At 36.2% G+C, this 72089-nt stretch overlaps 1 pseudogene across 1 annotated transcript; it reads left to right on the top strand.

Annotated features, from left to right (window-relative positions):
* The first annotated feature begins 48022 nt into the window (after nt 1–48022).
* On the top strand, nt 48023–64427 carry LOC307195495 (ferritin heavy chain-like; annotated as a pseudogene). The gene is made up of 2 exons: nt 48023–48109; nt 63836–64427. The product of its transcript is annotated as a ferritin heavy chain-like (transcript).
* Nucleotides 64428–72089: the final 7662 nt, after the last annotated feature.

Here is a 72089-nt window from a genome sequence, read left to right as displayed (position 1 = left end):
CCTCTGGGACAACATTAAACACACCAACATTCGAATTTTAGGGGTTCCAGAAGAAGAAGAGAAAAAGAAAGATACTGGGCTTCCCTGGTGGCGCAGTGGTTGGGAGTCCACCTGCCAATGCAGGGGACACGGGTTCATGCCCTGGTCCGGGAAGATCCCACATGCCGCAGAGCGGCTGGGCCTAGGAGCCATGGCCATTAAGCCTGTGCATCCTGAGCCTGTACTCCGCAACGGGAGAGGCCACAACAGTGAGAGGCCCATGTACCGCAAAAAAAAAAAAAAAAAAGAAAGGTACTTAGAAAATCTTTGAAGAGATTGTAGTTGAAAACTTCCCTAATACGGGAAAGGAAATAGTTAATCAAGTCCAGGAAGTGCAGAGTCCCATACAGGATAAATCCAAGGAGAAACATGCCAAGACACATATTAATCAAACTATCAAAAATTAAATACAAAGAAAAAATATTAAAAGCAACAAGGGAAAAGCAACAATTAACATAAAAGGGAATCTCCATAAGGTTAACAGCTGATCTTTCAGCAGAAACTCTGCAAGCCAGAAGGGAGTGGCAAAACATATTTAAAGTGATGAAAGGAAAGAACCTACAACCAAGATTACTCTACCCAGCAAGGATCTCATTCAGATTCGATGGAGAAATTAAAACCTTTACAGACAAGCAAAAGCTAAGAGAATTCAGCACCACCAAACCAGCTTTACAACAAATGCTAAAGGAACTTCTCTAGGCAGGAAACACAAAAGAAGGGAAAAACCTACAATAACAAACACAAAACAATGAAGAAAATGGTAACAGGAACATACATATCGATAAGTAAGTGGATTAAATGCTCCAACGAAAAGACATAGACTGGCTGATGGATACAAAAACAATACCCGTATATATGCTGTTTACAAGAGACCCACTTCAGACCTAGGGACATACACAGACTGAAAGTGAGGGGATGGAAAAAGATATTCCATGCAAATGGAAATCAAAAGAAAGCTGCAGTAGCAATTCTCATATCAGACAAAATAGACTTTAATATAAAGACTATTACAAGAGACAAAGAAGGACACTACATAATGATCAAGGGATCAATCCAAGAAGAAGATAAAATAATTGTAAATATTTATGCACCCAACACAGGAGCACCTCAATACATAAGGCAAATGCTAACAGCCATAAAAGTGGAAATTGTCAGTAACACAATCATAGTAGCGGACTTTAACACCCCACTTTCACCAATGGACGGATCATCCAAAATGAAAATAAATAAGGAAAAACAAGCTTTAAATGACACATTAAACAAAATGGACTTAATTGATATCTATAGGACATTCCATCCCAAAACAACAGAATACACTTTCTTCTTAAGTGCTCATGGAACATTCTCCAGGATAGATCATATCTTGGGTCACAAATCAAGCCTTGCTAAATTTAAGAAAACTGAAATTGTATCAAGTATCTTTTCCAAACACAACGCTATGAGACTAGATATCAACTACAGGAAAAAAACTGTAAACAATACACTACTTAATAACCAAGAGACCACTGAAGAAATCAAAGAGGAAATCAAAAAATACCTAGAAACAAATGACAATGAAAACACGACGACCCAAAACCTATGGGATGCAGCAAAAACAGTTCTAATAGGGAAGTTTATAGCAATACAATCCTACCTCAAGAAACAAGAAACATCTCAAATAAACAAACTAACCCTACACCTAAAGCAATTAGAGAAAGAAGAGCAAAAAAACTCCCCAAGTTAGCAGAAGGAAAGAAATCATAAAGATCAGATCAGAAATAAATGGAAAAGAAATGAAGGAAAAAGTAGCAAAGATCAATAAAACTAAAGGCTGTTTTTTTGAGAAGATAAACAAAATTGACAAACCATTAGCCAGACTCATCAAGAAAAAAAGGGAGAAGACTCAAATCAATAGAATTAGAAATGAAAAAGGAGAAGTAACAACTGACACTGCAGAAATACAAAGGATCATGAGAGATTACTACAAGCAACTATATGCCAATAAAATGGACAACCTGGAAGAAATGGACACATCCTTAGAAAAGCACAACCATCTGAGACTAATCCAGAAAGAAATAGAAAATATAAACAGACCAATCACAAGCACTGAAATTGAGACTGTGATTAAAAATCTTCCAACAAACAAAAGTCCAGGACCAGATGGCTTCACAGGTGAATTCTATCAAACATTTAGAGAGGAGCTATCACCCTTCCTTCTCAAACTCTTCCAAAACATAGCAGGGGGAGGAACACTCCCAAACTCATTCTATGAGGCCACCATCACCCTGATACCAAAACCAGACAAAGATGTCATAAAGAAAGAAAATTACAGACCAATATCACTGATGAACATAGATGCAAAAATCCTCAAGAAAATACTAGCAAACAGAATCCAACAGCACATTAAAAGGATCATACATCATGATCAAGTGAGGTTTATCCCAGGAATGCAAGGATTCTTCAATGTACTCAAATCAATCAATGTGATACACCATATTAACAAACCAGAGAATAAAAACCATATGATCATCTCAATAGATGCAGGAAAAGCTTTTGACAAAATTCCACACCCATTTATGAAAATAACCCTCCAGAAAGTAGGCATACATGGAACTTATCTCAACATAACAAGGCAATATATGACAAACCTACAGCCTACATCTTTCTCAATGGTGAAAAACAGAAACCATTTCCACTAAGATCAGGAACAAGACAAGGTTTCCCACTCTCACTATTATTATTCAACATAGTTTTGGAAGTTTTAGCCACAGCACTCAGAGAAGAAAAAGAAATAAAAGGAATCCAAATCAGAAAAGAAGAAGTAAAGCTGTCACTGTTTGCAGATGACATGATACTATACATAGAGAATGCTAAAGATGCTACCAGAAAATTACAAGGTCTAGTCAATGAATTTGGTAAAGTAACAGGATACACAATTAATGCACAGAAATCTCTTGCATTCCTATACACTAATGATGAAAACTCTGAAAGGGTAATTAAGGATACCCTCACATTTACCATTGCAACAAAAAGAATAAAATACCTAGGGGTAAACCTACCTAAGGAGATGAAAGACCGGTATGCAGAAAACTATAAGACACTGATGAAAGAAATTAAAGGTGATACAAACAGATGGAGAGATATACCATGTTCTTTGATTGGAAGAATCAACATTGTGAAAATGACTCTACTACCCAAAGCCATCTACAGATTAAATGCAATCTCTATCAAACTACCCATGACATTTTTTACAGAACTAGAAAAAAAAAAGTCACAATTTTTATGGAAACACAAAAGACCCCGAATAGCCAAAGCAATCTTGAGAAGGAAAAACGGAGCTGGAGGAATCAGGGTCTCTGATTTCAGACTATACTACAGAGCTACAGTAATCAAGACAGTATGGTACTGGCACAAAAACAGAAATATAGATCAATGGAACATGATAGAAAGCCCAGAGATAAACCCACACATATGGTCACCATATCTTTGATAAAGGAGGCAAGAATATACAATGGAGAAAGACAGCCTCTTCAATAAGTGGTGCTGGGAAAACTGGACAGCTACAGGTAAAAGAATGAAACTAGAACATTCCCTAACACCATACACAAAAACAAACTCAAAATGGATTAAAGACCTAAATGTAAGGCCAGACAGTATAAAACTCTTAGAGGAAAACATAGGCAGAACACTCTATGACATAAATCACAGCAAGATTCTTTTTGACCCACCTCCTACAGAAATGGAAATAAAAACAACAATAAACAAATGGGACCTAAGAAAACTTAAAAGCTTTTGCACAGCAGAGGAAACCATAAACAATCCAAAAAGACAACCATCAGAATGGGATAAAATATTTGCTAATGAAGCAACTGACAAAGGATTAATCTCCAAAATATACAAGCAGCTCATGCAACTCAATATCAAAAAACAAACAACCCAATCCAAAACTGGGCAGAAGACCTAAATAGACATTTATCCAAAGAAGATATACAGACAGCCAACAAACACATGAAAGGATGCTCAACACCACTAATCATTAGAGAAATGCAAATCAAAACTACAATGAGGTATCACCTCACACTGGTCAGAATGGCCATCATCAAAAAATCTACAAGCAATAAATGCTGGAGAGGGTGTGGAGAACCCTCCTACACTGTTGGTAGGAATGTAAATTGATACAGCCACTACGGAGAACAGTATGGATGTTCCTCAAAAAACTAAAAATAGAACTACCATTTGACTCAGCAATCCCACTGCTGGGCATATACCCTGAGAAAACTTAATTCAAAAAGAGTCATGTACCACAATGTTCATTGCAGCTGTATTTACAATAGCCAGGCCATGGAAGCAACCTAAGTGTCCATCGACAGATGAATCTATAAAGAAGATGTGACACATATATACAATGGAATATTACTCTGCCATAAAAGGAAACGAAATTGAGTTATTTGTAGTGAGGTGGATGGACCTAGAATCTGTCATACAGAGTGAAGTAAGTCAGAAAGAGAAAAACAAATACCGTATGCTAACACATATATATGGAATCTAAAAAATAAAAAGTTTATGAAGAACCAGGAACAGGAATAAAGACACAGACATAGAGAATGGACTTGAGGGCACCAGGAGGAGGAAAGGTGAGCTGAGACGAAATGTGAGAGTGGCGTGGACATATATACACTACCAAATGTAAAATAGAAAGCTAGTGAGAAGCAGCCGCATAGCACATGGAGATCAGCTCGGTGCTTTCTATCCACCTAGAGGGGTGGGATAGGGAGGGTGGGAGGGAGACGCAAGAAGGAGGAGGTATGGGGATATATGTATATGTATAGCTGATTCACTTTGTTATAAAGCAGAAAGTAACACACCATTGTAAAGCAATTATACTCCAATAACAACGTTTTTTAAAAAAAAAACAACATGGGCTTCCCTGGTGGCGCAGTGGTTGAGAGTCCGCCTGCTGACGCAGGGAACACGGGTTCGTGCCCCGGTCCGGGAAGATCCCACATGCCGTGGAGCGGCTGGACCCGTGAGTCATGGCCGCTGAGCCTGCGCGTCCGGAGCCTGTGCTCCACAAAGGGAGAGGCCACAACAGTGAGAGGCCCGCGTACCACAAAAAAAATATAAAAAAAAATTAAAAAATAAAAAAAAAAAATTAAAAAAAAACAACAGAAAGCAACCAAAAAAATTTCTATCCCCAAATTCCGCTTCCTTCAATTCGTTCAGTCTGTCCAAAACAAAGCATGGCTTACGTGAGGTCAACAGGATTCTGTTTTGGAAATAACATCTTTGGTTTTCTAACATAAAGATATCTTACTGTTTAAGCTGCTATTCTGTTTGTTGACAGTCACCAAGGTCAGTTTTAAAAGAACAGTACAATGTGTAAGATCTTCCTTATTGTCAGAGTGGAAAGATTGCTATATTCAAAGCAGACAACTTCATTTTCAAGTAAGTCAGTTTCAGCCCTCCATTATTAATGACTGGAATTTAAAAACAACAACAAACCACTCAGTTATTTTTCCAAGACTACAATCTGATTCCTTCCCGTTTCGCCAAACCTCCCACTAGACAAGTAGGAAAGATAAACAAAGCAACAGACCCCTGGGTTGTACACACTGACAAGATTGCAGGCCCTAGGATTAGACTGTTTCATCCCCGTATCCAATGTCTCCCAGAAGGACATCTAGTAGGAGGAAAGAGGAAGCATGAGGTTAGGAACTTAGAAAGATTGGGCAGATAGTCAAAGCACTGGATAGATGAGGCAGCCTGTAACTCATTAGCCAAGCATCTCCCAGGGGCCTCTGCAAACATCCTACAGCCGGCAAAGGAAGCAGAAGTCTTCTGACAGTCGAGGCTGGCGTTATGCCTACACCGTCTCCAGGTCAGGGCGTTGCTTGCTCAAGGTGTGTTGGGGAGAGTCCAGGACATGCTCCAAGTATAAAAGCCTTAAATCAATGTTTGCTGAACTGCAGACATGGTAAAAAATATCATGGCCACGACTGCTTTCACGCAAGAGGCAGAGTGACAATGGCAAGAGAAAAAGAGCACTGTGACATGTCAAATGCCATTGGAAATTGATCAGATGAGTAAGTGACTGCTTAGCAGGCATAGGGCACCAGAGGCATGCTGCTTCAGAACACTACAAAGAAAAACCCTTTGTTTTTGGTGAGGAATTTACTGAAAAATCCTAAGGATTTTCTGCTTATATTTACTCCCAGGGTAAATATTCTAAGGATAAATATCATTCTGTTAGTGAAAGATGGATTGTCTTGACGTTGCTCCTTCCATCCATTAAGTAATCATTTACTAATCTATGGCTGTATTTGTTAAGAAATAGCACACTGAGCTTCTGAGAGTTCACTGGACACATCTGAGCCCTAGACTCTCTCACATCAGCAGGATAACAGAGGGTTTGCTCTGGAAGGAGCTTCCAGATCATCTCACTCAGTGGTCCCCAATCTCAGCAGATATAATACCTCTTTAACTTACAAATATTTTCTACAGTCCTCTTGACTAGCTGAAATAAAATTCATAGGTAGATTGTCTACCTGTACACATCATTTAAAACCCTTAATAAATGCCCTAACTATAATAAGAAGGAGGAAGAAAAGAAAAAAAGCATTTGTAATAAAAGAATGTGCCTTTCAAAATGTGACAACTTAGGTGCAACTACACTAGAAGATACTATGAAGTAACCTGAGGTTTTCCACTACTTAGAATGAATGAGTTTGGATTTAAATGAAGACAATGCGACTTCCCTGGTGGCGCAGTGGTTAAGAATCCACCTGCCAATGCAGGGAACACGGGTTCGAGCCCTGGTGCGGGAAGATCCCACAAGCCACGGAGAAACTAAGCCCGCGCGCCACAACTACTGAGCCTGAGCTCTAAAGCCCACGAGCCACAACTACTGAAGACTGTGCCTGTAGAGCCCGTGCTCTGCAACAAGAGAAGCCACCGCAATGAGAAGCCTATGCACCGCAATGAAGAGTAGCATCCGCTCACCACCACTAGAGAAAGCCGGCACGCAGCAACAAAGACCCAACGCAGCCAAAAATAAATAAATTTATGAAAAAAATAAATGAAGACAATATTCAAGTGCATATTGTCAATACCTTCTTTTATATTGGCATTTTGAAATATGAGCTAAATAATTATATTCTTACAAATACTTAGATTTACCATGAAGGTGACAATTTTATTGGTAATCCAAATACCACAAGAGTGTTACATCTAGGGAAAGCAACTACATTAATATTTAATTAACATACTTTAAATTTTCAAACAAAACAGAATTGGCTTTTAGGCTCAGATAATAATAAATAGGTTATTCCCCTATGCCTGGGGGACATTTGAAAACTGTGTGAACATTTTCCGGTGGGACTGTTCCACGTGTTGCAGAACATCAGGCATTTTTGGCTAGGTCCATCAGATGCTAATATCACTCCCCTTTCCCAAATCTTTAGTTGTTCCTTCATAATTTTCCAAATATTTCTGCACCTAGGTGTTGAGAACTATTTTTCTATTCTAGTCTTCTCAATCTTCAGATTTAAAAATTGAGGCCCTGGTAGCTTAAATCCTTTGTTCAGTATTACACAACTAGTTTGTACCAGAATGGGGACAAATCATGCTCATGGATTGACTGCTCCTTAATCTAATTATTTTTGAAGTTTCTATGACATGTCTATAATGGCTTTAACCCTTATGTCCAGGCTCCATCCTACTTCTTTCTTATATCCTGTAGTCTTGCCCTTGGGCCCAACCTGTATATTCACTATTTTCAAAATACATTGTCCATTTGCCAATTTGCTATAGTCTTTCACATTTCCCATGCTCAAAGTGTCCTCTCTGATCATCTTTCTTCAAATATACTCTGTTCCAGGAAGAATTTCCTCACATCCAAACCTGAAATGGTCTCTCCCTCTAGTTACATTTTATGGAAGTCCTTGTCCAGCCCTTGTCCTAATCACTCATTGACTTGCACCATTTTAAGAGTGTATCTACCTAGTAAACAACCCAATGGCAGAGTCTATGGCTCATACTGCTTTGTGTTCTGCCTACCATTTATCACAGCTCTGTAATGCAGAGTAGGTTCTTAGACTCAGTTCTCAATTTTTATTGTTATTCACTGCAGTGCACACAATCTTCAACCAAAGGGATACTTGCCGTTCAAGCTAACTTATCTTGTTCATCCCTGAATGAGGCAAAGCACAACTTCAAGTAATGTGGTCGTGCTGGAGAACATCTGGGAAAGAACAACAGAGACATCAGTCTGGCTTGCAGTGATCAGGAAATGGAGTGGTTCGTTCCTAGCAACGGCCCATTTTGTATTTTGGAGGCAGAGATATAAACAATGGCAGGCTCTGTTAAAAGCAGCTGCAGTCACAAATCTCCCAACAAGCTTCATCTGTGCAAACTACAGGAAGGATTTCTGGTACCATATTGGGCTTCTCAGTCACACACGGGGCTGGAGCAATCACTGTCAGTCGTGTCATCTTTGAATACGACGCAGAACAACGCATTCATATCCCACTTGCCATGTGAGTGAAGGTGGAAGAGAAATGGGGTAGGGCCACTGACACCAGCTGGTCATTTGTTAGACTGTTTATTAACCCTCTGCAAAATCGCAACACAGATTTCATCCTTGAACAGAAAAAAATAATTTTTAAGTGTAAGTAGAAAATAGCCCTCAAATTAAATCTGCACCAATTTGATAGATTATGTCTAACTTCAGGTTTTATTTTTTGCAAGTGTCTGCTGATTCATTGTCAGGTTGTTTGGGTTATCGCCTTCTCATCTGAACGTTTTATTGTGAAAGTGCAAGATGTGAGATCTAACATGATGTATTAGGCATAAAAGTAATCAGGGAAAAATGTAGTTAAGCCCATGTATGCTTTGGAAATATGCATAAATATTTACAAATTATAGAGTTAAATCCAACTTTTTTTGGTAAATGAAATATATCCCAAATTTTTGTAAATGAGAAAATCAAACTCTGGAAAGCAGTAGGACAGCAAAGCAAAAACACTGGCAAATTGATTCACAACCCCAGCGAAGCCAGTGCATGTCAATTTCTCTTGCTCTAACACCTTTATAGATTTATGTGTTTGAAATGTATTTTTTTACACTCATACATAATTTTGGTAAGGATTTTGATGATTAGCTGTGCATCTGGACAGAGACCATCTAAAGTCAATGCTTTCTTAAATGTTAACGACACTATCCATCATATTTCTGTCTTGGGTTGTGTTTCATGGTTCATCAGACCAAATTTCCAAAAAGTGTAATTTTTGATCTATTTTCTTTCTCTTTCTAGATTCTGCCTTAATATATAGAAATGAAAATGGATGTTGTCTGTATGTCGGCAGTGTGGGCAATGACTGAACTGGCATAAGTGACCCTCTGTTCTAGAGCAGTGATCGTAACACTTTCATTTTTCACTGCTTTGTGTGGTTTGGTTAAATAGCAAATTCTATTTGGAAGAGACACTTTTAGCTTATATTCTTCTGTATTTTAAATAATTATCTGTGGCTATTAACATAAGCTTTAGTTAGTGTTTTACATTAACTGACCAATCATCTAAAACACTAGAGAAAATGACACAGAGGATGGGTAAGCTCAGGTTGGAGAGGTAGGAAGAAGAAACGTTATTTCAGGAGTACGGACCATGATCTACATCAGTAATAAAAAAAGATTATTTTCTGTTATTCATAATTAGAAGGTAAAGGTTAACCATGATTGGTAATGGTGTTGTTTTCCATTTTTATCAGTGAACACACAGTAATTATTTTGGGGGGGTTCATTTTCACTCATAAGTCTCAGTTAGCTGGAGAGATACACAATTAACATTCAATGACAGTCCCTCGCAGTAATAAGAAACCACCATGCCTATCTTGTCATACAGAGCTGCCTGTAAAGGGCAGGGAGGCATGCAGTGGTTTCCTTAACAAATGATTAAGAAAACTTTTCAAAGGTAGGTGTAAATTGTTAGATGATTTTGATTGAATCAGCTGGCTCCGTAGAAATGGGCAGACATTATGTGTAATTTTTTAAAAAAAAAGCAAAATGAATTCTTTTTTGACCTGAAATAACTAGTCATTTTAGTCAAGATAGGCAAACCATATGTATATTTAGATAGGCTCATAGAAGTGGGAGGGTGGGTTCTGAAGGAGCACATGCAGAGATCGGTGGAGGTGGATTCTTGTGGATCTGGGGCTGCATGATGTGTCTCGTGGCCATTAGACCCATACTCCTGGGCTTATTTTCAAGAGTGACATGTTCATATTCCAGAAAAAAAAGTATCTTACAAGAATATTATGTGGGATGAAAAAGAGTATCAGTTCTCACTTATTTACCAATAATGTTAGCCAGAACAAAAGAATTTATTTCCTACTCCTTTGACCTAGACTATCGATCTTCGAAAATGATTTTTATGGGCAGAACATATATTAAGAAGGCTTAATGATAATTTCTTTTGTATTCATAAACATTTCCCTGAGTCAGTCTCTGAGACCATCTAATGCCTGAATCCCAGGCTCAGAGTCCTTACAGGGCTCTGAGCATGTGACCCATAACTGAAGTTTAAAGACATTTCCCAGGCTTTGCTCCCCCTGAAATACCAATGAGCAAAGTATCCGTATTGCTAGATTCAGACTCCTCATTAGGATGGAGAAGTCTACTTATCTTCTTTATTCCGACCCACATTACAGCTTCATGTCTAACACACCTGCTACTCCTGCTGCTCCTCAAACTGAACTCATCTCTTCTCCCACATACACTTTTTTTTAAAATTAATTTACTTTATTTTTATTTATTCTTGGCTGCATTGGGTCTTCATTGCTGTGCGCAGGCTTTCTCTAGTTGTGGCAAGCGGGGGCTACTCTTTGTTGTGGCGCGTGGGGTTCTCATTGCGGTGGCTTCTCTTGTTGTGGAGCACGGGCTCTAGGCACGTGGGCTTCAGTAGCTGTGGCATGCAGGCTCAGTAGTTGTGGCTCACGGGCTCTAGAGCGCAGGCTCAGTATTTGCCCCACATACACTTTGATGCCTCCTGTTTACTGCAGCTCTTCCACTTAAAATTCTGCCCACCCTTTGAGACTTATCTCAAATGTCACCTCTTTTGGGAAGAGTTCCCTCATCCTTCTAATTAAATTCATCTTATTCTCTTTGCTATCTTTATGCTTCATACACTCAATAATAGTACAGACATTTAAGGGAGAGGAGAAGGGGAAAATAATAAAGTTTTTATCAGGTAATCAAGCTTTTTAATAGTACTTAAAATGACTTCTATCACTTCTTGTACTGTATTAATAATACATATTTACTGAAAATGAAAAGAACAGTAATTCTACTAATAATTTAGTATATATCCTTCCATTACTTTCATCCATGTGAATGACTATATATGTGTAGATATATAACATTTTTTACTCAAATGAGATCACATGATAAAACTTTTTAAACTGCTTATTTTATCATAAATGGTTCCACATTTTTAATCAAATGTTTTCAATGGCTACACAATATTTTATTGAAAGGAGATATCAAAATCTATTTAACTAATACGTTATTATGGGACATTTCCATTTTTCCCATTTTTTGCTGTTTTAAATATCCTTAGAGCAAAAGAATTTTTACACATCCCTTCAAACATATTTAGTAGGTGTTTATTTTATCTTGGACATTTTGTGATATATTTTCTCTGAAAGAAATTAATAAAGTTTAAAAAATCTAGATCAAATTGTATGAATACATTAAAGTATTGATTCCCTAATACCTTCTTTATATTAGGATATATACTTATTTTTATACCTTTTGCCAATAAGTCGGTGAATACCAGTTTGCATTTATTTGATTTCCAATGGATTTTACATTTAAAAATGTGTTTTAGCCATTTTATTTTTTCTTCTTTTGTGAATTAAGTTACTACCTATTGTACATTTAAAATATCAGGTGTTCATCTCTTTTTTATTAATTTGGAAAGCTTCTTTATATATTAAACAGATTAATAATTTGTCTATCACTACACTGAAAATATTTCCCTAATTTTTTCTTTCTTTAAATAAAATAATTACATGTGGTTTTTGTTTCTTTAAACAGACTTAAGAAAAACTTTTATGAAGTCATATCTTTCAGTTTTTTCTTTATGCTTTTTGCCTTTGATGTCATGTTTAGAAAATTCTTCCATACCCTCAAAGCTCTATAAGTCACTACTTTCAAAAAGTTTGTATGGTTGTGGTGAGTTTGTATTCTGTCAGCCTAACTAATTTGCCAGTACATTAAACAGAGTTCCATTCCCTGAATAGTTCCAAGTTTGGCTGGGCCAGAAGAGACATTTTGTGTGAGATTTGGAAGGTGGAAGTAAAGCAGGATTATATGCCTTATATTCTCAGGAGGTTGGTGCAGGGTCACCAGGCACTGCTGCAGCTCAAGCATGTGGTCATATATCTGCTAGCTCATCTGGTTATTCCCACCAGATCCTTCTTCACTTTTTCCAACTCCTGGACCAGGTGCATATTTACATCCATTGGTAAGAGCCCCACTCCTGCAAGACACCCTGCAACACTGAGACTTGTAGTTGAGTTAAACTTGAAAAGCAATTACAGGAGAATATCTTTAAAATAAAGTCTATAATCAGTAACATGGGATATCATTTTATTTATTCAAGTCTTCTTGACATATTGTTTTCTTAATATAGATTCTTCATATTTAAAAAATTAATACAAGTAATTTACATTTTTTTCTTAGTGTCGCTTAGTGGGATCTATCTCTCTCTCTCAGTCTCTCCGTATATTTAACTGTTAGTTCTAATAATTTTTCAAACCATGCTTTTAGCTTCTCTGATAAGGGTGTGCATGCAAATAACAATACTTTATATTTTATTTTACAATGTTTGAAAATATCTTTATTTCCCCTACCTTAATGATAATTTAAAATATACAAACAATGTGAATCTGTTTAACTTTTCTGCAATGAATTTTTACTTAATTAGCTAGCATGGATAAACAAGCGCTTGGTCTGCTTTCAGGTAAAGTTATGTAACTAATGCCAACCAGTGTTTTTCTAGGACACTGGACCAATTAGTCGTTATAATTAAAGACAAATGTAATTACTTAGGTAGTATTTAGATTTTCTGATCATTTAAGTTGTATGATGAAATCCATATCATGAAACAGATATCACAAAACAGTGATGGAAGAGGAATACGCATAAATGAAATCTCTAGCTGGCTTTCTTCCAGGAGAGTGAAGAACCTGGTGCTCTGGTCCATGAGGGGCTTGGGAGCCAAGTTTTCACACAGGAGAAGGTGAGGTTGTTCTAATCTCTCCATGAGAGTGAGAGACAGATGGGAAATTGATTTAGTGTTTCTGGATCCAGCCTCATATGTGTATGAGTGTGTGTGGTGTGCGCAGTGTGTGTGCTGACAGTGGACAGGGGCTAGTCTCAAGTTAATTGCAAAATAATAGATCATATTACATTTCTCTCCTTCCCCTTCCTTTTGCTCTTTCCATGTCACACTGCAGTCAGTGTAGGAGCAGCTTGGGTGGTAATGAGGCTGTCACTGCCCACAGTACAAACTGCTGCAGGGAGACCTAGCTATCCTATAACCCTTGTTTAAATCTCCCCACTGTGGGATTTGATGCTAAGCCTTCTAATGGACAAGTAATAAACTCTCCTAGGAAGAGACATTTTTCCTGCCACCACTACAGCTTGAAAAGTGGTTTTCATTTCGTCCTCCAAAACTGACAACCTCTACATTCAAAGCCACAGCTCACTGGGCTAGGCCTTTTTTGTAAAAAAGATGGAAGTTTTTCATTGAAATATTTTTTATTACCTCCAAAGACATTGACCTGTGCCAAGTCTAGTCTCAATCTTTTCACTCTCAGCTTCTGATGATCTGGAGAGGAGAAGGGTCTGATTTCTTTGCATTTACTGCCCAAATGACTTAATGATAATTAAATTCCCTTAAGTACTTTGCCCAAACTCATTGGCTTGAAAAAAAAAAATATGGGTAGAATTTTGTTTAAATGGGAGGTTTCAAAACAGACTGGAAAATTAAGCAAGAAAATTCTTCTGTGGGCTTATTTCATGTAAATTGTGAATGGCTTTGTCCTGAAGCATAATTACAAACTGAACAAAGATTTTTTGGAGTTAACCAAGAATTTGGTTGCAGGAGTCTGTCCATATTCATATGACATACAATTCAGTTCTAACAACACCAACGTTAGATTTACAATTTTTCATCTGTTTTCTTTTCACTTTCAGGAATTTTATAGGAGCCCTCGGCTTCTTCTTATCATAAAAGAAAAGAATGCAAAAAGTGACAAAAAGGGTGCTGCTAGCCAGTAGGAATGCTTGACTGACAAATGTTGATGCTCAGACCTTAGGGAGAGTTCAATGTGAGGCATGTTAGGAACCAGGGCTTTCTCAGTGCCACGAAATTTGACAGTGTGGATTTCTGCCCATATGGGGACTGTTAAGTATAGGAATAAGAAATGAGATTAGCATTTTCCTCCATAACCATAGCACAAAAATCTCCTGGAGTTTTGACTTTTGATAGATCATAGAAGTCAGTTCATTGTTATGGCTGTTTTGGTTGTAATAGGCATACTTGATTAAACTCTCCTGCCATCTCAGTCAAGCTGAGGATGGGAATCACATCCCATGTGGAAAGCGCTGAATACCATGGGTAGATGAGAAGCTAGTGTGCACACCCACCATCACGCCTGCTCAAACTCACATATCTTCAAGAAGCATCTGTCAAGAAACATTTCAGGAATAACTTGAATAGTGACCTTCAAGCAAGGGAGTCAGGGGCCCCAACCTAAAAGCAAGAAACATTGAAGAGTCCCTTAAACTGCATTTCCTGTGCTTTTATACCAGGGAAGTAGAATCCTTTAGAGAAGACAAAAATTGATACTTTATTTTCTTGCAGAGCAAGGATATAAGCTAATCAGACCTATTAAATTAGAATGGAAAACCCTAGTGTTCTTGCAAATGCTGGTGGGAAAGCATCAGTGATACCTCATTTCTTTGTGTTCTTCCTTCTTCTCTTACTTATCATTTGGATATTTCATAATACCTAATATATAACACCCAAACCTTTCAATGTCTGTTGATTAAGTCATAACATACATATGCAGACAAATTAAACAAAATAGTCCAATAGAAGTACTGAATGTTTGGAGTAAAACTGAATTTTCAGCACAGTTTTCACAATCAGAAAATATTTTTCCCTTAAGAATAGTCACATAAATAACAAAATAAGTTCTTTATTTTTAACTTTAAACTGATGAATACTTTCATTAAAAATGGAACAATTATTTTTTTTTTCCTTTTCCATTTTGGTTTATCACAGGATATTGAATATAGTTCCCTGTGCTATACAGTAGGACTTTGTTGTTTATCCATTCTATATACAATAGTTTGCATCTGCTAATCCCAAACTCCCAATCCATCCCTCCCCCTTGGCAACCACAAGTCTGTCCTCTATGTCTATGAGTCTGCTTCTGTTTCATAAGTAAGTTCATTTGTGTCATATTTTAGATTCCACATATAAGTGATATCATATGGTATTTGTCTTTCTCTTTCTGACTGACTTCACTTAGTATGATACTCTCTAGGTTCATCCATGTTGCTACAAATGACATTATTTCATTCTTTTTTGTGACTGAGTAGTAGTATTCCATTGTATATATACCACATCTTCTTTATCCATTCATCTGTCAAGGGACATTTAGGTTGTTTCCATGTCTTGGCTATTGTGAATAGTGCTACAATGAACATAGGGGTGCATGTATCTTTTCAAATTACAGTTTTGTCTGGATATATGCCCAGGGGTGGGATTGCTAGCTCATATGGCAACTCTATTTTTAGTTTTTCAAGGAACCTCCATACTGTTTTCCATAGTGGCTGAAAAATGGAATAATTCTTAATCTTCATATGAAGCCATTTTTACTCCAGGTAGAATACGTGTAGTCATGTTGATGAAGCAGAATTTATCTTTTCAGTGGCATTTGGGCAGAGGTGTAAATACTATGCATGGTTATCATATCAGAAAAAATTCTAGACTATTTTTGGTTCATTTACAGTAAAGCATAAGAAAGTCAGTTTCCTTGGAAAGAAAGAATGCAAACACTAACAATTACCAAACACCATTGTGAAGAACAGAATCAAAAGCAATTTCTGGAAAAGGAGAAAAAGGGAGGAAGCTGGGTATTAGATAATGCAAAGGAAGATAACGTTAACCAGATGCAGGATGCGTTCACATTCTGAGTTTCATGGGAGACAGTAAAGAAGGGTTTAAGCAGGGGAAGTGAGGTGGTAAAAGAGGAGGAGAGAGGAAGCTGCCGAGAAGTGCATCCACTGAAAAACACAGTTCAGTCAAATTAGTGACATTTGCAAAATAATATAAAATCTAAAGTCACTTCCAAGTGGGTGAAAAATAATTCAAGCAACTGAGGACCAGGAGACTAGATACCCAGTTGACAAGAGCTTAAAGTATTATGTAAAAAGAAAAAGAACACTGGTGTACTTATTCCCATTATTTTGCTTGTTTAGGGATGAGGATTAGAAAAACTAGAAGTACGAAAATTGGTTAAAACTATGTACTATTTATTAACCAAAAAGAAATTCTATTCTTATTACACTTGATAGCCTAAGAACTTAAGAAAGTAATATAATATATTAAAGATCTGGGTTAACAAGCATTAGTATACATTCAGATTATTTATGGTCTTACTAAGTGTTGTGCATCCTAACATCTAGCAGAGGGGTTGTTACCAGATCCAACATAGTCTATTAGGTAAACACAATAAACTTAATTTTTTTGATTGCTCGAGAGAAAGTTACAGAGATAAAGTGATTACTATATTATTGATTATATTACATGTTTGGAGAGAAAGTGAAAACATTTCTTTGAATTATGAAGGTGAAAAAACAAATAGCTTTAACTGAAAGCATTTAAATTAATAAAAGTTATGACTTAATTTAACAGAAACTTCAAAGTATAAAAATTTAAAGTGAGCCATTGCTTTACAAAAGGGTTTTTCTCTTAATGAAAAGTTTGATTATAGAACTTCTTAAAGTAGCCAGATTTCTTCTGGAGTATTTAAAGTGGCATTCAATTTTTAGAAGTTAACTTACTAATTATCAATAAAGTACAGCTGAAATTAAGGGAAAAAACAGTAAGAAAACAGATCATGTGTTGTGTGCCAGGTATTCAGGAACTGTCACATATATTATTTTATTTAATCTTCTTAATATACCTGTGACCTAGGCATTATTGGCATATTTCACAGATAAGAAATTGCAAATCAGTGATCTTAACTAACTTAAGTCCACCAAAGCTAGTAAGTGGCTGAGTTGTGATTCAGACACAAGTCTTGCTGGCTCTGTTAGGTTACATTCATTAGACTATAATCTGTTGTCTACAACTACAATGGACAAGTTCACAAAAGAGTCAACAAAATCTCCTATAATGAAAGTACACCTGGTAATCTCTCTTTAATGTGTATTCCTTAAAACTCCAAAATTTAGAGGAGAGTCAAAAATAGTGAAGTGACATGAAATTTAACTGGCTTAAGTAATAATGAGCAGGGACTTCCCTGGTGGTGCTGTGGTTAAGAATACGCCTGCCAATGCAGGGGACACGATCCCTAGGGGTTCAATCCCTAGTCTGGGAAGATCCCACATACCGCAGAGCAACTAAGCCCATGCGCCACAATTACTGAGCCCACGTGCCACAACTACTGAAGCCTGTGAGCCTACAGCCTGTGCTCTGCAACAAAAAGAAACCACCACAATGAGAAGTCCATGCACAGCAACTAAGACCCAAAGCAGCCAAAAATAAATAAATAAATAATGTTTTTTTAAAAAACAACAAAACAAAACCAAAAAGTAATAAGGAGCAAAACAAGACGTAGATTAGTATCTTAATATGAAGAATGTATCCAAGTTGAAAAGAGCTTAAAACACAAGAGCTATAATTTTGGTGGTTAGTAAGCTAAAGAAAAAAAATCATTTAATTAAAACATATATTTCATCATGACATATGGCTGTATGACTAATTCAATTACTTTAGCTGTCTTTATATATGATGCTTATTGGCTCAGTGTAAGTGATAAATCATAATGGCTGTTCAAATGAATGGATTTGCCATGCTGAAATCTAGATTTCATTAATTTAAACAGGCTGGAAACAAAAGTACTTGTGATATAAGAAATAATCAGAATAGATGGCCCAGATAAAATTCCCTCTCTCATGTAGAAGTTATTTCTCTCAATAATGTCAATTTATTTGTTCATGTAATGATTGAAAACCTGCCATACATGTGCATTCTTCTAGGTTCTGCCAATATCACACAACAATACAAAGTTCCTGTCCTAATGGAACTTATACTCTAGGCAGAAGACAGACAATGAAAAGTAAATAGAGAGATAAAATATTTAATGTCAGGGAGTGCTATAAAGTTCTATGAAGACAAAGTGGAGAAAAGGGGATGGCGACTGATGAGAGATTATTTTAGAGAGTGTGGCCAGAGAAGTTCTCTTTCAGGTAAAAATTGAGGAGAGATTTAACAAAGGACAAACTTCATTAGAATATTCCTTGTAAAACCAAGATTTGTTATTAATTTGCAAGTATAAGACTCTATGATTCAGTAATATATGAATGTCAGATTAAAGACATGGGAGATACCTGTAATGTGATTGATATTCTTAGCCTCTGACAAGAGTAATTTTTTTTTAATTGTGGTAAAAAATGATAAAATTTACCATTTTTAGTGTATAGTTCAGGTGCATTAAGTTTGGTCATATTGTTGTGCAGCAGAACTCCAGAAATTTTTCGTCTTGCAAAACTGAAACTCTATGCCCATTAAACACTAATTCCCTTTCCGCCATCCCTCTAGCTCTTGGCAACCACCTTTGTACTTTCTATTTCTGATTTTGACTACTTTAGACATTTCATGTGAGTGGGATCATACAGTACTTCCCTTTCTGTAACTGGCTTATTTCACTTAGCTTAATGTCCATGAGGTTCATCCATCTTGTATAGCATGTGACAGGATTTCCTTCTTTTTTAAGGCTGCATAGTATTCCACTGTATGTATATACCATATTTTCTTTATCCATTTATTTGTCAATTGGCATTTGGGTTGCTTCCACCTCATGGCTATTGTGACCAATGCTGCAATAAACTTAGGTGCACAAATATCTCTTTGAGATCCTGCTTTGAATTCTTTTGGTTATATAATCAGAAGTGGGATTGCTGAATCACATGGTAATTCTATTTTTAATTTTTCGAAGAACGTCCATACTGTTTTCTCATACAGTATGATGTATTAAGTGATGATGACACCATTTACATTCCCACCATGGTGCACAAGGGTGCCAATTTCTCCACATCCTTGCCAACACTTTTATTGCCAATAAGTTTTGTTATTATTATTATTTTCATAGTAGCCATCCTAACTACTAAGTTGTGAGGTTATATCTCATGGCGGGTTTGATTTACGTTCCTCTAATGACTAGATGGTGAGCACCTTTTTATATGTTTGTTGACAATTTGTATATTATCTTTGGAGAAATGTCAGTTCAAATCCTTTGCACAATTTTTTAGTCAGGTTATTTGACTTTTTGTTGTTGAGTTGTAGAAGTTCTTTATATATTCTGGATATTAATCCCTTATCAGATATATGACTTATAAATATTTTCTTCTACTCCATAGGTTGCATTTTCACTCTGTTGATGGTTGTCCTTTGATGCATAGAAGTTTATAAATTTGATGTCCATTTGTCTATTTTGCTTCTGTTGTCTGTGATTGTAGTGTCACATCTGAGAAATCATTCCCAAATCCAGTCCAATGCCATGAAGTTTTCCTCTATATTTTTTTCTGAGAACTTTAGTTTTGAATCTTACATTTAGGTCTTTAATCCATTCTAAGTTAGTTATTGTATAAAAGGTAAGATAAGAATTCAACTTCGTTCTTTTGCATGTAGTTATCCAGTTTTCCCAACTTTATCTATTGAAGAGACTGTCCTTTTCTCATTGTGGGTTTTTGGCACTCTTTTTTAAAAATAAATTTATTTATTTATTTTTGGCTGTGCTGTACCTTTGTTGCTGTGCGTGGGCTTTCTCTAGTTGTGGCAAGCAGGGGCTATTCTTTGTTGCAGTGTGCGGTCTTCTCATTGCAGTGGCTTCTCTTGTTGTGGAGCATGGGTTCTAGGCACACAGGCTTCAGTAGTTGTGGCTTGTGGGCTCTAGAGCACAGGCTCAGTAGTTATGGTGCACGGGTTTATTTGCCCCATGGCATGTGTGATCTTCCGGTACCAGTGTCCCCTGTATTGGCAGACAGATTCTCAACCACTGCGCCACCAAGGAAGTCCAGGTTTTTGGCACTCTTATCAAAGATCATTTGACCATGTATGGGAGAGTTTGTTTCTGGGCTCTCTGTTCCATTACATTGGTACTGGTTTGTGTTTATGATTGTACCACACTTTTGGTTACTGTAGTTTTACAAAATGTTTTGAGATCAGGAAGTGTGACTCTTCCAACTTTGTTCTTCTTTTTCAAAATTGTTTTGGCTATTTGGTGTCTCTTGAGATTCCATACCAATTTTGGGACGGATATTTGCATTTTTGTAAAAAATTGGTGTTGGTCTTTTCATTGAGATTTTATTTGATCTGTAGATAGCTTTGGATAGTATTGGCACCTTAAGGATATTAGGTCTTTCAATCCATGGAGTTGAGATGCATTTCCATTTATTTGTGTCTTTTAAAATTTCCTTCAGCAAAGTTTTGTAGTTTCTAGTGTACAATACTTTCAGTTCCTTGGTTAAGTTTATTCCTAAGTATTTTATTCTGTTTGTAGCTATTGCAAATGGAATTGTTTTCCTAACTTTTTGTGGCAGAAGTGTTCATTGTTAGTATATAGAAATAGAGCTGAATTTTGTATGTTGACTTTGTGTCCTGAAACTCTGTTGAATTTATTTCTAAAAGAATTTTTGTGGAATCTTTAGGATTTTTATACATATGAGATCATGTCATTTGCAAAGATAATTTTGTTTCTTTTCCAATTTGGATTATGGTTTTTTTTTTTTTTTTTTTTGCCTAATTGTTCTGGCTAGGACTTCCAATACTGTCTTGAATAGAAGTAGTGAGAGCAGGCAAACTTGTTTGTTCCCGATCTTAAAAGAAAACTTTTAGTCTTTCACCATTGAGTATGTTGTTAGCTGTGGGCTTTTAATATATGGCTTTATTAAGTTGAGGTACATTCCTTTTATTTCTAATTTGTTGAGTGTTTTTTTTTTACCATGAAAATGTGTTATGTATTATAAAATGACTGTTCTACATCAGTTGTTATAATCATGTGGTTTTTGTCCTTCATTCTGTTAACATGGAGTATTACATCAATAGATTTTCATATGTTGACCCATTCTTGCGTTACAGAAATATAACACACTTGGTCAAGGTGTGTTTAATCCTTTTAAAGTACTACTGATTTCTGTTTGCTAGTGTTTTGTTGAGGATTTTTGCATCAATATCCATTGGAGATATTAGTCTATAGTTTTTTTGTCTCTTGTAGCATCCTTGTCTGGCATTGGTATCAGGGTAATGCTGGCCTCATAGAATGAGTTTGGAAGTGCTCCCTCCTATTCAATATTTTGGAAGAGTTTAAGGAGTTTTGGTGTTAACTCTTCTTTAAATGTTTGGTAGAATTCTCCAGTGAAGCCGTCTGGTCCCAGGCTTTTCTCTGTTGGTAAGTTTTGGATTACTGATTCAATCTCCTTACTAATTATTGGTTTGTTCAAGAGTAATTTTTAAAATACACTTTAGGGAGATATAATTACTGTGCAATAAAATGTAGCCAAAGTTCAGTGAATTTCCCAACGCTAGTGTTCTAACAGTTCGGTATTGTATTTTTGAAAACTTTTCTCTATATTAAGAGCATCTTATAGCATAGGACAATCAGAGTCTTAAGAGTCAATCAGCAGAATGAATATAACCTCATGATGTAAACCACAAAATAAGTTAGGCCGTTAAATTATGTCCACGAAGTAGAGAGTTTACCTTAGAAATTGAAAACTAACTATAATGCTTTCCAACTTTTGTAAAGAGCTAAGAACTGAAAGAACCCTGATAAGCTCTTAATTTAATTAAGTAAGTTCAAATTTGACAACTATTTGTCAAGTATTCGCTATGTCTGAGGCATGATGTTAGGTGTCGGCAGGATGAAAGTACAAGAGATTACATCTGTTTTGAAGAAACTTAAATAGAAAGTGAGAGACAAGAAAATGGTCAACTATAATTCAAGGGAGAATATTCACTAAAGAGGAAATAGTGAGCAATGGTGTAGAAGATGACTGACTGACTTACGTGTGTGCGCACGCGTGTGTGTGTGTAAATGTAAGGAGATGTGGATTATTCTTCCTGTGACATCTCTTTTAAGGGCACTATAATTGATGGACTGCAAAATGGTTGAGTGCTTGGTTGGTAGCAACCCTGGGGAGGTAATTCTGCTGCCAGGTTATAAAGACCAGGTTATAAATATCGTGCCCACAGCACACGATTTTAGAATAGTACAGAAGATGAGCTGCCGTAGAAGATAAGTGGAGTGCCCAAACATGGGCATTTTTGCTTGATACTGCTGAATTCTTCTACTTATGAGGTCTTTCTTTTTCAAAGCTGTACATTTAAGACTCCTTAGTACTGAATCCCATTGAAAAGCAGAGGATCAGATGAGGAGGAAAAGAAAGAGACAAAACAATTGACAAAAGGAGGGGTTTATTTATTTCTCATTGTAGTCATCGGTGGGATCACTGTAAATGCTGAATGCTGAGAAGGTGCACACACCCTAGTGTTTGTGAGTGTAACTGAAGACTCCAGTACATTGTGGGCTGGATTCTCTGAGCAGACTGACCAATTCGCAGAGAAGCATTAAAAACCTTTTACTTCCTTTCTATAAGGGAGGAATCTGCTACTCTGCAACAGGGCAGCTATTATTTGTGTGACTGTTACTAAATTTAAAGGATATTTTATACTTTCCATTTTTTTGTCCTCTCAGTAATATTCAATGCTATTGAACACTTTCTCTTTCCAACAAACTCTCCTCCTTTGGCTTCCATGATAACACACTTTCCTGGTTTTCTTCCTCTCTGATGTTTCTTCTTAGTTTTCTGTATCAGAGCATCTTCGTCTCTCCATCTCTGAAATGTTATTTCACATCAGGTAACTATTTTTGGCTCTTTTTTCTTATGCCATGTGTTCCTCCTCATAGGTCTCATCTACTTCCATAGCTTCAACACATTCTTTCTAATTCATGCATCCATCCTTCCATCCATCCCTCCAACCAGTCCCTAATCCATAAACTGACTTATGTATTTGACAGCTTCACTTGGATATCCACAGATGCCTCAAATGAACATGCCTAAAAGTGATCTCATTATTTCTACTCCCCAATTCCAAACTGTCTCTCATCTTTTGCTTTTTCATTCAATAAATAATACATTGTTCACCCATCCAAAACAGCATTTTCAGCAGTATTCTTCACACATCCCTCTTCCAAACTCCCAACATTTGACCAAACATCAAATCTTGGTACCTCTATGTCCTTGGTACCTTGGTAAATCTGCCCACTTTCCTGCATCCCCACTGCTTCTACCCTAAATAAAGCCATGAGCCTCTCTCCTGTGACTTACTGCAAGAACCTTCTAAGCTCCTTGCCTCAGGCTCTGCCCCACCCACCCATCTATTCACCAGATGGTGATCTTTCTAAAATGCAAATCTGATCATGCCTCTTCTGCTCGCCACTGTTCTCAAGACAAAAACTAGGCTCTGTAACGTGGTGTATAAGACCCTTTACTAACTGAGTCCTGTTCACCTCTCCATCCTTGTTTCTCACCCCATTATCTTCACATCTGCTCTTTATGTCTCAGCCTTCTACACTCCTCCCTGTGTTTCTAAAACAGTTCCTTTAAGCATTAATTCGGTGAAGTGTTCCTTGAATACCCTTCCCCTCAGTTTTGGTTGAGCCCTCCTCCTACATGCTTCCATGGTACAGAGCAGTTCCCTCTCCCTGGCATCATACTGTATTGAGATTGTGTTCTTGCTTGCCTGTATCTCTCACTGAAATCTAAGCTTCAAGAAGGCAGAAACCCTGTTTTATCCACAATTTTCCCCTAGTACTTACCTTATAGTAGGTGCTCAATATAAATTTATTCATTCAATGAATAAATTGCAATGTATTCTAGAAACATTAAAGAAAATGTTCTGTCCAAAAAGCCATGGCTATCAGGTGCACACACCCACACACACACACACACACACACACAATTTCTTGCCTAATTCTTCCTTAAATCTCCTTCAAGATTTTCTTATGGTCCCTGTCCTCTATTCTCAGAACTGATCCCAGGCTAGACCAGAGCGTGTATTGGTTTTCTAAGGGGTAGAACTCTAGTTCTCTTAGTGCTTTCACATACTGATAGAATCCCCAAACCTCTTTAAAATTCATCTCTTTCCCTACTACTTTATCACAGTTTTACCTCCCATTTATTCTTTCTCTAACTTATTTGTGAAATAAGGGAAGATTGATTGGGGATTTCTGCTTCTCATACATTGTTTTCAGAATAATTTCACTTGCCTTCCCTCTTTCCAAAGCATATTCGTAAAGGTACCAGATCACACAAATCACTACATAGTAGTAATTTTATAATTCAGAATTACTATTTGACTACTAAGCCAGGAGGCTGAGATTTTTTTGCTTTTTTATATTTATGAGGTTAGTAGAGCTTTTAGCCACTTGCCCTGTCTATTACATCTTTGTGCCACTTTATAATAATAAACCGCCTCAGCTTGTGTGAGAGTCCTAGACTCATGTTTAGATTTGTAAGGTAATAAGTTCAAGGAAAACTTAGCTGAGGTCTTAATATTCAAACCACTTTGCCTCAGTGTTTATTCTTTATACTAAACATGTCTATAATATTATACATTTTATACTTTTACATTTTTACAAGGTTTTGATGACAAGAAATGCCACATCCGTACTTCTGAAAGGGGCAGTTACTTCCTCACATGTAGGATAAGTAGACTTTTTATGACATCGTCATGTATTTAATTAGTTTCGGTACATCAGAATTCATTCTCCTTAATTGAACATGTAAATATTTGGAGACTGTGGGTTGAATAGTGATTCTAATTCTAATATTTTTGTGATAAAAACATTTCCAACAGAAGTAAAAGGATGTCAATTTCAGTTTATAAGCCAGGCAAATATTAACTGCTAGGAGTTCTATAATGGTTCCAAGTATTTTATTTGTATTAGAAAGAGCAATATTGTGTACTGCATATTTATTCCAAATTTATAGTTCTCCACCTTGGCATTGGCTTTCTTTCCCTTACATCATTCTTATGTCACTTATTTAAATATTACTTCAGCGTTTTCTGTTTTTATAAACAAAACATCTTAGCTCATCGGCAAGAATATGGTTCCTTTCCTTTGCATGTACAATCTGGACTAAAAGGGAGCAAATCCCACCTGGATTTATTGTCATAAAGAGTCCCCATAGTGGTAGTCTTCAGCTAATATTAGTTTGTCAGGGCACTGTCTCCCAGCTTCTCAGGACTAGACCCTTCAAGTTCTTCTGTGCCACCTTCTTGTCATCTGCCATGACATTAGTTTCTGGAAGATTCCTTCATTGCTATATTGAACCATTCTGCAGAGATAACCATTGCTGCTACCAACACTTAAACACAGGGTGGCGGGGCTTCCCTGGTGGCGCGGTGGTTGAGAGTCCGCCTGCTGATGCAGGGGACATGGGTTCGTGCCCCGGTCGGGGAAGATCCCACATGCCGCGGAGCGGCTGGGCCCGTGAGCCGTGGCCGCTGAGCCTGCGCGTCCGGAGCCTGTGCTCCGCAACGGGAGAGGCCACAACAGTGAGAGGCCCGCATGCCGCAAAAAAAAAACACACACACACACACACACAAAAACAGGGTGGCAAAGGGAGAAGTGGCTCTTATTTACAGTATTTTATAATTCATTTTCTCAGATTTCCACTTCTAGTATGATTAAGTGAGATCCTACTAGACCCAGTATCTTCACAGATAACAATTGTAAACTCTGAATAAAGTACATTCAACAACAGGAACAACCACCTGAAGTCACTGAAGAGTGAACAAAAGCAAGAAGATTCTGGAAGGGAGTTGACACTAGGAAGGAAGGAACAGCATAGGGTGAGTTGCCCACTTAATACGACTCTTAGCTTGAAGGCAGACCAAAGTTAGTGTTGTACTGGGTGGCTAACACTTCAATAAATACATCAAACTAAAAAGCTTCTGCCTAGCAAAAAAACAAAAACAAAAATAATAAACAGAGTGAAAAGGAAACCTATAGACTGGCAGAAAATATTTGCAAATCATATATCTGATAAGGTGTTAATTTCTAAAATGTTTAAGGAACTCCTATGACTCAATAGTAAAAAAACAAACCAGACTTGATTAAAAAATGGACAGAGGACTTAAGTTCTCTAAAAAAGATAAATGGACAAAATTATATGAAAAAGTGTTCAACATCACTAATATCAGGGAAATGCAAATCAAAACTACATTGAGATACTACCTCCCACCACTTAGGATGGTTGTTATCAAAAAAACAAAAGACAAGTGTTGGTGAGGATACATATAAATAGGAATGACTGTATGCTGTTGGTGGGAATGAAAAATGGTGTAACCACTACGGAAAACAGTATAGTAGTTCTTAAAAAAATTAAAAATAGAATTGTCATGTGTTCCAGCAATACCACTTCTGGGTATTTATCCAAAAGGATTGAAATCAGGGTCTTGAAGAAATGTTAGTACTTCTATGTTTACTGCAGCATTGTTCACAATAGCCAAGACAGGGAAACAACCTAAAGTCCATAGAGTAGTGAACTGATTAAAAAATGTGGTATAGGTATACAATGGAATGTTATTCAGCCTTAAAAAAAGAAAGAAATCCTGCAATATGAATGAGTCTTGACTACATTATGCTAAATGAATATCAGTCACAAAAGGACAAATACTGCATGATTCCACTTATATAACATATCTAAAATAGTCATACTCATAGAGGCAGAGAGTAGAGTGGTGGTTGCCAGGGACTGGGTCGGGGGGAGACAGGGAATTGCTTTTCAGTGGGTATAAAGTTTCAGTTATACAAGATGAATAAGTTCTAGAGCTCTCCTGTGCAACGTTGTGCTTATAACAATACCGTAATGTACACTTAAAATTTTATTAAGCGGTAGAGCTCATGTTAAGTGTTCTTAACACACACACACACACACACACACACACACACACACACACACACACCTCCAATAGAAAATCCACAGTGTTTTCTGCCTTAAGAATCAGAGGCTGACATTCAGGACAACCACAGCTACTGGAAAGTGAATAAGTGAGGAGGGAGTCCTGGAAAGTAGAGAGCCAGAGAGATCACCTAATTCTGCATATAAATTCTTCCCAGATCTCTGACTGACCCCCATATCATGCATGCTGGAGACAAGCTGAAAAGTGCTCAAAAAAACAATAAAAGAACTGAACTGGGTTTTGAGCTGTCATTTGCAGTTTGGGCTCAACCAAGTTAACTCCTTGCTAAAATAAACAGAAAACAAAAATCCTTTTTAGAAGATTATAACAGAATCTAGGGTCTCCACAATATGACATTAACTATGCCCAGGATAAAATCCAAAATTATTCAACATTCACAAAACTAGGAAAATGTGACCCATTCTCAAGAGAAAAGATAATCAATAAACTCTTAGATGATCCAGATGTTGCAATTTGTTAGCAAGATTTTAAATCAGTTATTTTAATTATGTTCAGGGACATAAAGAAAAAACATGTTCACAATTAGTGAAAAGATAAGAATCTTCAGTGAATAATTAGAAAATATTAAAAAGAATAACATGGAAATTGTAGAACTGAATATACAATATATGAAAGAAAAAAAAGTCAGCAAATGAACTTAACAGTAGAATAGAAATGACAGAAGAAAGATATGGTAAGTTAGATGATAGAAATTATATAATATAAAGAACAGAGAAAAAAACTGAATGAATAGAATCTCAGGAACTGGTGAAACAATATCAAAAGGTCTGGCATATGCATAATTGGAATGACAGAAGACTATAGAGAAAGAATAGGTGCCAAAAATGATTAAAACTTTCCCAAATTTACACATTTAAGAAGCTCAGCAAAATGCACAAAGGATAAATAAGAAGTAAACCATCTCTGGACACATCATATGATGCTAAAAACTAAAGATAAGCAGAAAATATAGAAATACTCAGAGAAAAATGACATACTTCATACAGGAGAACAATGATTCAAATGACTGTGTCTTATCAGAAACTATGAAGGACAATTCAGAAGAAAGTCGGTAAACATCTTTAAGTTGTGGAAAGAAGAATGAATAACCTCAGAATAACAAATCCAGTAAAAATATTCTCCATGAATGAAAGCAAAGTAAAGATATTTTCAGATGGAAAAATAAACTAAGGTTAAAATTTTTTGTTGCTCAGGGGACTTGGACTACATGGAACACTTGTACTTAAACAGTAAAAGTAAGATGATGCTATAACCTCTATTGGTACTTTACCAAAAGATAATGATCACGGAAGTAAATTTTAAAAGAAAGTAATTTACCCTATTTTAAAGTTCCAGACTTGTTTCAGGGTAAAGGTCGACTAAATATAGGCTGTGGGCCAATTCTTGTCTGCAGCTTGTTTTTGTAAGTAAAGTTTTATTGTAACATTGCCACGCCTATTTGTTCATGTATTGTCTATAGTTGCTTTCTCACTTCAATAGCAGAGTGGCTCAGTTATGATAGAGACCATCTTGCCAGCAAAATTTAAAATATTTAATATTTAGACCTTTCATGAAAAAAATTTTCTGACCCCTGTTCCAGAGTCCTTGACCAAGCTGGCTTCCTGGTTTGTCTTCACACCAGTGTGGACCACGAGGTATCACCATACTTCTGAGACTAGGCCAAATGATACTGGGGCCTGGAGAGAAGAGCAAGTTTTATTCTTACTCCAAACTTAGGTCTACCTGCCACATACTTCTATCATGCACTTGTACTGACCTATTCTTAGGATGACGTAAGCAAGAATTTCCTTTCCTTTGAGGGGAAACTCATCCCTTACCCTGGAACATGCATGGTCCTACAGACCTGAAGGAATAGTCACATAATGATTCTACAATAGAGTACTTCCTATAGTCTGGTTTATTTGAACTTGAATGTATTGATTTATCAACCTTCAGCCAAGATGAGGCTGCTCGACTTCAGCTTAGTCCCATTTCAGTGTGTCCTCATCAAAGATTCAAAAATTCTTGGAGTTGAGGCTCACTTGGGGTTAACCTGTTACACATACAAAAAAACGTACATTTATACTCACAAAGGCATACCTGTTTATCTTCACATTACAGAAACACATTCATTAACTTGTTCACATATGAAATTACATGAGTTACTTAACTTTACCTGCAAAGGGAGCCATGGGGTTGTTCCCAAGTAGCTTCTGACATGTAGCTGATCCCTTGGGAAGGCTCTTGGGCTTCTCAGGACAAACAAGTTATTCTCCCATGCCCAGCTAGGGCTGCAATCTGTATTGCTCCGATTATATTTGTCGTTATACCATATTGAACATTCCTCTGAGGAGAGTCTGGTGACCATTTTCACTGCTCAGCCACACGTGCTGCCACAAACATGGAATGTGGGTATTTATTCTGCATACTTCTCCTTTGTTATAGACCTGATATGGATACATGGGTCTTGTTACAGCTGCATGGTATAACTCAGCCCCCAAATAACTCTATATACCTTAAAGGAGTAGGAAATATTATTTCACACATTCCTTGAATTCCTTCATGAAAAAGACTCCTCATAAGTCTATTCCAACTTAGCAGGACCACCTTCACCCATTTATCTTTAGATATCCTTAGAAATCAGGATATCTTAGGAACATTCATTAGGAACAATTAATTTTTTTTTTTTTTTTTTTTTTTTTTTTTTTTTTTTTTTTGCGGTACGCGGGCTTCTCACTGTTGTGGCCTCTCCCGTTGCGGAGCACAGGCCCTGGACGCGCAGGCTCAGCGGCCATGGCTCACGGGCCCAGCCGCTCCGCGGCATGTGGGATCCCCCCGGACTGGGACACGAACCCGTGTCCCCTGCATCGGCAGGCAGACTCTCAACCACTGCACCATCAGGGAAGCCCAGGAACAATTAATTTTTTTTTAGGAGTAAATAACTGCATTAACCATCTTTCACAGTTCATGGCACAGTCTCGTCCTCAGTCCGTGTGGTTTTCTATGTTGTTTTTTTTTATTTTTCCTTTTACCACAGACCATCACTTTGTGTATGATATATATGTATATGTATTCTTATAAAATATACATTGTTTTTGTATGTATGAGTTTAATTTGACAACAGTATTGTGCTATAGAACTTGTCCATTTGTTTTCAAAGCAGTCAATAAAATGTTTTGAGGATGTATCTATGTCATGAATACATTTAGTGGCATTATTTTTAATTGTTGCATAACAATATACATTATGAATGTATCTACCATATTTACTTCCAATTTTCTTAGTTATGAACACTTAGTATGGCCCTGAGCAGCACCATGATAAATATTCTTGCTTAATTTTTTTAGTTGTATGCCTGAAAGTGGGATTCTTGGGTCATCAGATCAACAGAAATTGCTCTCCAGGTAGGCTTTCACCAGCAGCGCATGCAATTTCCCATTTTAAAGTTTCTAAATTCTACCATCTATTGACATAGAGTGGTATCTAATTATTATTTTGATTTTTTTTTCTCCAATATCTAGTGAGGCTAAGAAGCTCTATATATGGAATGTTTATGTTTTCACTTCTGTGAATTGCCAATTTATATTATTTGTCTATTTTTCTTTTGCATTTCTTGCCTTTTCCTTTGCCTTTGTAGGAGTTCCTTGTAGTCTGGATACTAATCTTTTGTTCCAGATATTTGCAAATGTTTTCTATTAATCTATAATTTACTAATCATTCACATATTAAAACTTTGTATGTAGTGTCTTTTGTTGAACTGAAAACCATAATTACAATGAATTTGATAAATATCTTTTTTTTCAACTTAGAGTTTATGTTGTTGGAGTCTTATTTAAGAAGTTCTTTCACATACGAAGTTTACAGAGATATTCATTTTTTTAAGCATTATAGATTCATCTTTCACACTTAGGTATTTAATCTATCTTGAATTCATATTTGCAATATGGTGTAATGTTAAAATCCAGCTTTTCTTTAGCTTCAAAAAGCAAAATAATTTCCTAACCCTTCAACTGTGCAATCTATTTTCCTCACTGATTTTAAGTATAATTTTTAATATATAGTGTCCATAAATATATGAGCCTATTGGTGAGTATTCTGTTCTGTTCTACTGATCTGATCTATTTATCTATTCCTGTACAGATATCTTATTGTTTTTATTGTTACAGCTTTCTAATGTATCTTAACAACTCACAGGTTGATTTCTCCCCATTTGCTATTCTTGCTCAAGCTGACTCAGCCCTTCTTGGGTAGTTATTCTTACATAAATATTAGTATATATGTTACGTTCTTCAAAATATTCATCTCAACATTTGATTGGTATTGTAAAGAATTTTTAGATTAATTTGGGGGGCAAAGTCATTATCTTTATTGGTTCAAGTCATGCCATCCATGAACATAGTTATTTTTTCTTTGTTTATTGAGGCCTTTTTCTATGTCCTAAAATTGAACTGTAAAAATTCTCCATGAAATTCTTGTGCATTCTTTTTAGATTCATTCTTAAATCCTTTTTGTTTGCCCTTGTTACCATTTTGTGTCAACTTGATCAAATTGGAACTCTGATTTATTTAACAGTAGAGAAATCAAATAATTTGTATCTTTCAAGGAATTTGTCCATTTTCTTTAAACTGCCAGACCAATGGGCATAATTTTGCTTGTAATAATCTGGAGATAGGGAGATTATCCTGGATTATACCTGTGAACCTAATACAATCACAAGGGTCTTTATAAAGGACACAAAGGCAGGAGCATCCAGAGAAGAGATGTGACAACAGGAGCAGAGATTGAAGGAATGCAATGGCTGGCTTTGAAGATGGAAGAGAGCCATGAGCAGAGGAATGTGTGCAGTCCCCAGAAGCTGGAAAAGACAAAGAACTGAGTCTTCTCTAGAGCCCACAGTAGGAATAAAGTCCTGCCAACACCTTAACTTCTGACCTCCAGAATTGTCAGATAATAAATTCTGACCTCCAGAATTGTCAGATAATAAATGTGCATTTATGTTTGTGATTTATGATATTATCTAACTTTGTGGTAATTTTTTACAGAAGCACTATGAAACTAATACTTATGGGTGATGTTATTGGTTTTTTAGCAAGGTGTAATTTTTATTGTCTCTTTCTGAATTACCAAAAACATCTATTTTATAATATAGTCTTGAGAATTAATGAATAGAAAAGAACGCAGTCCAACTCCTGCTACAAAGTAAATGTTCTGTAAATATTGATCCTCTTTGCTCTTTTCATATATTAGGAAGTACAACATCATTATGGAGTTCTAACCAGGTTGAATGATGTAACTGGGCAATTCTTTACAAAGATAAGCCTCGTAGCAACCACAGAGGATAAGCAATGAGATGCTTCTACAATGATCTGGGAAGCAGATCTAGTTCACTCCTGAACTAGAGTGATGACAATGGGAATAGAAAGGAGAAGTCCAAGAGATATTTCAGAGAAGTCAGTGAAATATTGAATGTGGAAGACAAAAGAGAGGCAACAGCAAAAGATAACCCTTAGAAAATATGTCTGTGTCAGGGTTAAATTCAAAAGCACCCTTCAAACCTTTAGGATCTAGGGAGATTAGCATCTGCGTTAGTAAAACCCATTGTCACTGGCCCATTGTCATGTTCATGTCTGATTCTGAGCTAATGTGCAAAGTCTCTGTTGCTGGTGCTCTTAACAATCTTCCTCTAAGTTTCTCCATTCTTTTCTGATAAACTCTTGACTGTATCAATGATTATTGGATATGGTCTAGGAAAGTATTTTCCAAGCTGTAGTTCATGACCCATTAGATATCATGAAATCAAGTTAGTGATATGAAAGCAGTAATTTAAAGATGTAATAGAACTGAATAGAAGAATAGAAAAAATATGTATGTGTAGGTCATGTAGAGTAATGGTAAGAAATATTTTCTTGTGTGTGTGTGTGTTTGTGTGTGTAAGTGGATTGCAATGTAAAATTAATTTTTTGTGGATCACTGTCAGAAATGCTTGAAAAATCTTGTATAAGAGGCATCAACCTATCCATACCCTTTTTACACAAGGGAGGTCAGACTCCATGGCAATGTGGAGATCAAAATTCCTTTCATCCTTCACTGCCAGAGATTGATCTCAGGCTAAAAGAAGAGTAATAACCACTTAAATTTTCTATTAATTGACTTTTATAACACATATCCACAAAGACTACATGTTTATGAGGTATGCCCTTAGATAACCTATCATTCACTTTGTAAATAACAACCATTTATTTAATACCCATTGGAGACATGCACACTACCATGGATAATATCGTTGATCATCTTTGATGGTGTCCTAAACATTTTCATGTACATCTTTAAATTACTCTAATTCCCATATGAACTGGTTCTATCACCATCCAAACTTCAGACACAGTTTAATGAAGGGCATTCTAGACTTCATTTATAATGAGCTTTAAGAAAGGCTCCAGTAGCCAAAATATCACATGAATTTTGATAAGACTTTTAATTTATCAAGGCTGGAAAATGTCTTTATGTTATTAACCACAAATAGGCATTTGGAGGTAGAAAATATACTAAACTTCAGAGTGCCTAAAATCTTTTCATGAATCTTTGGTTCCTCCCTTCGAAAAGATGGAAAGTTATTTGAAATCAACATCTTATGATTCTAATTATAATCACTTGAGGAATTAATGACAGTATAAAGATTTCTTCTATAAATTGAGACAAAATAATATAGTAAAGTTAAAGTGAAGTGAATACCTGATAAAATACTAGTCGAATAAGAATTGGAACACTTTAGGGACCTCACAAACCAAATGATTGATGAAGTGTTAAATTCAGTTTTTAAAGCAGCAAGATAAATCTTAATGAGATAAAATAAGACTAATTTAAAAATTAGTCACTACTTATTCAAACAAACTGTAAACAATCTTGACAGTAAAACAATGCTGGGTAATCCCTGATCAACTTTTATTTATTTTACATTTACATTCCCCAATATGATGTAGGAGATAATTTGTTGCTTTATAAATTATGTTTTCCTTATACCTAGGGAGAATTTTCCTATGAAAGACATTGGATTCTTGGTCATACACGTTGTGGTATTTTCTCATTTCATAAGATTTAGTGTTACTAGTCTCTAACTTTTCAGTTTGTAACAGATTTCAAAACAAGTCAACAGACACATTAAAACATTGGTTATTTTGGGCTAGTGTCGAGTAAGTGAATATTCTAGGAGATTCTGGTGCTGTGCCAATGTCATTAAGGCTAAGTTACAGAGTCAGGTTTTTCAAGAAACTTTGATATTTGGCAAGAGGTCCTTTTTTCATATTGTTACCCGTTACTACATTCAAAGGACTTGTCTACAGATAGGTTGATAGAGGGCAGTCAAGTCTTTTGTACTGCATAAATTATATCATTAAGTGTCTGAATATGGATTGACTTGTTCTCAAGACCTAAAAACTAAACACAGCTGAGAGCTAAATCCCATGACAAATGAAAGCTCTGTGCAAAGATCACAGACCGCATATAGCAAATGGAATTTCTAAAAACCGCATTATCCTCTAATATACACCTGATAAATGATCATCTACAACTGCAGTTTGAGAGAAAAAAAGAATTTAATGTTGCTGCTTCAGGATAGCAAGAATCAAAGAAAAAATGTAGCATATACATTAGAAGCAGAAAAGATTAATGCATTCAATTTAGTGTTCAGTGTAAAAAAATTGGGGGAGAGGGTAATAAATGATAAAGCTAGATTAAAGTTAATGCATTAGGCTGTTCGTCCTGAGATTCCTGTTAAAAAAAAACTTTTGTATTGTATGAAGTAGCATATTTAATGCTACTTTCAAAGTTAAACCAAACAGCTATGGGTTAAATACGGAAAAATTCAACTGTATTACTCTTAGTATTTTTGCCCCCCCCAAAATTTCTTGCAATTGTATTTTAAAAGTAACTTATGATTATTTTGAATAATAATATATAATTATTGAATAATAATAATTTGTATTATATAAATAGTATATTATATAAGATTTATATTTTTGAGTAGTAATTTAAATTAGCCATGCTGGTCAAATTTTAAAGAGTTATCATTATAACTAATTTCTACAAAACTGCTATCAAATCAATTAACTAGCTGAAGTGGTATTATTACTAAGCAGTCCATTAATCCATAGTTCATTTGATTCTATTTCTTTCTCAGATTTTTTATTGTTTAGTCATGGCTACTATTTCTGATACAGAAAACATATAATTAATTTGGAATAATAATATAAAGTGATTGAATTGAGACTAAAGGCCAAACGGGCACCCAGAATTTGAATTGTATTTCATACCATCAAACGAGATTCAATCTATATGTGTGCAACTTAGTGCTTTTTTATGCTTTCTCATTTTATATTTACGTTGGTTGATTTGTGCAATAGATATTTACTAATCATTACTGCGTGTCAGCCTTTGTACAATCCACTACATATACAATAAAGTACAAAGTACAAAGAGGCATCTTCTCTCTTCCTCTTTTCATCTATTTTTGACATTGTTTTATCTTCCCTTCTGGGGCAGAAGCTCCATAAGAAACACTATGAATCTTTTTTTAGAATCTTACCATACTGCTTAGTACAGGATATGCAATAGTAGTTGCTCAATAAAATGTAAGTAAAAGAAAAATTACAATTAAAAGTAGCTTTGAAGTCATATAGTCTAATGGCTTATTTCTACAGATGACAAAGCAGTTAGCCAACTTACTACTCAAGATTCATAGTTAGTGCCACAGGCAAGATTAGAATCTAGCTCTCAACTTCAGACCCCAGGCTTTTTACAGTGTCATGCTCTTCCACTTCTAAGAAGATGATTATCATAGGATATTCAAAGATAAAATGAAACTAGTGTGTTACATCATAAATAATTTTTTAAACAGATTAAAATATATACATTCCATATAGTTAATTAGAAAAGAATATAGTGAGCAGACTATAGTGGTGGTGATTCAGGAGGAGTAGGATGATGTTGAAGATAATGAACAAGTCTGATTTTGTGTAAAATATCTTCAAAGATGTAGGCAATTTTATTATAAATCTTATAGAGAAGCAATGAAAAACCTAGTACAGAAATTTGAGAAAATCATACAGAAATAAGAGATGGATAATGTATGGATTATATGCCTCAGATAGAAATGGAGTAGTTGAGAGGGAGAGAGGGTTTGAAAATAGACTTTCTCAATTCTATATTTACATTATAGGATTTGAAGTAGAAGTTTAAGGATATTGTAAATTTTTGTTATAAACAGAAATCTTCAGTATATCTAAGTCTATAGAATTTTGATCACTATATGACAAATGTAATTGAGTTTTATTAGAGTAATATTACTTCAAAAGGTGCATATTAATTTTATTAGGGAATAGATTGAATTAGGCTAGGATATAACTATAATATTTAAAATGAAGGAAAAAAGAGAGTTATTCTAAACTTATAAATGTGGGAAGTCAGTATGACAACAATTTGAACTTCTAGTCTCCATAACATTTTCCTCAATTTTATGGTTTTAATCTTCATATCAGCTTAATGAATGCTAAGGAATGAACTGTGTACCCCCCAGATTCGTATGTTGAGGTCCTAACCCACATGTGACTGTATATTGAGATAGGGCTTTTAGGAGGCAATTAAGATTGAATGAGGTCATAAGGGTGGGGTCCTAACCCATTAGGATTGGTGGTCTTATAAGAAGAGGATGAGAAATTTCTCTCTTTCTCTCCCCAATGTGCACACAAAGAAGGGGTCCCATGAGCACACAGCAGGAAGGCAGAAGACTACAAGCCAAGAGGAGAGGACTCAGAAGAAAACTTACCTTCCTGGCATTTTGGACTTCCCAGTCTCCAGAACAATGAGAAATAAATTCTGTTGTTGAAGCCACCCAGCCTATAGCACTTTGTTATGGCAGCCTTAGCAGACAATGAATAAAGTAAGAATGAATAAAGAATAAGACAATGAATAAAGTAAGAATTTTGCTAATAGCTACACTTGGCAGATAATATGCCTGATATGAGGAGTGACATTTTTGAATTAAGCTTATGTGGTTGCAAGTTTGGGACATAAAACCAGGCTGCTTTAAATCCATTGTTCATTTTCTTGGTTCATCCATAATTACAGAGTCATTTTGAACTAACCTTACTTAGATACTTTATTCAGTATTAATAGATTAATAGATTAATCAGTAACGCAGACATCAGTTTAAGTTCTGCCAGCAGTAATCAACATATTATAGAGAATTAGTTGCTGAGGAATGCCGTAGTAGTCAGAAATTATAGGAAACCACAGCTAAGATTTCAGCTGCCCATATCATTGGGGAGTGATTTGAAGATTGCCTAAAACCACACAGAACCTTACATTTGCAATCTGCTGAAGCCAATTGTCAAAGGGACAATAATGGCTTTACCTCCCTTCAGCCTGTCACACTCCATGCAAATACCTTTTGTTGGCAGGTCTGCACTGCAATCCTGCTGGCCAGGGTGTCTGGAAGATGTGCTTCTTGGTTCCAGCTCCAGGAATACACAAGACAGAGGGCAATAGGGAAAGCATGCTTTTTACCCCTGAAGAAAATAAATCCATCTCAGTTAAGAAGCATGCTAATTGTCTTCTCTATGCCTATTTGTCACTGTCGTGGACTGAGGAAAATTCAAAGACAACTAAATCAGAGTCAATGACAATGCCCTCAGGTCCTCACAATCCAGATGACACAAAAGAATAACACCTGCTGATAAATGCTATAATGCTATACTGCAATTCTTTACCAGTTATATCATTTATATTATGTAATACCTCCTCAGGAGAAGACTCATTCAGAAAAAGGTCTTCTCAAGAAGAAAAATGACTATAATTTATTAATATCTTTTGAATTCCACTCTGACTAGATTTTCTTGTTCAGTTATTATGTAAACTATCTTCAGGAACATCTTTTATGAAAGTGTCTTCAATATTAGTGTAAGCATTATGAATACATTTCAACATAGTCATAACATTTTATTATCTAAAATAGCTATTAATATAACTCAATAAAAATTAGTCTAGATCAAAGACTAAAATTATAGCTCACTTTAATCTTCAGACATTATCACTGAATTTATATATGACTTGGTTCCAATTTACATTTGGTAGAACAACTACAGTTTTCAAAATTCTCTTTTGACAACATCACAGGATTCATAAAAATGTCTAACTACTTTTTTACCCTGCAGAAATCTTTACAATAATATCTCATATCTATAAGAGTTATATTTTAATATAATTATCCCATTATTATAATAAATCAAATTTAAAAATACCTTTTACAACTTCCCACGAAGTGTGATTTTCTCATCTTTCTTTCACTAGAAAAAAAAGCATGAAAAGAAGCATATCATTAAGTTATATTATTTATGCAACTGAATATTATCACTTCGTTGTACAAAATGAAAACTAAAGTTTTCTAGTTGCAATTATTGCTAAAATTAATTTTAAGATCACACATGCCTTTCCTTAGAATCTTATCTAACACTAACTCTTCTCTTCAATATGTGTATATATTTTGGAGATTCTTAAATGATTCTATCTCAAGAATAATAAACTGAGGATTATATTTCACAATGCAGAGCTCAGTAGATCCCCCTTCCGCAATGTAGATCAGTGTCTTTGATGACAATTTTAAATTGAGGGTCTTGCAAATGTTATCTCTTTCTCTTTTCCACTAATACATTGTCTGTCAACATATAGCTTATAAAAGCCTTAAGAATAAGCTCTCTGTATTCAAAATTATTGTATTAATTAAATTAATTCTAGACCTTAAATAGACCTAGAAGTTTCCCAAGGTTAGTAGGTACTCTACATGTTTATTGCTGCTGCTAATAAAAACATCAAAGTGGTTTTCTGCAACTTGCTTCAGTGTCATATTGCTCTGATACACTCTTAAGAAAATGATCAAACCTGCTTTACATATACTTTTAGAAATACCTTTGATCATGTCATCAACAATGACAAAGAATTCGTAATAATGGTAATAAAAGTAATATACAAACATTTACTGAGTGCATACCATAATTCTAGTAATGAGCTTAGGTTCTTTACATCTATTATTTGAAATGAACCACAATCTTGCTAGGGTGGTATTGTGAGCTCCACTTTACAAACTAAAACTACTATTTGAAAAAGTGGAAAAAGAAAATGTTATAGAATGTAAAATTACATTTCACAGAAACGCAATTCTCATATTTTAAGGAGACTCATAGTGTCAATTACAAAACTAATATCTCCTAAAATCTTATTTTCCAGCAAAACAATAAAATCCAGAAAGGATCTTTTGTTTTCTTTCAGTTCTTTGTTTCAGAAAGAGTGCCAGGGAGAAATGGCCGGAGGACTGTCGCTGATCTCTTTTCCAATTTTCTTCTTTCTCAAAATGTATTCTTTTGTAGCCAGCCCAAGTGATTAGGCAACCACTTCCACCACTGTCACTGTAGGCTTTCCTGAATATTCCTTCCAGACATTCCTCAGTTAAATTGCGTCAACGACCTTCACTTTATTCTGAGAAAATATCAACAGGTGCAGCTGAACTCTGATGCTTAAAATTATGAATTATGAAATAAACCCAGAGAAGAACTAGAAAATTAACAGTAGTTTGGCCACAATGACATAATGGTGACAGAGGGCTCAACTTGAGCACTTTAGAAGGATCATTTTCCTAGACATTTGAAAAACAAAATACTTTCCTCTAATTTTTAAGCTGGGAAATAATTTCCAGCTAATTTATCAGAGCCACTCATCATCCAATTAACCACCAAGTTAATTCTGTTCTCCTTACAGAAACAATTATTTCAGAAAGATATTAAAGATAATTCCTATTATTCAAATAAAAAACCCCACAAATTATGATCTTTCCCCAAACCTTTATTCCATGGCTCTAGTGAATGGCACCATGGTCTCTCCAAGTTGTGCAAACAAGAAAAGTTGTCATCATTGTTTATGACATGTTCCTCTCCTTCACCACCTCTGCCCTGTATCCACTCATCAGCAAATCCTATGGATTTTATCTCTGAAACTTTTACCAAATCCATGTAGCTTTTTCCATTTCCCCTCAACCCTAGTCTAAAGCTACCATTGTTTCTCATCTGGACTACTTCTAGAAACTTCTCAGGGACTTATCTATACTTACTGTTATATCATACTCAAATCACCACTGCTCTAGAAGTGATCTTTACAATGTAAAAGACACAGTCACGTGTACTCCTTTCTCACCAGTTGGTTTCCCATAGCTCTAAAATATTGATACTTGACAGGGCCCTTCATAGAATATTTTGGAAGTATGGATGGAAATATTTTATTTCTAGTCCATGGCAGACTGCATTTCCAAATAATGACACTATCCTTAATTCCATATACTTTTCCTACAACATGACTTTGGCACTTATCCCATCAAGAAGTACAAAAATTTTCCCTCTCTTTCAATCTAAGTGGCTTGGTGACCACAGAGAGTAAGTGATGTTATGAGACTTCAAAAGTTAGTTCATAAAAGGTGATACAGCATCCACTTAGCTCTCTTGGAATGCTCTTGGTACCTAGCTACCATGTTTTGAGGAAGCCACAGCCACATAGAGAGGTCACTTGCCCATGTTCTGCTCAATAGTTCCAGCTGAAGTCTCACCTTTCAGTCAAACTCAAGCACTAGATGTGTGTAAACGAACTTTCAGATTATTCAAGTCCCCAGCTACTGAGTCACTCTTAGCTCTCAAGTCTTTCTAATTGAGACCTCAGACATTGTGGCTCTGAGATATGCTGTCACTGCTTTGCTCTTTCTGAATTCTTAATACCCAGAATTTGTGAGTGTAATAAAGTGGTTATTTTACACTCCCAAATTTGGGGTTGTTTGCTATGCAGCAGTAGTAACTGGGACACTGCTTGAATTTATATGTTGAATTCCACATAATTTTGTTATAAATTGTTTTTCTTTTATTTACTTTTCTTTTATATTACTATAAGGGCATTATTGATTTTTTAAAAAATTATGTGTCTAGGTAGCTGTATTAGTCAGGGTTCTCCAGAGAAACAGAACCAATAGGATGTATTTATATCGATATCTGTATCTTTCTGTCTAGATTTATTTTAAGGAATTGGCTTATGTCACCATGGGGGTTGGAAGACCACAATCTGCAGGGCAGACCCAGGGAAGAGGTGATGTTTAGTCTTGAGCCCAATGGCAGTTTAGAGGCAGAAATCCTTCCTCTGCTGGGGACCTCACTTTTTTGTCTTAAGGCTTTCAACTGACTGGATGAGACCACCCACACCATGGAGGTGATCTGCTTTACTCAGAATCTACTGATTTAAATGTTAGTCACATCTAAAAAGGAATAAAAACCGTGCAAGCTGGAGAGTGTCAGGAGAATCTCCACTTCTCTCTCTTTTTCTCTCTTGGTCCTGCCCTGAGGCCAGCCCCAGGTGTGGAACTGTACAGTCATGGCAGCTGTGGCAGCAGGCATGTGAATCCCCAATGGAAAATCCTTCTCTGGATAAAAGAAACTGAGAAAATAAGTCCCTATTCTGATTCTAAAATTTACATGGAAAGGGAAAAGAGCTAGAATTGCCCAAACCATTTTGAAAAAGAAGAAAAAAATGAAAGAACTCAGAATTCTTGATTTTAAAATGGACTGTTAAAAAAAAAAGTACTGTTAATCAACTGTAAGCAAGGCAGTGTGGTATTTGTGAAAGGATACATATTTTTTACTGTGTGTAAGCTAAAAATAAATGGTAAAAAAGACAAAATGGTTATATGACAGCAATTTTATATGATGCAATCTAATATACCAAATATTCATTTAGCCAAATATTGTGACATCACTAGATTGGAAGACTAGCAGGAAGAGATATGTCTGTGTTGTAGGTGGTGAAGCTAAAGAGTTAAATCCTGACGTTGAATTGTAGATAGTCAATAGATAATTTCCCATATTAAAATATTAGGAAACATCATTTTAAAGTATGTTATTTGGAAATACTGAGACATACAACAGAAGAAATAGCGGAGAATTGAAAGTGGTTGTTTCTGTGCAGTGGGATTCTGGGGTAGGGAGACAGGCAAGAATCGTTGTTTGATAATATATTACATGTATGATTTAGGGCATAGTTATATGTAATTGTTCTCTACTATAAAATATAAAATAAGTAGGATTTAAAAGGGTAGAAACCATTCTGGACTAGGGAAAGATTGAGTGCAGAGACCAGCTCTATCTAAACAGGAGTTCTTCACCTGGAGGTAACGGTGGGTCTAGTGGGTTCAGGGGACAGCAAAGGAAATGAGCTGTTTCCAGCAGGGGACTGTGTTAGGAACAGTAGGACAAGTAGTTGTGTTGACGCTGAATGGCAGGCTGGGAGCTTTGGACTTAGAAGTCTGGAGGTTTTGAGCCCAGATGAGAAGTAATTGCCTCTACCTGTTTGACCTGGGACAAATTGCTTATCTTCCTGGATCTCAGTTTCATCACTGTAAAAAATAAGTAAATTATCTGTAAGGGTCACTTCAGATTCTATGATAAAACTAAGGTTCCAGGATGGTCAATCTGTGGAAGTGAGAAAGGGGGAGACACAAGCAGGCAGTCCAAATTGGAGGCATTACAGTTACTTGTTTTAGAGGCCCAGGAGAAAAAACAAGGTATTTATTTTGTGCAAGAAATGAAAGATAGCAGTAATGTATAAGACAAAGTTTCTCAAACTCTTTGGTCTCAGGACTGTTAAAAAAATTCTTTTTTAATTATTAAGGATCTCAAAGAACTTTTGTTTGTTTGGGTTATATTGATCAATATTTACTGTATTAGAATAAAGCACAAATGTATACAATCCCAAACAATTTTGCATTCCATTTCAGAGGGCCCCAGGGCTCCCTTGTGGGCCATCCATAGATTACAGGTTGAAAACCTCTAGTATATGAGTTCGAGGTTAGAATAAATGTGCAAGGCAAATCTGATTTTGCTAGAAAATTTTGGATTGGTTCTAGAAAACAAACTACCCAACATTGGTTTTATGTTGTTGAGCCAAAATAGTCTTTGGTCTAAATCATATTGCTGGACTAGATGACCTTTAAAATCCCTTCAAACCTAAGATTACATTATTCTGTGATTCATCCTTATTGGCTAGTTAGACTGTTCTGATTTCATTGCTTTGTTGCACCACCCTTACTTCACTAGGGTTATATCCAACTGGCCTCATGTTTATTCCCCAGAAACTGTAGTCATAAATTTATCTTCCAATTTCCTTTGCTTAACTTGGAAAATGTCTAGTGAATTAAAAAGTCTATTTCCAGAGAATAAAAAGCAATGGCAAGTAGCTTATTTATTATACACATACATACTTCTAATGACAAGGAACAAGAGAGGAAGTGTTTTTTGGCCAAAGCATTGCATTTTTACAATTCAGAATCATTTTTAGCTAGTAAATTCCATTATTCTTTCCTACATCACTTTCCCAATAGAAGAAGAGTTCCATTAAAAAAGAAGAAAACATCTTTATCCAAGCATGTAAACCAAAGGAACAAGGTCTTCTCTGCTTGGGAAAGGCTACAGTACCATAAATCAGCATGCATAGATATTTTCAAAAATTCCAAGAGCAAACTGTGACCTTGAACATATCATGTATTTTCCAGGACTTCAGAAAAACTTTGGAGGCAGAGAGCTCACCAAACTTCAAATCTGTGGGTAAGTAACTTGAAACAGCCAGCTGATCATTAGGAAATGCAGCCCTCAATAAGGATTCTCCAAATACAGAAATGTTTCCAGAGAAAAAGTGCAGACTTTATTTTAAATTTTCAAGTTTATTATAGAGACAGAACCCAAATCTCTGAAGAGCCTGAGAGGCAGAGTTGTAGGCTTGCTGGGAAGAAAATTAAATTCATATAAATGAATAACAAACCTGATTCTCTGCCTCAATTTTATCAAAGTGAGATTTGGCTTAGCTTCAAGATTAAGTCAACTAATTGGTGTGTTATTATGTTTCCAACTGCCTTTCTGCCTTGTCCCCCTTCCTACCTAGCTTGAAATTCCCGCCATGTGATAGTCCTGGTGAAATACCCCTTTGCCACCTAGACGGGAATGCTATCCCTCTCCCATCAGTGCAGTGTAGGTCAGAGCTTTAGTGAGTGATGCCTTGTTTCTGAGAGTAACACAGATACTCCAATGTTAGTAAGAAGAGAGAGTCACTGGCCTGTATCCCTGACTCTCCCCTTCCACACATACCCCACCCCCTTCCCACAAAAAGCAAGCCTGAATGTTCCCAGGGACAGGAACAGGCCTAGGAGCATCCAGCACAGAGCCATCATCAATACCTGAGCAGTGGGGATGCCCAGGACAAATATCACCTGCCTTATATTTTCTCTATCACCACGGCAAGGGTGTAGGGGTGAGAGAGCCCAAGAATTAGTCTTTGTCCACAAGATAGGGAGCCCTGGGATGGTACAGGAGAGAAGGAGATGTTTTTCTCTCTGACCCGGTATCCGTGCTTTCTTCCTGAAGGGTGTTGCCAGGCCCCACTCCTAAGCAACGGCTGAATCGACAGGGATGGATACAGCATATTAAAAGCAAAAGAAATGATGTACTCAAAAGTGCAAGCAGGGTAGCTAGGAGTGCCTTTCTCAGCCTGATTAGCATTAATTAGCTCATCCTCTCAAATTAGGGACAATTCCTTCTCCCTCACAAAATAAATCTTCTGTGAAATCAAATATACCAAATGTTGAGAGAAGGTGTATCAAGGGGAACTCATGGATTGCTTGTGAAGTAGAATAATCATTTTGGACAATGTGGCCCTATCACGTGAGGTGAAACATGCAAACAACCAGCAGATCTATTCTAGAGGAAGTGTAGCAGGAGTGCTCCAAGGGCCACGGGCAAGAATGTTCAGAGCAGTTCTGTTCAGACACCTAAAAAACAGGAAACAACCCAAATCTCGGCAGGAATACATATAAACGCACTCTGGTCTAGTCATACAAAAGCCTAATATATAGCAGGAAATGTTGACAATCTCTATTCCACAGAACCACATGGATGAACCTTAGAAACATACTGGTAACTGATAAAAAGGCAACTTCCAGAACACTGTACCGTGGGCTTTGCCTATCTGCAGGTTTTGCATCCACAGATTCAACCAATCCTGGGTGGTAATTTTGGTTGAATCAGCAGATGCCAAACCTGCAGCTATGGAGGGCTGACTGTATACAGTATGATATCACTTTTATAAAACCCAGAAACTAAACACTATGTTGGTTAAACATACAGACATATGTGAAAGAATTATTTTAAAAAGCAAGGAAATGAAAAACAGGTAATGTTGGTTGGGGGGCTTGGGGAGGCAGAAGTGTAAGACTAGTAATAAGCATCAGAGTAGAGGCCCATTATCAGTAATGCTGCAATTCTTGGATTGCAGATGCTTTATAAATTAGAAGGAGATAAAGGAGAAAGAATTGAAGAGTTATCTTCTTTCATTTTTTCCTGCCCCTAATCAAGGAAAAATCAGTAAAAAGCTGAGAGTCCCAGAGAGAGACCAATGGTTGGAGAAGTTGTGCTCGTGGCTCTCTTGAACCTCTTTCTGTCTTCAGCACAATGCTTTCCTCACAGGAAGTGTCCACAGTAAAGCTCACTATCAACTCCAAACTCTCATCCAACAGCACATGGGAGGCTTTTTGGCTTCCATAAGCTGCCCCCAGAGAATCCACTCATTCTGTGTGCTTGTCGACTGTGTCATAGCTCAGCTTGAGTCTCCACAAGATAAGCTCTTCAAGGCAGAACATTTCCAGCTGTTGTGGTCAGACAGCAGCAGGTTCTTATCTGAGGACAGCAGGGCCATGTGGCACACCGCAGCCAGGGCAGTGTCGGAGAAGCATGTGGTCTCTGTACACAGTAGCAAGGTCCAATGGACAGCAATTAGCACCAGGAGAATGAAGATGAACGGGACATATACATAACCTTCATAAAAATGTCACAGGGAAAAAGACTCACAAAGCATATGGATCCACGCCGGGTGTCTCCCAGGGATGGCCTTTTATATTACACGAGTCCAAGTGATGGCTTTTAAAAAGAGATGTTTTTTCACTCCCATGTCTTTCTGACCAGCCCTACCAAAAGAAGTAAAGAAATAGGCTGTCTATGTGATGTTGGATGAAACAATCTTGACATTTTGTGGCTTTCTCCACTCCGAGTTTCTGGACCAGCATTCTCATCTGCATATGTTGGTAGCTAATTAGGTAGACAGCCTCCTCTGGTACTATTTTCCCTTTTATTTTTAGTGATGTTGTTCTGAACTTGTGGGTATTTCAGATATGTCCTCATCCATTTTCAAAAGGCCAATACTTAAAAGTTCATTGTTCTTAGCAAAGAAACAAGCCCTCACCAGCTGATATAAGCAGAAAAAAATTATTCAAAAGAATTTTGTGTCACTTGCAAGATCACAGAGATGGCTGCAGAATCAGTCCCAAGAAACTGAGGAAAATCAGTCCCAAGAAACTGAGGAAAATCAGTCCCAAGGCTGAGCAAAACTAACAAGAAGACTGAGCAAAACTGTAGCCAAAATCCAGGCACAGTGATGGTCCAGAGGTCAGTACTGACACTGCTGGTGACCACAATATCATGGGGTGCTGGACACACTGGCTTTACTGTTGCTGCTGCCCTACATGCCCCATCCTGGGAAAGTGAGTGTGGGGCTGCTAACATTACAACTAGGAAGAAAAGTCATTTTGATTTTATCTATTTGAGACATCAACTTCTGATTCAAAATCTGGAGCACGTAAAATGTGCCTCATGCCACTCGGGGTGTTTGGGATATATCACTGAAAGAACAAACAAATGCCTCCATCCTCTTAGAAATTATATTCAAGCAGGGGAGAGTGGGGTATCTTGAGACAGACCATAAACAATAAAGTAAAGGATCATGTAAATTGATGTTAGATGATAAAGTGCTTTAGGAAAACAAGTGTAGATTAAGGAGGATAAAAAGGGTGGGCTGGGTGGGTGCTTGTAGGTGACAATTTTAAATGGAGTGTTTTGGGAGTCCTCATAAAAGAGTGACATTCCAGCGAAGATTGCAGGAGCAGAGGGTTGAGAGATCTTGTGGCCACTGTAGAAAATACAGTCTGGCATGTGGACCATGAATTTCAGAGGGCACAGTGAAATGATTTGTGGAACTGGAGCAGTGGGAGAGGGAGACAGTACAGAGGGTTGCGGGGAATAAAAGTAGAAGAAAAAAGGTTAACTGTGAGCCCAGGTGAGAGATAAAAACAGGAATAAAGGGTTAAACGAGAGTATTTCCTGGGTGAATTCAAGACAGAGAATGTGCATTAGGGGATTGGAGGGTGAGTACCTGCAGCTCCTTATCAATAGAGGTAAGGAAACTTGGGATAGCTGGGTCATAGTCTCAGGTTGTAGGTCCTTTCCTGAAAATGATGGTAGAAGATTTGGGTGGAGGACTGGTCACAGATTCAGTACACTTATTGGAGGAGACAGAGCCTTATATTAGATGTTTGGACTTTGCCTTGATATCTGTTAATGGAATGCTATAAACTGAATGTTTGTGTCCATCCAATATTTGTATTTTGAATCCTAATGCCCAATGTGATGGTGTTTGGAGGTGAGGCTTTGGGGAGTGATTAGGTCATGAGGGTGGAGCTCTCATGAATGGGATTAGTGCCCTTATAAAAGAGGCCTCAGAGAGATGGCTGTCTATGAACCAGGAAGCAGGCTCTCATCAGACACCAAATATGCCGGCACCAAGATCTGGCAGTTCCCAGCATCCAGAACTGTGAGAAATAATTTTTTGTTTTTTATAATCCACCCAGTTTATATCATAACAGTAGTTTATATTATAACAATAGTATTTTGTTATAGCAGCCTAAATGGACTAGGACAGGAGTAGAGATTTTTGGAGAAGCTGATGGTTACTCCCAGCGTGTGGGCCCTCTCTTGACTCTTGATGATGGGATAGAAAGTCTAGGTGATTTTTGTGGAGTTATCTGATTTGCCACTTAGGTTGGGTGCCTAGCCCTATCCACAAAGGAGCCTGGAAAATAAAATATCTGATCCATATGATGGGAGGAAAAGTGTCAGTTATATATAGATATATATATCTATATATATGTCAGATATATATATATATATCTCCTTGGACCTAGCAATTTTACTTCTAGATATATATCCATTAGAAATGAGACAATGTGTTCACCAAAAGATATGTCATAGCCTACAAGTAAAATCTATTCAAAAGTTCATTAACAGTAGAATGGATAAAGTATGGTAATCATACAATGAAATATTATATAGCTGTGATAATGAATGAGAAGCGAAACAACATGAATGGATCTCACAAGCATAAAATTGAGTAAGAGAAGCCAGACTCACAAAAACATTTACTATGATGTCATTCATATGAAAGTCAAAACAAGCGAACCTGATCTATGATTTTAAAACTTACAATAGTGATTTTATTTGGAGAGGAGAATGGGAGTAGTAATTGGAATGTGCAGGATGGGGATTTCTGGGAATTTGATAAGGTTCTATTTCTTGATCTGGGTGGTCTCATGGGTATGTTCAATTGGTGATCAATAATCAAGCTGTACTCTTAGAATTTTTGCACTTTGATGTATGTATGGTAGATTTCAATAAAAAAAAATTTTAAACCTTTTTTCTTTGATAGAAAAAGTTGTGTTATTTAGAAATGGGGATATGGTTATTTGCAGATATCCTCTCCCCCTTTTCATGCAGGATGGGATTATAAGCATTCTTTCCAATATCGATACACTTCTGTCTCTAATTTCTTATTTATGAGAAATTCTCTGTCTCTTTTATTTCCTTGGTTTATTGTTTTCTTTCGTATGTCTCAGGTTGATACTAATGTGGAGCACAGGGTCTTTTCTTTGATTTCTTTCCAAAACATTCCCAGAAAGACAATGTAGGTCATAGACTTTTACTTATTTTAGGGGGCAAATAAGGCAAGGCAGGAGGCTTATGCAGAAGATCATATGGTTTAAATATAAAGTTCTTAACCTTAAAAGTCATTGCCATTATCCTTATCCTTTCCTCCCCCTCCACAATCTCCTGCTGGAAAAGTTTAACTGCTTACGTCCTCTTCCTGGATTCCCATCCCCATCATGTTTCTTCTCTTCCCCAATCTAATGTTTGTTATTGGTGGGTTTTTTTTCCTTCTATCTAGCTTATTGAAGTCTCCCATATAATTTTCTTAAAAATCACTTTATTTCATGCATAAATTTTACTGGCAATATGCTGAAAGCTAATTTTCCATATCAAAGATGTCTCATCAGATTAGCCAAGCCAAAATAGTCCTCCCCACTAGGATATGAGTTTGTTACTCTTCTCTAGGCAGAGTCCTGCTGCTGGTCCTTAAACTGATAATCATTCTTCACTTTTCTTGGTCCCTACACTGTATTTATTCACACTTATTTTCCTAACCATGTAGATCCTGGTGCACTGCCCACATTAATACTATATCTTTTTTTTCATTGAGATATAATTGACATATAACTTTATATTAGTTTCAAGTGTTGTTGTACAACACTTTACCTTTAAATTTAAGAATAGAGGCAGCACAGGGCCATACAGCAGCTCAAAACAACAGAACTGGTTTACTGCTCTTTTGTGTCATTTTTCTCTGAGGACTAATTTATTTCTGGAAGACCTTGTTATCCTCTTATAATTTATTGTCAAACAAATATTTTCATGCATATTCATTTATTTTTTACCTTGCTACACAACCATTACATTTGTAGTTGCCTGATGGGCATTATTATTTGGAAGTCTGGTTATTACAACAATTTTATTATATCTAAAACCCAATTAATATATTCTGTCTATCCATGGTACTGGACCACAATATTGATTATGTCATGCTAACTGCAGAGGATGAACAGATAGTGGCAAGTGCATTGAATGCCCATTAAGACTGATGAATGGCATAGGAGAGAGAATAAACTCTCAAAAGTTTTAGAAGGCCTATCATATTGATGAAGTTTTAATGGGTCCAATGATCTGGGCTATCCTGAAACAACCTTTCTAAGGACACGTTGTTATTTATTGCAGCCCTCTTTATTAAGAAAGAAGCTCAATCACTTTGCTGTACACCTGAAACTAGCGCAATATTGTAAATCAACTATACTCCAATAAAATTAAAATTAAAACAACAAAAAAAGAAAGAAGCTCAATGCTTTGTGGGCCTTTGGATTCTAAAGCAATATATACTACTCTTGGGAATAATGCTCTGACTCACTTATTAGATGGTTCAGAAGGCTCCCAGTTTTGAGTGGTACCCAGAATAATGGAAAATTTTATACCAGATCCATACTCAGTGAGAGATGCCTGGCACTTAGGCCATTTGCCTCAAGAGCTTAGAGTGCTAGAGGTGTCCATGGTGGTTAAGTGTGCAAGGTAGAATCTCTATCGAGCTCTACCAGAAAAGTCACAATTCAGACTTCCAGAATTCTAGAGCAAAGTCATGGCTGCTTTAGCAGAGAACTAAGTATCTGCTATTATAAAATAATTTCTCGTGTGCTCTTGTACTCTGTTAGACACTGAGAGTCTGACTTTGGAACTTCAGTGACAATGATCCAGGGAAGAGCTGGTTGAAACCCTAGATGTAGCACAATCCCTTGAGATACCAGATTTCTGGTAGTATATCTGCTACATCAGATCCCTTTCATTCTGGAGGAAGAAGTGAGGTACCCCAGTCAGAACTGACACTTATAGTAGATAGGGGTTTACTGTATGTATAACCCGTGTCTCAGCTAGTACCACCATCTGAGGAATTCCAAAATACCAATCCATTGTTATGGCATCCCATATAACAGTGACTCAGATGAAGGTACACATTTTATGACACGAGCCAAGTGACTCCAGACTATAAACTTTATCGCTTAGAAGCAGCTCAGCTGATGCACCAGCAAGGTGGATAGACATAATCTGGGATGTGGTATATTTGCTTATCCAATACGTGATATTTGGTGTTGAGTTGTCAGAAAAATTGGGTCCAGGAACCAAAGACAGGTAGTACAGAACCCTCTCACCATTAGTGACTGTATTTTGGAATTTGAGTTTCCTATTTGTGCTCTGCCAGATCAAAAGTTCCCAATGAGGAAACACTTACACCAGAAGACATAGTAAAGTTTCCTCTGAACTTATAGCTCCAACTACCACTTAGTCATTTTGGGTTTTTCATGTCAGCAAAGGAAGGAATAACTTAAAGTAATTGACTCTAATTTTCCTGAAGATCTAGAGTTGCTGCTACATGATGGGAACTTAGGGAAGTCTGTCTAGACTACAGGGTATTTGAGGCTGTCTTTAGGTGACTCTGTGCTTAGTGATAATGGTAAATGGATGCATAGCAACCGCAGCTTGAAAAGGGAAAGGCATTAAGAGCTCTGAGTCTCTGGGAAAGACAGTCTAGGTCACCACACTAGACAAGCAACCTAGACAAGCTGAGGCACAGGCAAAGGATGAAAGAATTCTAGAATGGGTAGTAGAGGAGTGAGATGGTAAGTACCAATTTCAGTCTCAGCACCAATTGTAGCAGCAGGAAACACAGCTTATTGCACTAAGCCTCTTAGTATTGAGTCTTTATAAATATTGCAAGTGGTCATGACCTAGAAAGGAACTCTGATGAACTTGACTTAATGGAATTAATTAATGCGGGACACAAGAAGATCTAAAAGGTGCAAAGTTGCAAAGACTACGTCAGACACTTCTTGAGTACTGCTTCATATCTTCTCTGCGGATTTCTACCAATTTGCTCAGGTGCTTCTTAACAACACTTGTGCCAAATATCCCTCACTACCTGCCCCAGGACACCTCTGATACTGCAACATGGGATTGCATGACCCACTTGGCCTTCATGAATGCACAAACCAGGACTGAGCCCACCAAAGGAGTGAGCCCACCATTGACTAATAAGGTAAATGGAGACAATTAATAAATATTTCTCTTGTTTTGTCCCCTGGTTTTTCAATCTGAGACATATTCCATGAAGTGCTTGAGAATTCTTGACAGGATGGTGCACCATCCCCCACAGTAATGGCCAGTTCAATATGTACCTTTGGATTAGCTTTCCTTTCCTCCTGGTCTCACTCCACATGTCCTCCTTCTTTTCTCCCTGAGATCAACTATCTGCATGCAAGATTTTGTCTTAGAGTCTCATTTTTTAGAAATATAGGCCAAATAATTTAGAGAAGAGATCAAAGCTGATGAATGAAGTTGATCAAAATTTTATTTCACTTCACCCCAAAGAGATTGTAAGTAAGAAATTTTGTAGGCTTGGCTATCATGCATTTCTTATATGAACCCCTAGATATGAAGCTAGAAACGTTCAGCTGCCAGAAAGAGATAGGGTCATTATTAGCTTCCAGTTTACTAAGAATACAGTGAAGTTCTAGTGGTCCACCTCAACCCAGTTTACTCCTCAGAGAACCCTCAAGAAATTGTTTTTGTAGTTGCATTACATAAGAAATTATATCTATAGCCAAAACTAAATTCTATGCTCACTTTATCAACATTATAAAACCATTTCTCCTGTGTTTGACAAGCATAATATCAATAAATCAATCTTAGTGTTTTAACATTAAAACCTTGTCTCTTTTTTTGTTGGGTCTGAAAGTGATAGCACATCATCTATAATGTACTCTGAACCAAGAATGCCCTCTTATAAAAGTCCTCAGTTTGTTTTTCCTCTGTAGAACAATATCCCTATAAACTGAAGAGAATCCATTGTTAAAACGTGAAGTCTGTCTTTGATAATTTTAGCTATACTAAGTAATAAAGTAACTTTGGTTCAAATGTAAGAGAAACCTCTCTACCCTCCTTTTATTTCTGTCTGTCTTGTTAAAGAAAAGTCTAAGAATTAATTTAGGAATTCATCAACTTTAAATAATGAAGGAGATGAGTGTTTAGGTACCAATAATTTCCAAATCTGTCTTGAATACGTCAGCATTTGATAAGAAGAAAGAATGATGAAGTTATTAATAATTCTGCTTTTCTCTTACCCCAAATTGTTTTAAGCCAAGGCAATATATCTGGATTTAAATGATGTTGGTCTAAGAGAAAGATAGCGCCTCAAGAATAATTGGAATATCCAGTGGAAAAATCTTTTTTTTTTGTCCAGTGGAAAAATCTTGACTCTATAATCTCTCTACACCACACTTGAGCCTGCCCTTCAAAAAAAAAAAAAAACTATCAAAGATCTCTCCTCACATTCCCATTCTTTCCCCCAGTCCCACCTAGAAAAGATGTGAAGAAATTGCTTCACTTAAAAATTCAATCTAGCCTAAATGTGATGAAGTCTGTTGTTATTTTTGTTTAGTCACAAAAATGTAAATCAAATTTTCACTTGGAAATGAAACTGATAATTTAAAATGGTAGACCAATATGAATTAGTCTGAAAGATTTTTAGATGAAAAGGAAAGAACTTTTGAAAGTATAGGAGGATGGTAAACAGAAAATTACATCATTTATATGAAAGAAAAATGGTTTCTCTCTTATATGATTAATGTAAAAATTAAATGTGAAATTTGAATCTTAAGTCAACTGAGTAAGCCACCACATCTAGGCCAACTATATTTCTAGATAAAAAATCAAGATAATGATTTTTATATCAATTCTATGTGTGAGAGGTAGTCCAAAAGGGATTGATATTCCTAGAATATATTGATAGTTTACAGAGATTATAAAGAGCAATTTATATCCAAACTATCCCCAATAAATCTACACCATATGGTCCATGCATCTAAAAAAGAAAATTTAGACACCACTGGTAAATTTTTAAAACACACAAAAACCAGAAATTAAAATAATGAGCATATAAGACTAAATATTTGTTAACATCTTGCCATATTTAATAGATTTGTGAACATTATTCCCACACATATGCTGCACTTTTACTGCACACTTATTCAGTCATAAACAATACATATTTTTTATTTTTAAAGTGTTATGCAACTGACATCATACTGTATGTATTCTTTCTATAACTTCTTTCCTTTCAGTATTATGTTCTGGAGATTTTTTCATATTGAACGCTAGTTTTGATGGCTGAGAAGTTTCCATTGCATGTCTTTTTTAGTTTAGTTTAGCTTGTTTGTTTTTTATTTTAACAATCAGTGTTGGAATGAACATCCCAGTACATGTGTCTTTATGCACGTGTGCTAGAACAGCTGGGTTACAGGGTATACAACTTTAATTTTATTAGCTGTAGAGAGGCAGTGCCTCATACAGTAGGTATGTTGTTTGTGTGAGTTCAAGTCTTGACTCTGTCATTTACTCTGTGTGTACCCTTACCATATTTGACTCTGTTTCTTGATCTCTAAAATCATGATAGTAGTAGTAACTGCCTATGACAGACTGCCTGTTGTACTCCAATATCCATTATCCACTTTGTCCATAGAAGAGTTCCAGGTGCCCAGATAAAGGCTACATTTCTTAGCATTCTTCCAGCTAGATGTGGACATGTGACTACATTCTGGTTAATGGGATGTGAGTGAAAGTGATGTACACTCCTGCGTGTGTTTGTGTGTCTTTCCCCACTTCCTGCTATCTAGAAATGGTGAGAGAGAGAGAATGGTATGTGTGTGTGTATGTGAGAAAGAGAGAGAGAGAGAGGCCTTATTCCTAGAGATGGAATCTCCATCTTGAAATCTTGAACCTGGCAGAGTTGTCCTGTTAGCCATCTACTGCTGGACTGTTATAAGGAGGATACATAGATGTCTTATTTAACCACTGGGTTTTTATTAGTCACTTTTTTACAGCAGTCCAGTTCAGACTCTAAAAATACATCATTTATGGCATTGTCATAGTAAATACAACAGTGCTTAGAACAGTGCTCAATGAGTATATCAATTATTTTGTTATCTTTCCAACAATTGCCGAATTGCTCTCTAAGGTGTTTCACTAATTTATAAACTTACCAGCAGTGCACAAGTCTTCATATATCATTGCATTTTTTATATTTCTGCAATTTGATGGATGTAAATTACTTTTTATTAATTCATATTTTCTTATTAAGATTTTTTAAAATGAAGAACAACAAACGTTTAGAAAAGTGCACAAATCATCAGTATATAGCTTAATGAGCATTTATAAAGTGAGAATACATGTATTATCAGAATCAAGAATATCAGACCTCCTCTTTCCTCCTCCCAGTTACTACCACCATCCTCCTTAAAGGTAAACACTATCCTAAATTTTAATCACATAAATGTTATGGGCAAAATTGTAACCCCCCCAAAGAGTAATTAGGTTAAAAAGAGGTCATCGGGGTAGGCCCTAATCCAACATGACTGGTGTTCTTATAAGGAGAAGAGATTAGGACACAGATGGGTACAAAGGGAAGACAATGTGAAAATACAAGGAGAAGATGGTCTTCTACAAACCAAAAGAGAAAGGTCTCAAAAGAAACCAACCCTGCCAATCTTGAATTTCTAGCCTCCAGCACTGTGAGAAAATAAATGTCTGTTGTTTTAGATATCCAGTTTGCAGTGCTTCGTTATGGCAGCCCCCCAAAAAACTAGTACAGTAGATTAGTTTCATTCAGAATGATTTAGTAACAGAATCACTATCGGATTCAGAATCTTTTGTGTTAGATCTGTTCACTAAAGAAATTTTCTTGAGATTTACTGCCTTGTTGAACATGGTGGTAGTTTGTCCATCTTGCTGGTCTATAGCATTCCATTATGTGTGTGTAAAAATTTATTGCTCCATTTATGTTCATGAGCATTTGAGTTATTTCCAGTGTTTGGCTGCTATAAAGAGTGTTGCTTTGGGGCTTCCCTGGTGGCGCAGTGGTTGAGAGTCCCCCTGCTTTTGCAGGGGACACGGGTTCGTGCCCCTGTCTGGGAAGATCCCACATGCCGCGGAGCGGCTGGGCCCGTGAGCCATAGCCACTGAGACTGAGCGTCCAGAGCCTGTGCTCCGCAACAGGAGAGGCCACAACAGTGAGAGGCCTGCGTACCACAAAAAAAAAAAAAAAAAAGTGTTGCTTTGAAGATTCTTGTACAACTTGTTCATATTGGTGAGCACATGTTCATTTTTCTAGGGTATTGATCTAGGAATGGAATTGTTGCATCATGGTAAGTGCATTTGTTCAATTCTAGTAGATTCAGCCAAAAACTTTTCTAAATTAGCTTCACCAATCTACACTCTCAACAGCAGTACATTCCAGTTGCTCCACATTCTTTTGGCACGAGGTATTTTCTGTATTTTTTATTTTGGTTACTCTGATGTGTAATAATTTCATTGTGAATTTAATATGTATTTCCTTAACTACTAATGAGATTGAGCACTTGCTTTATGGACTAGCATATGGCCAATTTTATACTTGAAAAGAATGTGTATTCCATGTTTGTGCAGTGTCCTCTATTATTTCAAGTCAGTTAAACTGGTTACTCATGCTGCTGAAATCTTCCATATCCCCATCAATCTTTGTAATAAAATGTCCCAATGATTGTGGATTTGTCAATTTCTTCTCTACATTCTGTCAGTTATTGATTTACGTATTTTGAGCCTTTATGAATTGTTATATATGCCTAGTAGATTGGATCTTTTATCATTTTGAAATATTCCTCTTTATCTCTAATAGTGATTTTTGCAGTAAAGCCTACTTCTTCTAATATTGGTACAGTTATATAAATTTTATTTTGGCTAATATTTGCATATGTATCTTTTTTCATTCTTTTTAGAAAAAATTTACTTTCAACATCTCTACAGTCTTACATTTAAGATGCGTCTTTTGTGTGTCATAAATGCCTGACTTAAAAAACATCCAGGGACTTCCCTGATGGCACAGTGGTTAAGAATCTGCCTGCCAGTGCAGGGGACATGGGTTCAAGCCCTGGTCTGAGAAGATCCCACATGCCGCGGAGCAACTGAGCCCATGCACCACAACTGCTGAGCCTGTACTCTAGAGCCCGCATGCCACAACTACTGAGCCCACATGCCACAACTATTGAAGCCTGTGCGCCTAGAGCCTGTGTTCCACAACAAGAGAAGCCATTGCAATGAGAAGCCCGTGTGCTGCAAGGAAGAGTAGCCCCCACTCGCTGCAATTAGAGAAAGCCTGCGCGCAGCAACGGAGACCCAACGCAGCCATAAATAAATAAATAAATAACAAAAAACACATCCAATTCTACAAACTTTGTCTTTTGATCACAGTGTTCAGACTACTTACATTTAATTAAACAGCTGTTATATTTGGGTTTAAATCTACCATCTTATTATTTATTTTCTACATGTTTTTCTTTTGCCCTTTCTTGTTTTCTTTTAGATTAATCAAGTATTTTTTATGATTCCATACTTACCCTCTATTACTTTGTTATTCATTATTATACTATTCTTTAGCTGATTAGCCTAAAGACTAAAACATGAATCCTTGATTTGTTACCTTTTAATACAAACTGTTACTTTTACCACTTCCCCAGTAATGCATATATTCTTTTCCCATCTTTCATTGTTATGTATTTTACATCTTCAAATGTTTAAATCACACAATGTATTAGACAATATTTTAGACATTCATTCAGATGTATTCAAATAATTATCCTTTTTTTGTTCTTTATTTTTTCCGGCTTTTCTATGCAGGTTTTCTACCTAAAGAACTTAATAAAAATTTTATTATATATATATATTTTTTATTGTGGGTCTGCAGGTGACTAACCCTCAGTTTTTGTATATCTGAATATATACTTATTTTACCTTAAATTTTGATGGATATTTTTGCTGTGTATACAATTCTAGATTAGCAGGTAGTGTATTCCAGTATTTAAAAACTATTACTTTCTTCCAGTTTCTAATGTTTGTGCTGCATATTTAGCCATTAGTCTGTTTCTTGCTTTTTTGAGGGTAACATTTTCTCTCTGGATGCATCTGATATTTTTTCTGTATTTGTATTTGTATGTTTGAATCTTTGACGTGTCAGTAGTTTTACTGTGATGTGTATCTGGGTGGACTTGCTTTGTATTTATCTCTTTTGTGGTTCATAAAATTTATTGAGTCTGTAGCTTGATATTTTCTATACATTTATGGAAATTCTTAGTCATATTCTTCAAATATTGTTTCGTCCCACTTTATCTCTTCTCTCCTTTTATACATATTATATATTTATTACATGCTAGACTTTTTATCATGTCCAGTATGTTTCTTGTAATATATTCTGTACTTTTCCTCTTTTTTTGTCACTGTGTTTCATTCAAGCTATTACCTGCCAACCTATCTTCCAGTGCACTAATTCTCTCGTTAACAGTGCCCAACCTGTTAAACCAATCCACTGAGTTCTTAATTTGGGTTTTTATATTTTTCCAAGCTAGAATTTTTATTTGATTCTTTGCTCTGGACTCTAGTTCTCTGCTGAAAGTCTCTATCTTGTCCTGTGCTTTTTTTTTTGATCATATTAACCGTAATTATTTTTAATTCTGTGTCTGATAACTCTAATATTTGGATCTCCTATGGATCTGTTTTTATTTTACCAAATTTTTTCCTTTTTGTTCTAAGTAATTTGATTCTGTTTCTGGTGTGACTCGTTGTTTTAAATGGCTGTTGTCATTGTATATGAAAATGTTTAAAGATAATTTGACACTCATGATAATATTACTTTCCTATAGAGAGTACTAAATTTTGCTTCTGGTAGACAGACAATTAGAATAGAAGGAGGTCATCCTAATCTATTTTGGGTTGAACTAATTCCAGATATTTTTCGCTAATAGTCTATTTCTAGTTTCCTTAGTCCAAAGCGTAGCCTTTCTGGAGTTTCAGCTGAGTGTCTGGGGCATTTTACCATGATCTTCTATGGTAAGCCCTGTATTTCAGTTTTTGTCTCCCCAGCCTTTGTGACTGTTGGGAAATCTGAAGTTTCTTAATCTCTTAGATACCATTTTTGTTTGGCTTTTGGCATCTTGGCTGAAAGTTACAGATTGGCAAATATTGACAAATATTTCAACGGGGCAGGCAACGGTGAATATTGAGCTTACTTCTCTGTTATTTCTTTCTCTTTGGAATTTTGGCTTCTCAAGTCCTAACTATTTTGATTGCTCTCTGAAGTCTTAAAACAGATTTTTAAATTTTTCCAGACTTTTTTTTGCTGTTTTATATTAAAAGATTTAGTCTTATGCAAGTTAGGCAGCTATAGCCAGATGCACACACCCTCTGACTGTTATTTTAATTTGCATATCCATTTATTATAGTGGGCTTGGGGAGGTCTTTATATATTTACTGATCATTGTGTTTTCTTCTCTGTGAATCCTTTGTCCACTTTTTATTAGGTTGTTTTTTGGTTGCTAACACATGAAGAACTCCAGATACTATTTGGGGGAAAGGAGGCTATAATATGTCTGCAAATATCTTCCTCTAGTCTGTGACTTGTCTCAATTTTTTTATGTTACCTTTTGTCACACAGAAATTTTCAGTGCTAATAGATAAATTTCAAACATTTTTTCCTTTATAGTTTGTGGGTTTTGTGTCTGGTTTAATAAATTTTTCTGAGTCCTGATGTTATAAAGATATCCTCTTAGGATTTCTCCTAAAAGTTTTTCAGTTTTATTTTCATATTGAGGCCTTTAATTTACCAGGCATTTACTTTTCTGTGTTGTATTATGTAGGAATAGCCACATGTTCTAGCATCATGTATCAAATGCCAACCACTTCCTAACTGTCTGGTAATGTCACTGTCAGTGTTTTTTGTAAGATTAATTTTAGTATTTTTAATGTATTAATGTCATTAATTTCTTTTTTATGTTCACATAACTACTTAAGGACAGTAATCACATCTTATGGCTCTTTGACTCTCCCAAACTTTTTAACTTTTATAAAAATTAAGTACAATGAAACATTGTTAATGGATATATTGATCTAAACTGATTCATGCTATATGTTGATAAACAACATAGCACTTTTTACTTAGCACAAAATGTACACAGATGATTTCTGTTGGATACTGCAACATGTGCAACAAAATATTTACTTGTGGTGACTCTAAAATAGAGTTCTAGAAAAATATTATTACTAGCTGAGATTTATTGGTTGCTGATTATGTGCTTGGAAATGTTCTAAAAACTATGTTAACTCTATATGTGTTAACTATGTTAACTCTATAGCTTTATATATTTAACTCATTTCTAAGAAGACTGTGACTTAGGAACTACTATTATCAGCATTTTTCAGATGAGAAAACTGAAGCACACTGTAGCAAATTTTTACTCAAGTTTATAAAGATAGGCAATGCAGAATCATTTTATTTAATCCACTTCATTTTAACTTGAAAAATAAATGAAATATTGCTATTTTATAACTTTCAGGTAAACAATAAATTGTGAAAATATTTCTAAATAAATATGTATATTTTTCTGTGATATATGTCCACATTTATATTTCATTTTGTGAATACAGTTATAATCATCAATAATAATTTATTGGAAAAGTACCAATTTGTGGCATTATACAAGGTGTTAAAATTAACTGTAATTTTCTTGAGTCTACACAAAATGTTTGGTATGTTTGACTTTCACTGCTCTTTACTTGATAATGGCTGCATTTCAAGGGATAATGCACTTTATGTGCTGCTCCGGTAGTTAAAAACACATTTCACGTAAATGGAGTAAAGAACATTTAATGAACTAAGCTCTATGCATGTGAAAGCCAACAGCAATATTAGAAATGGTGTTTATTTTATAGCTCAGAAACTGTATTTTAAATGCTAGTATATGTTTATATGACAGTTCTATTAAATATAAAAGAGTCCCATTACAAGGGAAGTCCTTTACATAGACTTTTTATGTGGTCTAAATAGCATACCCAGCCCTGCAACTCCTCATGTGAGACATTTTTAGAACCTTATTTATGTTAAAGCCATAACAAACTAGCAACTAGAAAACTATATTGGGCACAAACGGCTAATAAAAAGAGATTGTTGAAAATACTTCTTAATAGCAACTTAGGAAGAATCCTGATGAAACAAAGTCAAGGCTCAGTGTCTCTGGAAGCCTGCCACCCCAGTAATCACAGACCACAGGTACTCCCCCTTTTCCATCTTCATTGCTTTCTTGGCTGGAAATTAAACAGCCAATGAACTTTAAGATTGGTATTTGCCCTACTTTTCATCCGAGTGCCTACTGAGCCAGAGGTGTTCTGGAAAAAATCCTAGGATCATTCTTCCTCCCTGTGCTGATTATTTACTAGATGATTCCTCTGAGAAGTAGGGCAGATACTCCAAAACTGGTCAAAGGGGGAAGAATGCCAGCCTGTGTACACACATGAATCTGCATATGTGTGCAAATGTGTGCCCATGTTTTATATATGTAAGGCCTGGACACTTGAAATCTGGATCACTTCTCAGCTGAACTGCTGTGTTTAGACAAGCTAGCTAAAATGAACAGGTCAAACCCTTTATTTATAGAGTAAAAACTATTTGATCTGGGATAGATATCAGCTCTACAGTCAAACATGTGGGCCAAAGTCATTTTTATTGCTACTTTGTGCAGAATTCTGAAATGGTTCCTGTGGTCATCCATGTGAGCAAAGGAAAAGTTCCCACAGAAAAGTGGGCCAATCAAGTGTGAAATGCTGCTTGGATCACTAAAATGCCAGTATGTGTTTATATAATTGAAAGTGTAAAGCAATGGAAGGAGAATGACTTTAATTTCTGAACTGCAGGAACCTCCTCATGAATTTTGCTCACCCAGGCCCTGGAGGTACACTGCTTGTGCAGTAGCTGAGGCAGGCACCAAAGCAACGCTCTCTCTATGAAATATAGAGAGATGCTGTACTCTGGAATATAGTTTGAAAACTACTCACCTATTGTAGTTATCTATGCCATAGGATGAATTGTTCAAAAACCATCAATTTTTGGAGTCGGCTGCCTCCTTCAAGGTCAGTGACATTTGTCTCTCACCCAGTGAGGAAATTTGCTCCCCAACACCCCTGATGGAGGGCCTCCAGTCTGTTTCTGAACTCACAGTGCTGGGAAGCTCAAGACCTCAAAATCTGTCCAGATTTACTTGTAAGGAAATTTTTTTACAAGACATTTCCCAGCCCATGTGTACTTAATTTATGTAATCATGTCACTTAAATGAAAATGGCCACCCAAGAACAGCTGGCTTATCTTAGAAGTTTCCCACTGCCATTCTTGGAATTTCCCTTTGTGATAGGGAAAAATTATACATATATACATGCATATATATATATTGAATATATATATAGCCCTATATATCTCACATATATAAAAATGTATTTTTAGCCTGTGTCATCCTGCTTAGCTTCTGAGCCTTTGTTGTGCTGAGTGGAGGAATGTGCCTTAAAGAGAATATCTTGAAGTTATTCTAGGGCCCTAAATAAAGTATGTTTGGACTTGGAATATGAGTCAAGTTAAAGAAATTAAAGTGCTTTCTGATTTTCTTATTCTCCACTCACATTTTCATTCTCTTTTAATAAAGTTGATTCTTCCTATTTGCAGACTGTTCTCCTTGATAGGGATCTTCTAATAATACAGCTTCTGGATATGGTATAACAAGATATTGATATATGAATAACATCAATTTGTATGTGTCCAGTTTTTTCTAAATTTTATTTCTGATTAAGTGTACTAGCACCATAACTTTGGAGGGAAATATTAGGACTTTTGAAGGTTTTAAGATATCTGATTCTACTGGAATATTTAAAACAACTTTGAAAACAAAAAATAAAGTTAGAGGACTAACACTATATGTTATTAAGACTTATTGTAAAGTTATAGAAATTAAAACAGTGTGGCATTGGTAATAAGACAGAGAAATAAAAGAGTAAAATAAAATAGTTTACAAAATGACCTACACATAATAGACAACTGATTTTCAACACCAGTTCAAAGGTAATTCAATGGTGAAAAAATAGTCTTTTCAACAAAAGTGTGTAGAAATTGGATACCCATATGGAAAAAAATGGATGAATAAACAAAAATTTGATTCATACATCACATTATATGCACAGGTTAACTCAAAAATAGGTTACAAACCAAATGTAAGATGTAAGACTATACATCTTCTAGAAGAAAACATAGGAGAAAACCTTTATGATCTTGGATTAGGTAAAGATTTCTCAGATGCAACACCAAAAGCATAACTCATAAAAGAACAAATTAATAAATGACCTTAATAAAAATTGTTCTTTGAAAACCCAAGACTAGGAGAAAATCTTTGCCAAGTACCACTCTGATAAAAAACTAGTATCTCGCACATGCAAAAAACTCTCATAACTCAACAGTATGTAAACAAATAATCCATTTTTTAAAAAAGTAGGCAACAGTTTTGAACAGACACTTCATCTAAGAAGATATAAGAATGGCAAATAAGCACAAGAAAAGATGTTCAATATTATTAGAGAAATGCAAATTAAAGCTACAATGCAATAGGGCAGAGGTTCTTTGCAGAAAGTCACTGTGGCTTCCTGTTTCAGTACTCCTTCTATGGAAACTAGCTAGCCTGCCACTTAGGATCAGCCCTCTGAAACTTCCTCATAGATCCCACAGACTACCTCCAGGAGCCCACTGCCTGCCGTGGTGGCCAGTTCCCCTTTGCACGTTTACCAGAATGACTGCCAGGACTCAGAGGTCACCATCAACTGCCAGATCAAGCAGGAGCTCTGCATCTCCTATATCTACCTGTCCATGCACCTCTTACTACTTTGACTGTGATGACGTGGCTTTAAAGAACTTTGCCAAATGTTTTCTTCACCAATCTCATAAGGAGAGAGAACATGCTGGAAACTGATGAAGCTACAAGAACCAAGTAGATACCCAAAACTCCCATCAGGATATCAAGAAACCAAACTGAGACCACTGGGAGAGTGAGTTGAACGCAATGGAGTGTACGTTACACTTGAAAAATAAGTGTGAGTCAGTCAGTACTGGAACTGCACAGACTGGCATTAACAAAAACAGACCTACTTGTGTGATTTCATTGAGACATATGACCTGAATGAGCAGGTGAAATCCATTAAAGAACTGGGTGACCACTGTAACCAACTTGCATAAGATGGGGGCCCTGGAACCTGGCACTACAGAGCCTGTCTTTGACAAGCACACCCTGGAAGACAGTGACCCTGAGGGCTAAGCCTTAAGTTGGCTTCTCCATAGCCATGGGGTGACCTCTTTGGTCACCAAGGCAGTGCATGCATTTGGGTTTACCTTTACCTTTTCTATAAGTTGCACCAAAACACCAACTTAAGTTCTTCCATTTGTAGTATTCTTTCAAATAAAATAATTAGGTACAGCACCCCCCAAAAAAAACTACAACAAAATAACACTGCATTGTATACTTATTAAATGGCTAAAATTTTCAAAGCTGACCATACTAAGTGTTGATGAGGAAGTGGAGCTCTTACTGGTAGAGATGTAAAATGGTAAAACAGCTTTGGAAAATAGGCAATTTCTTAAAATGTTAAGCATACACCTATCATCTGGCCTAGCACTTCCACTAGATCCTACCTAAGAGAAATGAAAGCATACATCCATATAGAGACTTGTACACAAATGCTCATAGGAACTTTATTTATAATAGCCAAAAATTGAAAAGAATTCAAATTTCCATTAATAGGTATGCATAAACTAAGTGATATTGTTCACCCATTCAATGGAATGCTACTCAATAATAAAAATGGATGAAATATTTATCCATGTTACAGCAGGAAAGAGTTTCAGAATAATTATGCTGAGTGAAGGAAGTCAGAAAAAAAATCCTGTATGATTCCATTTTTATAAACTGAAAAATGCAAACTAATGTATTCTGACAGCAAACAGATCAGAGGTTGCCGGGAGAAAGAAGGTTAGGAGGTCCTGAAGGAAGGGATTATGAAGAAGTGCAAGAAAACTTCTGAGAGTGATAAATATGTTCATTACCTTGCAGGGGTGGTTCAAATTCTATACTTTAAATATGTGCAGTTTATGTACGTCAACTATGCCTCAATAAAGCTATTTTAAAAATCTCTGAATGGCATAAACTTAGCACAGGTTTATCTCTAAATAAATCTTTTATTATTTTTCTTTTTTTATCTGCTTTCTTTTTATTAAATTAATTTTTATTGGAGTACAGTTGATTTACAATGTTGTGTTAGTTTCTGCTGTACAGCAAAGTGAATCAGTTATACTTATATCCACTCTTTTTAAGATTTGTTTCCCATATAGGTCATTACAGAGTATTGAGTAGAGTTCCTAGCTATACAGTAGGTTCTTTTTTTTTTTTTTTTAACTTTTTATGTTCTATTGGAGTATAGTTGATTAACAATGTTGTGTTAATTTCAGGTGTACTGCAAAGTGATTCAGTTATATATATATACATGTATCTATTCTTTTCCAAATTTTTTTCCCATTTAGGCTGTTACATAATATTGAGCAGTGTTCCCATGTTATACAGTAGATCCTTGTTGGTTATTAGTTCACATATAAATACATCTTTTCAATGAGGCTTTAAAAGGTTAGCCTAGCACAGGGTGAGAACACTGTAAGTAGCAGTGACTGCTTCCCTTGTTTTCCTGGGCTCTTGCCCTCATCCCTTTGGGCATCTTGCTTCTCTCTAGCTCCTAGGTCCAAGGTCATGCAGGGTTGCTACTGCTATTGGCTTGCTCTTTCACTGCTCATCTTTTTCTCTCTAACATATATTTCTCAGACTTAGATTCTCATAATATCCTTTAAGAAAAGACATGTGTAAAACTGGTAAACACCCTTCTTTCATTTCCTCCTTTAAAAAAAACCACATCAGCTCCTAAAGTAAATAACATTGTTTTTTTTGTCTTTTGGTTATGTTTTGGGTTTTTTTTGGATGGTGGTGGTGGGAATAAAAGTATTAACTTTAGCCTTCCGTTTGACATTTTAGAAGTGAGATCATTAGCGAAGTAAACCTTCTTTCTAATGAAAATTGGTGTAAGCAGATAGATTTTATTAATTTAGTCAAGAAAATTGGAAAGTGAGAGCTGGCCCATGGAGCCCAGCTGGTTCTTGACTAAATTTCAGCCCACAGTCAAACAGCCCCAAGTGACAAGGGTGTTTGCTGCACTAGGTTCATGGGCTTTAAGGACCCAAAATGCAAAGTTCACAAGATGAAGGTACTTCTCCATGGAAATCAGCCCTGCTTCTCTGTTTCTGTGTTAATGACTGTACATCTCTTCCCTCATAGGGCCTCTTTCTTTATCTCTTTCTGTGTGACTGTGTGTGGTCTCCTTTTGTGTCTATTTCTCTTCCCTCTTCTTTGACTCTATTAACTATATCATGAAGTTAAACTTTGTTTTTATTATTTTATTTATTGAATGGAATGTTTGAATCTTCTTCCTTAGAAGCAGATGGATGGCATATTTTTACTCCTCTCCAAAAACCACTCCAATTACAATGCAACTAATAAAATCTAGGGTTTTTTTGCTTTTTAGTTATATGTACTTCAATTTGCTTTTTTCTGTGCTAGTGGCTCTGCTCTCCCCCGTCTTTCCTTGACAGCAATAATGCTGTTGTAAAGTCATAATTTGGTGAATTATTGTAGTTTATAGACTTATTTGTAGGTGGTGTCAAGTGCATTACTATACAGTTGACAGCATATGTATTTGCTATTTTTCCCTTTAAATTTTTTTTGCCTATTTTGATTGCTAACAAATATTTTATCAGTAAAATAAAACTAATTATATGCATTTTTAAACTTGCTTATTTAACAAAATTATTATAATCTTCAAAACTGACTTGACAAAATAAATTTTGATTATGAAATCAGTAGGGGTCAATAAGAAACATCAGTTTTCTTATATTGCTTTGGCAAGTTTTCTCATCTTTGGATGAGCGGGTGATTGTGACCACACCATTTGAACTGAGAGGACACCAAAGACTAGTTTTAGATATTCAGTTTCGTACAATAGAAGATCCCTGAACTTCTAAGAAAGTTTACTTCATAAACTATGGCTTATCATCTATGAGTCTGGTATTCTACCAAATAAAACATGAAGCCATGGATAATGGACCTTATCAACAATTAAAGTGCAGTGTGAAATACAGAGTGAGGCAAATGAGAGAAAGATTACAAGAGTTTTGAAAACATTAAGCAAAAATATTCTAAACTGATTTAGTCAATTCTGTAAGGAATTAGAAAAAAAAGACTGCTTGAAATCCTGAGCCTCTGATTCTATATTATTTTAATCGTAGAAAATAAACAGTACATGACAGGGGAATTTCCTTTGAAATACAAGTTGGAGAGAACTTCTTTTGCAGCTCCTTTATTGTATCATCATCTCTTTCCAATTCTGCTCTTACTTCGTGACTTCCTGATGAAAAGCAGTTATAAAATTTCCAGAATTACGCCCACCTGCAGCAACAAGATTTAAAAATGGGAGTATTTACAGAAGGAGAGTTCAGCCACATTCACACTGACCTCTGGGGATATAAAACAGCCTCTAGTAACAAAGAGAGGCAAGCCTTCTTCAACAATAGACAACCATTTAGAGGGAGCTCTCACCTGTATCCCTCTCTAACCCATGCGTTTCCTGTCCCTCTGAAAAAACAAGGCTGTTTGAGCAATGAATACTCCTCTATGAATAGACCAAGTGGCTGATAGAGTTTACACCAGATTTGGAACAAGAAATGGCCACCAGTGGTACGAGGAGGAATCACAAGAGCAGCTCAAGTTAGAGCAGATGTTGGCCTTGGTTGTTTCCGTATTGCAGTGAACACTCACTGTGCAGTGAGAAGTAGCCAGCAGGCAAGGCACACTTTCCCTGCAGTAGCTGTACGATCTCCCAGTGAGACTCTAATTCCTCACACTGGCCTGGGAAGAGGACCTAGAGCCTGGAGCCTTCCCTAGGATTCTTAAAAGACAACCTCTAGGCAGCAAGTGTGCATCTTTTCTTTTGTTGCCAGAAGTCAGCACTAGGCCGAGGAGGCCAGGACAGAAGCATTCAGGCCTTGGACTCTTGAGTAGAGACTCAGCCAGAATCCTTTACTGTGTAGTCTTGTTTGCCTTTATAAGGTCAAGCAAACAGCTTCCACTCCTGCTACTGCCATCCAAGCTGCCCCCTTGACGCTGGGGCAGCTTTCCATAATGTATATTTCCTGAATATATTTATGCATGTCTTTGCATATAAGTAACTTGAAAGTTTTAAGGAAAATGGACCACTAATTGAACTAAATAATTTCAATTTCCATGAACAAACAGTCTTAGACTTAGTTTTATAATTAGTTTAATATAGGTCATGTGGATTAATCATGCTCATGATGACTTTTATTTCTTATGACTAAAATGTACAATTGCCAATAAAGGTGATAAGTTCAGAGAATTAAATTTTCCTGTGGTTTAATTTTCTTTTCCTTCTTCTGTGACTAGACTTGGTATCTAATATATATCAGAATGTTATTTTCTAATATAAAGCACAAAAACATCTAGAGTGTTGAATACCATTATTCAAATAATGTTTAAAAAATTGCTGTGGCTTCCATCTTTCCCAGGAAACAGACTCTGAGACAGAAATTTGTGTGCAAGTGATTAATTAATGAGCACTCTTGGGAGAAACACCTGTGAGTGTTGAGAAACACTGCAAAGAGAGGAGGAGTTGAACCATGATTCTGTTGTAACGGAGGCCTCAGCAGATCCTCTAGAGCGGAGGTGACCCCTCAGAGTTGTCCTGAATCAGTTTGGACACCTATCTTGACTACCTTGGATGTAGGCTACTCCCAGGGAACAGGTGTTACCTTGGGTGAGGCAACTTCCTTGTACAAAGGGCAGTGTTCACTAGAGATTATCATATTAAGTGAAGTAAGTCAGACAGAGAAAGACAAGTATCATATGATATCACTTATATGTGGAATCTAAAAAATGATACAAATGAACTTATTTACAAAACAGAAACAGACTTACAGACTTCAAAAACAAATTTATGGTTACCAAAGGGGAAAGGTGAGGGGGTAGGGATAAATTAGGAGGTTGGGATTAACATACACACACTATTATATATAAAATAATAATCAACAAGGACCTATTGTATAGCACAGGGAACTCTACTCAATACCCTGTAATAACCTATATGGGAAAAGATTCTGAAAAAAAATATATATGTATATGTATAACTGAACCACTTTGCTGTACCTCTGAAACCAGTGCAGCATTGTAAATCAATTATACTCCAATATAAGATTAAAAATTAAAAAACAAAATAGATAAACAAGGATCTACTGTATATTCAATATCTTATAATAACCTATAAAAGCTTCTTTTCGGATTTGCTGTTCACCTGAAACTAACACAATATTGTAAACATTTAATACTTCAATTTAAGAAATAGTTTAAGAAAGGTGAATTAATAAAAAAATTATCATAAAAAAGGGCAATGTCCAGAGAGGAACTCACTAAGAACCTTCAGCAGTCAACACCCCAGCATCTGGAAGGATGAGTGCCTCAGCCCTTGAGGGGTATCTGGACTGACAGACCATAACATTCACTATACCTCCCACAGACACCATGTTGAAGACACCCTAAGACAGATCTAGATCCCAGCCTCACCCTATTTAAGGAAAACATTTGTTTGGACACACTGATATATTCTATATCAAACCACAGTATATTATCTTGTTGAGTCTTAAATACTGGAAAACTTTCTGGTTAGATTGTACCTATAGTGAAAACATAAGTATTTTGGAGTATACATGTGATACAGTGTTTTTCTATGTCAGAAGGCAGTTTTAGTTTATTTTTCAATCTTACAACTATCTTTTGGAAGTCTAATTTTGATTCTGTGTTGTATGAATTACAATTATTGTGAACATTCTCTTATTATTCTAGCATTGTACATAGTTGCCTATTTTCCAGGCAACTTGAGATACCTTGTGTGAGAAAAGATTTTATTTTCAATCTGAAGTGTCACATTGTTATAAAAAAATGAGTCTCGAATCTTTGAAGAGCAGTCTAGTTTTATTTGTATTATTAATTCAACAAGTCAGGATTCTGAACGTGAACGTTTCAATTTTTGTAAAATTAAATTACAATACTGTCTGAAAAGTTAAAATTAAAGGAAAGGATATGTCATTTTGAATGATATTTGTTTAAGATAACTTATATTAGAAGTCAGTTAGTATATAAAGCAGTGCAAACAAGAAGATCAGCATAAAACAGAGGCATAATGTTGATTTTGTGGAACATCAAACAGAAATCGTGAAGCACGATCATTAAAAGAAGTTACATCAGAATGATAGTATATGTGGCATATACAATTATAGAAACAAGTGTATTTAAAAGTTACTATATTTGGTGCAGGATCCAGGTGCTGAATATAAATCAATCTGTGTTACAGAAAAAGAAAATTTTACTACTAATTAACAGCAATCAGTGAAGAAATAAAGCCAAAGGGAGTTTTGAATACATATAGACAAGTAAGGAGAACATTTCAGGTGAAGAAATTAGCAGTAGAACCTGGGAAATAGAATCCATCTAGAAAAGTCAGTCATGACTGAAGATAAATTATGATTAATATATTCACCACCATAGGAATATTAATATATTAGTGTTTTCTGGTGTTCACCAGACCTTGCTTTTTTTGCCTACTTTATTTTCTTAAAATATATCTTTTTTTTTCTCCAGAGAGATTGCTATTACTGATCTTTGAAAAAACTCATGGGAAGTGGTTTTCTCCTTTCTTAGGGTTGCATTTAAATCATCCTGAGATTTTTCTAATTGGACGCATGTTTGGCTTCTGAACAAAGAACAGGATAACCCGTCACCTGAGGCTATAACAATGATTCATTTGCACTAAGATGATTAAGGAATGCTTATATTTTAGCTAAAAGTCAAGAATCCAATGTTGAATATCAATGATTTTTCATAAATCTGGAAGATACTTTACCCACAATTTTCCCCATCAACAACAAGTAAAGGTTTGGAACACTGGAATTACCTTGCAAAATTAGTTTTGGGATTTGGGAGAATATCCATGAGAGAGATCAAATGTATGCATCATGGGCTTTTTATTTACTGTCAGTGTTCTTTCAGTGACCCAATGAGACTCACTGCATAAAATCAGGCTATACCATAAGAAATAACAATGAAGAAAAAGCATCATCACTAAAGAAACTTACCTCCCAAAAGCCCTTACCCACAATTTCTCTAGGCTGAACATTCAGTCCAGGTGAACCAATATGCCCAGGGTTTCCCAGCACATCTGGTTTCCCACATCAGCATCCCCATGACTGACTTCTGATTCTAGCCATATCTGCACTGCACAGTTCCAGGTGACTTCAGGCTCACCTCAGCTAACACTGTCCTATCCAAGGTACATGCTCTCTACTTATGGGCTTCCTGCATTCAAGTGCAACATAGGGGTTGGAGGGGTAGTTTTAATGCCCAGAGGCAATCCTCAACTGAGGAGGGATAGGAACTGTTGGATAAATGCCCCATCTTCCTCCAATTTTTCACAGGGGACAATTCTGGGAGGCATTGTGAACATTTCCCAGTCAGTCCAAGAGGAACTAAGCCAATTGTCCAAAACAGCAACCTTAATCATACACCTTTAGGTCGAATATTCCTCCTTTCCTGCCTCATTTCCCTCTTTTTCACTTCTCCCAGGGACCAGATTCTAAATAAACTAACAGCAGCCAAGTTCTTGTCTCTGCTTTCCTTTTGGGGGAACCCTGATTCATATACTTCTGATTGTTATTATTGTCATCATTATGTTATTTATCTCATGTCAAAAATGAGTCATCTCAAAATCCTTCCTGCTTAAATTTGACAAATATTAAGTTTTTATGTGTACTTTTGTCT

This window comes from Stenella coeruleoalba, assembly GCF_951394435.1.
Source record: "Stenella coeruleoalba genome assembly, chromosome: 12".
Classification (NCBI taxonomy): Eukaryota; Metazoa; Chordata; class Mammalia; order Artiodactyla; family Delphinidae; genus Stenella; species Stenella coeruleoalba.
Note: the sequence above shows the minus strand (reverse complement) of the source record. Positions and strands in the feature narration are given on the sequence as shown.